The sequence below is a fragment of the Triticum aestivum genome, chromosome 2A (genome assembly GCF_018294505.1).
Source record: "Triticum aestivum cultivar Chinese Spring chromosome 2A, IWGSC CS RefSeq v2.1, whole genome shotgun sequence".
Taxonomy (NCBI): domain Eukaryota; kingdom Viridiplantae; phylum Streptophyta; class Magnoliopsida; order Poales; family Poaceae; genus Triticum; species Triticum aestivum.
In genome coordinates this window covers 38577902-38649990 of record NC_057797.1, presented here as the reverse complement: position 1 = coordinate 38649990, position 72089 = coordinate 38577902, and positions in this window count along the sequence as shown.

Sequence of the window (72089 nt, the reverse complement as noted above, 5' to 3'; positions counted from 1 at the left end):
CCCCAAGGAAAGCACTAACACAACCGGCTGACTATGTTCATGTGTCCTCGGCGCCGAAGTCTTAAAGGTGGAGACAATTGCCATACAGTGATACAGAGTGGAACTCTTACAGCTCCGTCACCGTCCCGGTGTCGATGTCGAGGCCGACATGGCTGTCATATGAGATTGTGTCTGGGTTTGGTCCTATGGGTTGATAGTTTCTAATTCGGCGGATTGTCGTCTGGTGCTCCCCCGTACTTGGCGTTGTCAACGATGACACAATTCAGTTGCCATCCTTGTAAGGGGTGTGTCTTATGTCAACTATTTTAGAGCATTTCTAGCCGATCCTCTAAAAAATAGAGAAGTATTCGGTTGAGTAAAGTATAGTGGAGTAATTGTACTTCTCTAAATTTTGACCGTTTCGAGCCGATCTCGTAAATTTAGCGGAGTAAAAATCAAATTCGGTCATGTTCAACACAAATTTGATCGAAACAAACTAAACTTAACCGAAATTCGCCACATGGCCATAATAGTTCACATTGCCATCAAACGAAACATACTCTACTACTATAACTAGTGTCATTAAAACTAGTACTTAAAACTGGTCGCTATCTGAACGCGTGAGCGACAACCACGTCTTCATGTCGATGCCACCGACCATGGGGTCAGGGTTTGTGCCGTCGGCATTATTTTCTGGTCGAACACTGTAAAAGAAGGGCTCCAACCAAGATCCGCAACCCCCCACACTGGCCCACGATGCGGCCAGGGGGTGGTCACGCCACCTGGCCGTATCAGGCCCTCGGGCATCGTCTTGTGTTCTATGCCCAAAAATCATATTAAATCACCGGGGGATTTTGACCTTCCTAGATAATGATTTTATGTAAAACCAAAAACATGCAGAAAGCAGCAACTGGTACTGGGCACGAGATTAATAAGTTAGTCCAGAAAAAATAAAAAAAAATATGCACCAAAACCATATATAGTTGATGCTAATATAGCATGAATACTTAAAAAATTGTAGATAAGTTAGACACGTATCAAGGACATTGAAGAAAAGCAAAAGGTTGGATGAAGTAGCAAGGTTTATCGTAGCTACAGTTCGTTTGTTGTGGGAGAAACATTACCAGAAGGAGACGAGGGTGATGCAAAAAGTTCCCCCCTGTGGACATTGATGCACCCAAGCAGATCTTTTTCTGTTAATGTTTTTCTAAGCACTAGCTACTTAGAGCTTTTTGTAAAGTGCTTAGTAATTTTCTTTTGTTTCAGTGACATAGATGTCTTTTTGCATGTGTTTTTCGTAGGTGTGACTGTAATTTTCACGTTGATGAACATGCTGCTGTGGCATGGGACATGGCTCCCGAACTATGGACAAGCCGGCATAGAAAACATGGGGAAACTTTTGGCCGTCTCAATGATAAACTGTGACCTTTTTTTTAGGGAAACTTTGGAAGCTTTTATTCAATAAAGGCATTCATGGGGCAGTCTGCAATGAGACTACTGACCAAGAAGGAGGGGGTAGAGTCTAGCCAATTTCCGGTTACCATGAGTGAGCAAGGATGCTTAGCACACAAATGGGCTGGCAGATTAGTTGATCTAGATACATGTTGAACTATAAATGTACCAAAAACGAAGGATGGCTCTTCAATTTCATCTAGTATCGGGGCCACAACAGAGCGACCTGTGCGGCGAGAATTCTAGAGGTTTACCAACGCCAAGCAGTCCGTCTCCAATATCAAATGTGGTATGCCTCGTAGGTTGGCGAAAATAACACCCTCACGGAGCGCGAGCGTCTCCATGATCAGGGGATTGGTCACCCCCTCGCGTGGTTTCCACCAAACTCCGAGAAGGCAAGTGGCTGATTGAGCAACACCCCCTGCACCTCCTTTGCCCTCATCAAAACTGATTGCCCCATCACAGTTTATTTTGATCACTTCCTGCTCTGGAGGCCTCCAGCCGTGACCTGGTAGTATGGCTGCATGTTGTTGAGGAAGCTCAAGTAAGGCCAGGTCCTCCCGAACTCTCCTTACAGCATTAGCTGGGTCAAGTTGATCATGGTCGCGTACCCATCTGTTTCTGGAGTGCCATATCAACCACATCACCATAACAATCTTTGTTCTCTCATTGTTCGAGAACCGGCTATCACAAATAATATCCCGTGACCATGTGTCAGGGTGCAGCCTCGGCAAGCGAAAATATCACGAACCAGCTCTTGAGTCTTGACGCCACGTCCAATTGTCAGTATCGATCAACTCACTTACCTGCTGGAGTGTCGTATTTGCTGGTCTAAACATTGGTGTCATGGATACAGTTTCAGGAATCCACTTGTCCTGCCAAATTGAAATGGTAAACTGTGACCTGAACAAGGTTATCTGGCAGGAACGTACCGTGACTATACGCCGTGTGTACTGTGAGGGCACTCGGCTTCGTGCAATGTACGCTGGGTGGGTACGCCGCCTGTTTTTGGGCCTTGTCTGTACGCCGAGTCTCACGGATTCACCGTGCGCCACACACCTGATGCACAGAGCTTACAGCCTTATGCGTCGGGTGGCCGATATAAGACTCTCGGCGTATATGTAAACACAATCCAGTTTTTCCCCCTGTGGTGTATACCCCGTTTAGGGTTCGCTCCTCCTCCAAACCCCCGGCCCAAACCCTTCCACGACATGACATGGGCGCCGCCGATCGCATCTCCGGCCTCCCCGACGCTCTTCTCGTGCGCGCCATCTCCTTCCTTCCTGCCAGCGACGCCGCCCGTACCGCCGTCCTCTCGCGGCGATGGCGCCCGCTTTGGCCGTGCACGGACGCCGTCCACCTCGACTCTCGGCCCTACGCCGGCCTAGACGACGCCTCCCCGGTCAACTAGCGGCTACTCCAGGACGCCGACGCCGCCCTTCACGCGCCGGGCCGGGGTCAGGTCAGAAAGCTCTCTCTGTTCGTGGCCTCGCCCTACGAAGACGAAGAGTACACTGCCGGGAAGTCCTGGGCTCCGACTCGTGGGGCAGCAGGGACAACCTGGTGCACATCCTCCTCGACGACCCGGCGCTGCATGGTGTGGAGGAGCTGCGCGTAGCGGTGGAGATGAAGCAGGACAGCTACATATACAGGTTCCATCCCGCCGTCCTGCCGGCCGGCCAAACGCTCCGAGTGCTGGACCTCGCGTGCTGCCATCTGGAACTGCCGGCGTACGGCGACGTCAACGTGTCGTTCCCCAGCCTCCCCGTGCTGCGTCTGCATAGCTGCGGCTCGACAACGATGGAGCTCGAGAGCTTTATCCGAGCCGCGCCCAACCTCGGCAGCCTGCATATCGAAGGCCATTACTTCAACTAGGACGCCGCCAATTCCAGCCGTCGTGGTTTCAGCCTCCACTGCCCAAGCCTTGTCACTCTCACCTTGGACATCTCTGTCGTATCAATCCACCTCGACACGCCATGCTTGCGCACCTTCAAATACAAGGGCATGTTTGCGGATTTCTCCGTGAAGTCGCAGGCGACCAAGCCGAGACGAGTTGAACTGGCGTTTACTATTTGGCCATGTCCTAGGTACGGCGAGCCGGAGAAGCCATGGTTTCCCTCTTTATGGAAATTCCTCCGCAACCTTCGGCACGCCAAGATCCTCAAACTGAATGTGCCAGATATCAAGGGCATCGCGATGGAGAAGGACGAGCAACACAAGCACTTGGTCACGTTGCACAGCCTCGAAGTCGAACGGCTAGAGCTCGAAGGGCCATCTGATCCAGACAAACACAGAGAGGATGCAACTGTTGCTATTGCAATCTTGCTCCAGTGCTGCCCGGTGATGAACAATTTGCAGATTCGGTTCAGTGCAGACCGTTTTCGCTACATAGGGAGGGGGGCGGAATCCCCGTCAGATTTTGATGTCTCTCTGGATTTATTCGCGAGGCGCCACTCAAAGGAGGTTCGGCTCATGCTCGAGGCTGATGATGATTCCGAGCCGCTACCTGGTCTCTCCGATTGCTGGTTCGGTTGCGTGCATAATCATCTGAAAAATGTGAGGTTGCAGTTTGAGTTGAAGGAGTGGAATAGCTTTGAGGTCTGCCTTGCTCGATTCTTTGCAGAAAATTGATATGGTGCTTGATGTCCTTCAAATTGAGGATGGGAACCAGACCTATTTAAGCCATGTCAACCACAAGGTAAAGAGATGGAGATCACCTAGTGCGTCGAAACTCACGAATAGCCATGCCGCCGATGGGCATGTCAAAGTGATAACAGGGTTATAGCTCTGTAAAAATAGGCTAGAGTTAAAAAATCTACCTTTTTGTTGAATTCCATAGTTCTCCCTCGTGCACTTAGAACGATATTATGATGATCATTTATTGGCATGTGTCTTCAGGCAATTATCGTTTCTATTTCTTCCAAAATAATCTTCATTTTCTGTTAAAAAATATAATCTATTACTGATGTATTGAATTGAAGTCAAAAGTCAAAGACTGAAAGTTGTGCAAATAGTTTACTAGAGATGGTGTTTTCTTAATTCATATTCTCCTAGTTGTATTCCAGAATCATTAACGACAAAAAAACACAACAGAGTTCTGAGAAAAGCTTGCCTGAATTCTTCCTCCATCTGCCTCTAGCAAGGATGCAGATAGGGGGGTGGGGGTGCACTCTGCGAGAATCCAAGCAGGGCGGGATTGACTTCGTTGAGGTGCGGTGAGGACGGGAAAGAATCCTTATAGCTCGCTTACATTACCTTATGTAGCTAGCAATTGCGACAGCTACTAGTAGTATTTCACCTCTTCAGGTATTCTAAAATCCATGTCGACCTACTAGTACTGCAAGAAATGAAAGTGAATGAAAGAACAATCAAGTGTTTCCATTGATTGTGAATCATATATTATACAAGAATTTGGGATGACTTTGGAGAGGCATCGATTGCATGAAGGGCATGTTGGCGTGATAAGGCGTCCGTATGGACGTTCGCGTTTACCTCATCGGGTTGGAAACACGCATTTTTGAATATTTTACCTCATCTGTCACTTGTCGCTGCGTCACCGCCTCTATCATGCTTCATCCAAATCAACTGATGTGAATCAGAATTTCAGGCAAACAAGGATTAGCAAAGCCGGTCTTATTTTCTATATACGTGTAAGCACGCACGCTGAGGCTGCACACATCAAGCACTTAAACACTCACAAAACAAGCATCGAGATACATAATAACATCACTCGTGCTTCATACGGTTGTCCAAAACAAAAAAGAACATTGCATATGTATTTCAGTTAATTTTATCAAAGTAAGGCAAAAGCTCGACAGTGTCTGCGTAGACATTCTGTTCATTAATTTCTGCCACGCCTGAATTAAACTCTACGCAACGCAAGAAATTCCGCTAGGCGGCTAGGCCTGTATGAAAAACACGCTTAACCATGCATTCACGAAAAATGTCATCCTCGTAGCAACCAAACTGACCCTTAAGCCAGGGAGCAGTCAGGTCAGCGTCTGCTGCAGGATCCTGGGCACTGTTGTGATGACAATGGGATCCGTGGGATGGCTTCCCAGTTCCAGCTTGAGCCTCCCTGTTAGAGTTGTGTCGAATATTGTGTACAAGGTAGGTTACAGTTGGACTAGGAGTTGTATTGTGTTTACATAGGATGTGGAGTCGTGTCCTAATAGGACACTTGTATGCTAGGCCTCTCATATATAGCGGGGATAGACACACGATGTAATTTATGCCAACATAATAGCACAGGCGCGCAAGGGGAAGCCGGCGGCGTGTGCCAGCGCCCGGGTGTCCAGGGTGCGATATTGTGACGGTGTCACGGGGAAGAGCGCCCGTAGCCAAGCCCCGGGGATGTAGCCATATCGATGAACCTCGTTAACAAATCTCGGTGTCGTGCTCGTGTGATTGCTTGGTCCTCGGATGATCGACGGAGTGCCTCGGATTTATTCTATCAAGTGGTATCATGAGCTAGATTGTCGGGAGGTTGTCTGGATTATTGATCTAGAGGAGAACACGTGGAAGCTGTCAACAAGATCTTCCGAGATGCAACGTGTGATTGGAGACATGGCAGCGTAGTTGTTGCGTCGGTGGATCAAGGTTGCTCGAGTTGAAGATTCATGAAGGCCGGCGTCGTGTTTGGAAGAAGCGATCGGAAGACAGGCGGCGTCAAGCGAGCACGTTGGAGTTCTTGCCGATCGGATCTGTACATGATCGATCTGGTTTCGGAAGACGGGCGTGTAGCAGCGGATTCGAAGCGCCGCGGACCAACTCGAGTGTTGGTGGGTTGCAGCCATGCAGGGAGCCGTAGCCAACGTGGCTTGTGGGCATGCTAGGACGTGGCGGGCTGGCCCAGGTGGTTGGTTGTGTGCGTTCTTGATGGGCTAGGCCCTTGTGCAGCCATGAGGTGGACTGGGGTTACCAAGGCGTGCAGAGGTGCTGCTGAATGATACGTGTGCTATGCTATGAGCGAAGGAATCAGGCATGTGAAGATTTGTTTGGACAAAAAAAAAAGGCACAATGTCTAGGCTTCATGTAAAGAGCGTGCGTGTGTGTTTATGGACAGATTGGAGATGTGTCTTTGCTGCTAAGGGTACACGGAAATGCACTAGCAAAACAGTGACGTGAAAAAAATAATTGTGCAAAGAATTCTTTGGGTCAGGTTTGCATGGAAGTTTTTTCCGTCAAGATTGCTGAGAGGGCTCGGAGATTATGTGAAGCGGAGGACAGTGCGTCATACAGGATCATGCATACACATGGCGTCTAAGATATGCACAGATGTGCGGGCGGACACGACGCAGGGTGGAGCATGGTTGTAGTCGGATATGTTCGGCTTGGTCGGACTGGACAGTCTGACGGATCGACGCAAGTCGGTTGGTATAGAAGACGGTGGTGGGATCGGCGACGACGACATAGGGGCGTGGTGCTGATGATGACCGACTTCTGGGCGTGGACACACGTGGCGCATGCCTCGAGGGTTTGTGTGGCTTCGACAAGACTATGACGCGGGGTTGATTCAAGACGGTGTACACACGGAGCTTGAAGTCGACGGGGCGCGAGGGTGGACTGATCATCTACCATGGAGTCATGTTGAAGGTGGAGCTGGATTGAGGGGCTACGGTGTAAGGATCCAGAGAATCGAAGCCTATTCAGCTGGGAAAAAGCGAGGGACGCGTAATTCGGATTGGAGCCCAATGGTCTGATGAAAGCGTGAAACTCGTCATCGATCGGTGATGATCGGTGGTGCTCTGCAGTAGAGGTTGAGTGGTGCGGGTTCGCGACCCTTTGAGACTTGATCGGGACAGCGGAGGCTCGACGCGGTAATAACGGCGAGGCGTGCGACGCGCACGGGACATGGAGACGGGCCAGGGCTCTGGTGGTCATACATGTGGTGAGACAACTGCGAATTTGACTCGGGATGACTATAAGCAACGGTGAAATTTCTTCAAGTTTCAGACAGGCGGTCAAGAAAGGAGCGGTGATTTTGAGTTCAGGTAACTCTTATGTGTGGCACCCAATATGTGAGTTATTCACTTTCATGCAGGTCAGTGATCAGTGTGTGATAATGTTGACAGATACTCTGGAAGTTAGGAGCACTGACTAGAGTAAAGAGGAACTTAATTTTGCTCGAGTGTTGACTGTGGTCAGGAAAATGAGGGACTACAAGTTGTAGGTGGAGTCACATGAAGTCTTTGGGGTAGCAGCAGTACTCATGGGATAAGCTCAAGTCCAATGTACATGGAAGTTTGACACATTGACGAATTCAAGGTAGTGAAGAATATTTGCCAAGGTGGAGTTTGTTAGAGTTGTGTTGAATATTGTGTACAAGGTAGGTTACAGTTGGACTAGGAGTTGTATTGTGTTTACATAGGATGTGAAGTCGTGTCCTAATAGGACACTTGTATCCTAGGCCTCTCATATATAGCGGGGTAGACACACGATGTAACATATGCCAATATAATAGTACAGACGCGCAAGGGAGAACCGGCGGTGTGTGCCGGCGCCCGGGTGGTCAGGGTGCAATATTGTGACGGTGTCACGGGAAGGAGCGCCCGTAGCCAAGCCCTGGGATGTAGCCATATCGGTGAACCTCGTTAACAAATCTCGGTGTCGTGTTCGTGTGATTACTTGATCCTCGGATGATCGACGAAGTGCTTCGGATTTATTCTAACACTCCCGATGTTGCAGAACATGGGGAAATCAGCGAAGAAATGATGGAAGCCACTGGCGAATAAGTTCATTCTGTCGGGCTAGCCGTACGTGATCTCTCCCCTGCCCTGCCTTTTCGAAAAGCATTCATTGGTGTTGTATACTGGGAGGAAGCCCCCCCCCCCCCCCCCCCCCCGATAAAATCAATAAAACATGTTTTTTTACATCAACGTCTGTCTTTTATTAGCTGCCAAGAAGCGCTCCCCACGCGACCGTCTGAATCATATATTAGGACCAGTAATGCTAGATGTTTGGAGGGAAGGATTATGGGATTCACGGACTAGCGAACGTGGGAGACTGGGATTGGAGCCGGGGGAGGATGGGGCCTCATCCCGCATGAAATTCAGGGGGGAGATAGATTAGGAGTAATGCTACACACACGAAGTTTTATAAAGGATTTACAGAGTGGTTAGGATTTGATTGGCTGAGATTTAATTAAGTGACGCGGTCCCACTGGTTAAAATGGCGGGGGGAGGGCAATTAGAGGAAGGAACGCACAGCAGTCCGCAGAAGTCCGTTGTTAGTTATCCGCGAATCTAGTATTATCGATAGATTAGTTATAGAAAGAAAAAATCTGTAAAAACCCCCGTAATAATGCATGCATCTAGGATTATTGGTTTAGGACAGTAAAACTGTGCGTAATCACAGCTTTCTTATGCATTCATGGATTTTGACCATTAGATGGCGCCTCCCGGTCGTTTCTGGCCGTTGGATGTTTAGTTAATCCCACCTGGTCGCATAACTGCTATTCTAGGAGAAAAATCTGAGATCTGTGGTTGATTGGGTCCGAAGCGCATATAACTCTACTCTGCGATGCATTTTTTCTCGCAGGCTCAGTGTACCACCACCACCCAGACCCTAACGCCGCTCGTGCGGCGGCTATGGTGGCGATAAGATGCTCTGCAGCGGCAGCGGCGCTCCATCGGCCTTCCACTTTCCGGTAGATGGGAATGAACTCCTCTTCCCCTACCTCTCCTCTAGGCAAGCCTTAGGCTACTTTTAATGTATTGGTACTTACATGAGGTGCTAAGCACATTAAAAACTTTAGCAGCTAAACCTCCGATGCATAGGTGCTTAACTTGTTGGTGCTAAGCATCCTTCATTTAATGATTTTGCATCTAAAGTTCTTTATGCATTGATGGGATTCTTTCATTTAGGTGGTGTTTGGTTCTCTAGTCCTAGGACTTTTTCTAGTTCCTAGAACTTTTTGAAAAAGACTCCCAAGGAGGAGCTTCTAAGGACTTTTAGTAAAAAGTCTCAAAAAAGTCCCACACTGTCTGGTTTGCAAGGTACTTTTTTTAGTCCCAATACAAAAAAGTCTCTGAAACCAAACACCCCCTTAAGTGTTTTGCCTAGGTTCTCGTGCTTGGCATTGTTTCTTTCTAGGTCACCACATTCATCTCTCTCCTCTTAATTACCTTGCCACGTCAGACTTTTTGCCTACATGACAGTCTTAGCATCTGTACAAATTGGAGCATTGGGAGGGCCTTAGGTGCGGCACCGCCGGCGCTGTCCTTGCCACCGCTAGCCCCCCTGTATGGCGATCGTTATGCGATCCTGCCTCGCACGTCTGAAGGCACTCGTGACGTCCCCTCAGTCAGGTGCTCGCCTCTCCTGCCACTGCTCTTCCGATACTCCAGAAAAATGATTCCATATCGAGGAACTGGTGCGTGTACTTCCGGCTGCGACAACGGGGAAGGGACCATCGAATCAGATTGGAGCGGCAAGGGTTTGGACAGGGGAAGGAGATGGTGGCATGACCCGTTGTAGTCGGTCAGATCCTGGCAGCGTGTTTGGTGGATGTCCTCCTCGCCTGGAGCAAAGCATCAATGTTGTCAACCTTGCTGTCTCTGCACTCCGCCTTCCCCATGTATAGCATATTCTCACCTTATTTTAATTTCTAATAGATCCATGACATATGGTGATCCATGCCTTTTGTAATAATATATTCATCATGTAGAAGTATCGTTCATGAGGTCTTTCGTTTGGCTGGTAGATTGTGCCCCCCTGATTAGGTTTTTTCGGTCAGTATATTTTAGTATAATCCTTAGAAAACATTTTCATATGATTATATTTAAGTTAGTATTTCTTGCTTTAGAAAAGTCATTAGCACCTTCTGTTATTCAAGTTCATTAGTGCCGTTATTTTTAAAGAATAGCACCTTTCTGCCTTTAATCACTACTCTAACACCCTCTGCCGCTCTAGGATTATGGTCATTGTGATCTATCTACAAAGGACGTCGAATGGTGAACCACACTGTCAAGAAGGTTCAAAATTGAAAACATCAGGTATGTTTATGTAATTGCTACAATTAATTTCCAGGTTGCTCTCTGTGCTTCTTTCTACGATATCGTTGGAAGCATCTTTGTTATCACTGCTGCTAGCCATTTTCATATTCTAGAGCACATGCTTCATGTTTTCTGAGAAGGACAATCTATGATATATACAGAGTTACAGACCATTGGTGAAGGATTTCTGGTTTACATGCCTTACTATTCTTTCGTCATATTCTATACTTAAGTAGTTTATATTAATTTCTATGGATAATATGGTTGCAATAGCCATGAATCCTATGGGCATAACAGGGGAATCAACGGCCGCCATGTATTTTGGTTACTTGGCCTTTCTATAAATAACTAATATTCCCTCGGATCGGAAAAAAATGTCTTAGCTTTGAACTAAGGTTTGTTATCTGTTAATGCCTTGTGTACTTCCATTCTGTAGGCGAGACAAGAAAGCAATTGCTTCAACAGTGGAGTCTGTGGGGACAAGCAGTTGTGGCCGTCTGCAGTGTCAAGAAATGGATGCCATTGTATGAATTGAATTGTTTGTTGCCACTTGCCAGTAATCCTCCCCGACCATGACAGCAACAACAGGAACAGGAGGATGGCTACGACCCTCCTACAACTGCAGAGGTGCTTCTCTGCCTCACTTATTATATTAGACTACACAAATGTATGTGTCACTTACAATCGATTGAATGATTATCCAAGGTAGCTAGCTAAGTGATGAACTTAATTTAACACTGGAGTAGCCATTGACTACTACGTATTATACATAACGTCTTAGCTATATATTAATCTTATCTCCTTGGCACTAAGGAATAGATGAATCAATTGAGCTACTTTTTGAATCTTAATCGTATTACAATGGACTTGCTGAAAAACTCAGCGTAAATCTGGCGCTTATTAAAAGACTCTTTTTAAAAAGAGGGCACTCCAAGCTAAGTGTTTCTACCCCCGAGGGAGCCGGTCACGACGTGTGGGAACGTCGGCATGGATATCGAGAAATTAACAGTAAGCGTTTCCATGAGAAGTAGCTATTGAGTGGATGTAAGAAGCGTACTCAGAAGGTGATGAAAAATAACATGGTAATTAAGATGGGTTATTTCTAGAGGGAGTGTCATGCTAGACAGCTGATTGCATTCACTTTATTTTTAAATTTTTAACTTCATTATATCAAATGATGTGGTCACATTTTCCTCAAATTATGTACCATGCAATTCCTTAACATTTAGCAATGCATTTGTACAAAGTGAACAATCAAAGTTTACTTTTGTGGTTGTTAGAAGTCAATACGGAGAAATGAAGTGCCAAATGTAGATTGCTTGGCTTTATATGACGAAAAATTGCTTGTTGAAACTTTTAAGACCACTTTGTAATGTTTTGAACAAGTTTTCACCCAAGTGAAGTATTTGGTCCATTGTTTGTCTCGGTGTACCCAGCTCTTCTAGTCTTCCCGGGGAACACCATGCAGTAGGAAGGAAAGAAAAATTAGTATAAGACATGATGCTAACATCATTCTATGGGTAAGTTCTGGTTCTCGTATTATTGTATTAAATCTAAACACACCTCTCAAAAATTCCAAATACTCAAATTTAAATAGGTTAATATTAGTGCTATGTTTTGGTTTGTTAGTAACTGACCTATTTCTAAGCATCCCGCCTTTCTCAATTTCAGTGGAACTTAATAATATCATCACTCTTTATTTTTCTCCCTCATTATTTTATATCCGTATATCATATGAAAGTTCCTTTACATATCATAGTCTTTTTTAGAAAGGACTGTATATACTGGACACAGAGTGGAGGTTCAGTTCAACAGATATTGCCCTACCATGAGTGAGTTTATGCTAATCTATCATCACAAAATTCTTTCTTTTGTTTTTCCAATCTGCGTGCTTTGTCAAAGAAATTCTTGATTAACTCCTATTGTGTTGTTGATGTTTTTTAAGATTTTGCTTCAGTTTAGCTTAATCATCAATTGGCTTCAGGTTAATCTCTATTCTAACCAGCTTTACATATTAGAGAAAAATATGCACTCTACATTAATATGTCCTCATGAAATCATTTAGCTCAACATAGCAAAGAACAATTGTAAGTTGGATAAAACGCTAGGAATAGAGAAGTGGTACAGGAATGCAAGTTATCCTGTAGGGCTGCATCGGCATGTACAAAATTTAGTGAAACACGTGTGAGATAACAATTAGGTTCAGTTCATTTTGTCGCGCTAAAACAGTAGTAGTTACACCAAACATCTATGTAGCATCATGTTCACACTACTGTAGGATGCTGCTAACGCGACACTACGATCAGAGACCCTTCGAAAAACTGTGTGCGATGCAATAATCATAAACGGTGCTGTATGAAAACCGTCAGAAATGTATAAAATGTTTGCGATGATGGATGCATCAAACATGGTTCCGGTTTTAGTTGCATGTGCGATGAAGGGCATACAGTTCAGTTTAATTAACTGTTTGCGATGAGGAGGAACAAAAGAAACGGGCAGCCAGATGAAGGCGTGTGCGATACACATCATACGGTTCACTCGGATGAACTGTTTGTGATTAGGCAACACAAAAGAAACGGCCAGCCAGATCAAGGTGTGTGTGATTGAGGGCACACGCTTCATAAGGATTAACTGTTTGCGATTAGGCAACAAAACATAAACGGGTCAGCCAGATCAAAGTGTCTGCGATTGATGGCATACACTTCACATGGATGAACTATTTGCGATTAGCCACAACAAACTGAAATAGTTAGATAAATCAACATGTATGCGCTAGACGGGCACACACATTTTAATTAAAAGAACTGTGCGCGATGGTGCTGACATTGCCTATTGTGGTGCACCCAATGATGCAAACGCCACGTACGCGGCTGAGAAGGCGTACGTGCCCACGTTATGCCTTCCGGAAATAGTGCCGCACTTATAACCGCCAGTAAATTTTGAGCATGCGTCCCGTCACATTCCAAATTGCAAACCTGTTGACACCGATCAAAACCTAAACAGTTTCCCACTTAGGAGCGTATTACTACGCGGTTATAAATACTACTACTCCAAGATGACTGCACATTCCTCCTCAACTCCTCATCCACAAAAAGTCAAAAACAAACAAGTCATTCATCATCGTTCCCTTGCGTCCGCCATGGCCAGCGTGAGTTCTGGGTCGAGAGATTGCCACCAGGGAGAGGCGAGCCTGAAAGCGGGAGCATGAGAGATGTCCTGCCTCGCCGCGGAAGCTGCCAACATGTCCCGCCGGGCCGTAGCAGCAGAGAGGCCCCGCCGCGCCGTCGATGCAGATGACTGGTCCGGCCACGCCGGGGAAGCAGAAGAGATGTGCCGCTGCGCCGCGAATGCAGCAGAGATGTCCTCCCACGCCGCGGCGGCCTGGGAAATTGCCTCGCGGGCAGGCAAGGACTCTTACAGGCGCATGCATGCCCTCGTTCTCCGGTAGATGGATCAGATCTCCAGGTGGGCGAGGTTGCAGGATGACCTGCAAGCCTCATTTGAACAGTCTACCGACGTCATCCGACAACGAAATGAGAGCAATGCGAAGCTCCGGGCCGAGCGCGACCCGCTGAGGGCAAATATCGTTGGAAGTGCGGAGCAGCAAGAGCAGACCACTGCCTTGTTGAAGAGGACTGGCGTCATCGTCGAGAAACTTATGGACGAGAATGCCATGCTGCGTATCGAGCGCAGAAGGCTGGTGGAGGAATCCGTGGATGCTCTCAACCAGCATCTTGAGGACAAGAAAGAGCTCATCGCCGCCCGCCGCGGAGACTAGTTCCTGTTGTGGCTTCCTTCTTATTTTGCCCTTGTGTATATCGGGCGTTGCCGCATGTGGCTTTTTTTTAAATTATGTTTATAAATATGTAAGACAATTATTATCCAATATCATCGTCCTTATATTCATCATGCTTGCTATAAGACGCAGTCGATGCTATATAGATCTGTCGGATCTTACATCAAGATCCGTGCAAAACTTTCTTTCCAGATTTTCATTTCTCTCTCTTAAATCTCAGTCCAGTAAGACATATAGCCACACCGTAGAACAGGTGCTCGGGCGCCATTAATGGAGACGCTGGGAGTGAGGTGCGCGACGGGTAGCATTCAAAAGGGCTCTCCTCCTGATGAGCACGCGCAGGGGTCTGATCGCACGCCTCCCTATTAGGAAACATAGTAATTTCAAAAAAATTCTACACACACATGATCATGGTGATACATAGCAACGAGAGGGGAGAGTGTGTCCATGTACCCTCGTAGACCGAAAGCGGAAGCATTAGCACAACGCGGTTGATGTAGTCGCATGTATTCACGATCCGACCGATCCAAATACCAAACGCACGGCACCTCCGAGTTCAGCACACGTTCAGCTCGATGACGTCCCACGAACTCCGATCCAGCAGAGCTTCATGGGAGAGTTCTGTCAGCACAATGGCGTGATGACGGTGATGATGATGCTACCGACGTAGGGCTTCGCCTAAGCATCGCTACGATATGATCGAGGTGGATTATGGTGGAGGGGGGCACCACACATGGCCGGGAGAGATCAACAGATCAACTTGTGTGTCTAGAGGATCCCCCTGCCCCCGTGTATAAAGGAGCAAGGGGGGACGCCGGCCTGCCCCTATAGGCGCGCCGGGAGGAGGAGTCCTCCTCCTAGTAGGAGTAGGACTCCCCTCTTTCCTACTCCTACTAGGAGGGGGAAAGGAAGGGGGAGAGGGAGAAGGAAAAGGGGGCGCCGCCCCCCTCTCCTAGTCCAATTCGGACTAGAGGAGGAGGGGCGCGCGGCCTGACCTAGGCCATCCCTCTCTCTCTCCACTAAGGCCCATAAGGCCCACTATGTCCCCCCCCGGGGGGGGGGGTTCCGGTAACCCTCCGGCACCCCGGTTTTCTCCGAAACCACCTGGAACACTTCTGGTGTCCGAATATAGTCGTCCAATATATCAATCTTTACGTCTCGGCCATTTCGAGACGCCTCGTCATATCCGTGATCATATCCGGGACACTGAACTACCTTCGGTACATCAAAACACAAAAACTCATAATACCGATCGTCACCGAACTTTAAGCGTGCGGACCCTACGGGTTCGAGAACTATGTAGACATGACCAAGACACATCTCCGGTCAATAACCAATAGCGGAACCTGGATGCTCATATTGGTTCCCACATATTCTACGAAGATCTTTATCGGTTAAACCACATAACAACATATGTTGTTCCCTTTCTCATCGGTATGTTACTTGCCCGAGATTCGATCGTCGATATCTCAATACCTAGTTCAATCTCATTACCGGCAAGTATCTTTACTCGTTCCGTAATACACCATCTTGCAACTAACTCATTAGTTACAATGCTTGCAAGGCTTATAGTGATGTGCATTACCGAGTGGGCCCAGAGATACCTCTCCGACAATCGGAGTGACAAATCCTAATCTTGATCTATGCCAACTCAACAAGTACCATCGGAGACACCTGTAGAGCACCTTTATGATCACCCAGTTACGTTGTGACGTTTGGTAGCACACAAAGTGTTCCTCCGGTAATCGGGAGTTGCATAACCTCATAGTCATAGGAACATGTATGAGTCATGAAGAAAGCAATAGCAGTAAACTAAACGATCAAGTGCTAAGCTAACAGAATGGGTCAAGTCAATGACATCATTCTCCTAATGATGTGATCCCGTTAATCAAATGACAACTCATGTCTATGGTTAGGAAACTTAACCATCTTTGATTAATGAGCTAGTCAAGTAGAGGCATACTAGTGACACTCCATTTGTCTATGTATTCACACATGTACTAAGTTTCCGGTTAATACAATTATAGCATGAATAATAAACATTTATCATGATATGAGGAAATAAACAATAACTTTATTATTGCCTCTAGGGCATATTTCCTTCAGTCTCCTACTTGCACTAGAGTCAATAATCTAGATTACACAGTAATGATTCTAACACCCATGGAGCCTTGGTGTTGATCATGTTTTGCTCGTGAGAGAGGCTTAGTCAATGGGTCTGCAACATTCAGATCCGTATGTATCTTGCAAATCTCAATGTCTCCCACCTATACTTGATCGTGAATGGAATTAAAGCGTCTCTTGATGTGCTTGGTTCTCTTGTGAAATCTGGATTCCTTTGCCAAGGCAATTGCACCAGTATTGTCACAAAAGATTTTCATTGGACCCGATGCACTAGGTATGACACCTAGATCGGACATGAACTCCTTCATCCAGGCTCCTTTATTCGCCGCTTCCGAAGCAGCAATGTACTCCGCTTCACACGTAGATCCCGCCACGACGCTTTGTTTAGAACTACTCCAACTGACAGCTCCACCATTCAATATAAACACGTATCTGGTTTGTGATTTAGAATCGTCCGGATCAGTGTCAATCAACGTAACCATTTACGATAAGCTCTTTGTCACCTCCATAAACGAGAAACATATCCTTAGTCCTTTTTAGGCATTTCAGGATGTTCTTGACCGCTGTCCAGTGATCCACTCCTGGATTACTTTGGTACCTCCCTCCTAAACTAATAGCAAGGCACACATCAGGTCTGGTAGACAACATTACATACATGATAGAGCCTATGGCTGAAGCATAGGGAACATCTTTCATTTTCTCCCTATCTTCTGAAGTGGTTGGGCATTGAGTCTTACTCAACTTCACACCTTGTAACATAGGCAAGAAGCCTTTCTTTGCCTGATCTATTTTAAACTTCTTCAAAACTTTGTCAAGGTATGTGCTTTGTGAAAGTCAAATTAAGCGTCTTGATCTATCTCTATAGATCTTGATGCCCAATATGTAAGCAGCTTCACCGAGGTCTTTCATTGAAAAACTCTTATTCAAATATCCTTTTATGCTATCCAGAAATTCTATATCATTTCCAATCAATAATATGTCATCCACATATAATATTAGAAATACTACAGAGCTCCCACTCACTTTCTTGTAAATACAGGCTTCTCCAAAAGTCTGTATAAAACCATATGCTTTGATCACACTATCAAGACGTTTATTCCAACTCCGAGAGGCTTGCACCAGTCCATAAATGGATCACTAGAGCTTGCACACTTTGTTAGCACCTTTTGGATCAATAAAACCTTCAGGTTGCATCATATACAACTCTTTTTCCAGAAATCCATTCAGGAATGCAGTTTTTACATCCATTTGCCAAATTTCATAATCATAAAATGCGACAATAGCTAACATGATTCGGACGGACTTAAGCATCACTACGGGTGAGAAGGTCTCATCGTAGTCAACTCCTTGAACTTGTCGAAAACCTTTCGCAACAAGTCGAGCTTTTTAGACAATAACATTACCATCAATGTCAGTCTTCTTCTTAAAGATCCATTTATTCTCGATGGCTTGCCGATCATCGGGCAAGTCAACCAAAGTCCACACTTTGTTCCCATACATGGATCCCATCTCAGATTTCATGGCTTCTAGCCATTTTGCGGAATCTGGGCTCATCATCGCTTCCTCATAGTTCGTAGATTCGTCATGGTCTAGTAACATGACCTCCAGAACAGGATTACCGTACCACTTGAAGGAAATATGCCCTAGAGGCAATAATAAAGTTATTATTTATTTCCTTATATCATGATAAATGTTTATTATTCATGCTAGAATTGTATTAACCGGAAACATAATACATGTGTGAATACATAGACAAACTTAGTGTCACTAGTATGCCTCTACTTGACTAGCTCGTTAATCAAAGATGGTTATGTTTCCTGACCATGAACAAAGTGTTGTTATTTGATTAACGAGGTCACATCATTAGTTGAATGATCTGATTGACATGACCCATTCCATTAGCTTAGCACCCGATCGTTTAGTATGTTGCTATTGCTTTCTTCATGACTTATACATGTTCCTATAACTATGAGATTATGCAACTCCCGTTTACCGGAGGAACACTTTGGGTACTACCAAACGTCACAACGTAACTGGGTGATTATAAAGGAGTACTATAGGTGTCTCCAAAGGTACATTTGGGTTGGCGTATTTCGAGATTAGGATTTGTCACTCCGATTGTCGGAGAGGTATCTCTGGGCCCTCTCGGTAATGCACATCACATAAGCCTTGCAAGCATTACAACTAATATGTTAGTTGTGAGATGATGTATTACGGAATGAGTAAAGAGACTTTCCGGTAACGAGATTGAACTAGGTATTGGATACCGACGATCGAATCTCGGGCAAGTAACATACCGATGACAAAGGGAACAACGTATGTTGTTATGCGGTCTGACCGATAAAGATCTTCGTAGAATATGTAGGAGCCAATATGGGCATCCAGGTCCCGCTATTGGTTATTGACCGGAGACGTGTCTCGGTCATGTCTACATTGTTCTCGAACCCGTAGGGTCCGCACGCTTAAGGTTACGATGACAGTTATATTACGAGTTTATGCATTTTGATGTACCGAAGGTTGTTCAGAGTCCCGGATGTGATCACGGACATGACGAGGAGTCTCGAAATGGTCGAGATGTGAAGATTGATATATTGGAAGCCTATGTTTGGATATCGGAAGTGTTCCGGGTGAAATCGGGATTTTACCGGAGTACCGGGAGGTTACCGGAACCCCCCGGGAGCTATATGGGCCTTAGTGGGCTTTAGTGGAAAGGAGAAAGGGGCAGCCCAAGGTGGCTGTGCGCCTCCCCCCTTCCCCTAGTCCTATTAGGACTAGGAGAGGTGGCCGGCCCCCTCTCTCTCTTTCCCCCCTCAAGGAATCCTATTCCAACTAGGATTGGGGGGGGGGGAATCCTACTCCCAGAGGGAGTAGGACTCTCCTGGCGCGCCCTCCCTTGGCCGGCCAGCCTCCCCCCTCTAGTCCTTTATATACAGAGGCAGGGCACCCCAAAGAACACACAAGTTGATCCACGTGATCTATTCCTTAGCCGTGTGCGGCGCCCCCAGCCACCATAGTCCTCGATAATACTGTAGCGGAGTTTAGGCGAAGCCCTGCTGCTGTAGTACATCAAGATCGTCACCACGCCGTCGTGCTGACGGAACTCTTCCCCTAGATCGGAGTCCGGGGATCGTCATCGAGCTGAACGTGTGCTCGAACTCGGAGGTGCCGTAGTTTCGGTGCTTGATCGGTTGGATCGTGAAGACGTACAACTACTTACTCTACGTTGTGTCAACGCTTCCGCAGTCGGTCTGCGTGGGTACGTAGACAACACTCTCCCCTCTCGTTGCTATGCATCACCATGATCTTGCGTGTGCGTAGGAAATTTTTTGAAATTACTACGAAACCCAATAGTGGCATCCGAGCCTAGGTTATTTATGTTGATGTTATATGCACGAGTAGAACACAAGTGAGTTGTGGGCGATATAAGTCATACTGCCTACCAACATGTCATACTTTGGTTCGGCGGCATTGTTGGACGAGACAACCCGGACCAACATTACGCGTACGCTTACGCGAGACCGGTTTCCCCGACGTGCTTTGCACATAGGTGGTTTGTAGGCGACTGTCTCTCCAACTTTAGTTGGACCAAGTGTGGCTATGCCCGGTCCTTGCAGAGGTTAAACGGAGTCTATTTGACAAACTATCGTTGTGGTTTTGATGCGTAGGTGAGATTGGTTCTTGCTTAAGCCCGTAGCAACCACGTAAAACTTGCAACAACAAAGTAGAGGACATCTAACTTGTTTTTGCAGGGCATGTTGTGATGTGATATGGTCAAGGAATGATGCTGAATTTTATTGTATGAGATGGTCATGTTTTGTAACCGAGTTATCGGCAACTGGCAGGAGCCATATGGTTGTCGCTTTATTGTATGCAATGCAATCGCGATGTAATGCTTTACTTTATTACTAAACGGTAGTGATAGTCATGGAAGCATAAGATTGGCGAGACGACAACGATGCTACGATGGAGATCAAGGTGTCGCGCCGGTGACGATGGTGATCATGACGGTGCTTCGAAGATGGAGATCACAAGCACAAGATGATGATGGCCATATCATATCACTTATATTGATTGCATGTGATGTTTATCCTTTTATGCATCTTATCTTGCTTTGATTGACGGTAGCATTATAAGATGATCTCTCACTAAATTATCAAGAAGTGTTCTCCCTGAGTATGCACCGTTGCCAAAGTTCGTCGTGCCCAGACACCACGTGATGATCGGGTGTGATAAGCTCTACGTCCATCTACAACGGGTGCAAGACAATTTTGCACACGCAGAATACTCAGGTTAAACTTGACGAGCCTAGCATATGCAGATATGGCCTCGGAACACGGAGACCGAAAGGTCGAGCGTGAATCATATAGTAGATATGATCAACATAACGATGTTCACCATTGAAAACTACTCCATCTCACGTGATGATCGATTATGGTTTAGTTGATTTGGATCACGTGATCACTTAGAGGATTAGAGGGATGTCTATCTAAGTGGGAGTTCTTAAGTAATTTGATTAATTGAACTTAAACTTATCATAAACTTAGTACCTGATAGTATCTTGCTTGTTTATGTTGATTGTAGAAAGATGGCTCGTGCTGTTGTTCCATTGAATTTTAATGCGTTCCTTGAGAAAGCAAAGTTGAAAGATGATGGTAGCAATTATACGGACTGGGTCCGTAACTTGAGGATTATCCTCATTGCTGCTCAGAAGAATTACATCCTGGAAGCACTGCTAGGTGCCAGGCTTGCTGCTGGAGCAACACCAGATGTTATGAACGTCTGGCAGAGCAAAGCTGATGACTACTCGATAGTTCAGTGTGCCATGCTTTACGGCTTAGAATTGGGACTTCAACAACGTTTTGAATGTCATGGAGCATATGAGATGTTCCAGGAGTTGAAGTTAATATTTCAAGCAAATGCCCGGATTGAGAGATATGAAGTCTCCAATAAGTTCTATAGCTGCAAGATGGAGGAGAATAGTTCTGTCAGTGAGCATATACTCAAAATGTCTGGGTATAATAATCACTTGATTCAATTGGGAGTTAATCTTCCGGATGATTGCGTCATTGACAGAATTCTCCAATCACTGCCACCAAGCTACAAGAGCTTCGTGATGAACTATAATATGCAAGGGATGAACAAGACTATTCCCGAGCTCTTCACAATGCTGAAAGCTGCGAAGGTAGAAATCAAGAAGGAGCATCAAGTGTTGATGGTTAACAAGACCACTAGTTTCAAGAAAAAGGGCAAAGGGAAGAAGAAGGGGAACTTTAAGAAGAACAGCAAGCAAGTTGCTGCTCAGGATAAGAAACCCAAGTCTGGACCTAAGCCTGAAACTGAGTGCTTCTACTGCAAGCAGATTGGTCACTGGAAGCGGAACTGCCCCAAGTATTTGGCGGATAAGAAGGATGGCAAGGTGAACAAAGGTATATGTGATATACATGTTATTGATGTGTACCTTACTAGAGCTCGTAGTAGCACCTGGGTATTTGATACTGGTTCTGTTGCTAATATTTGCAACTCGAAACAGGGACTACGGATTAAGCGAACACTGGCAAAGGACGAGGTGACGATGCGCGTGGGAAACGGTTCCAAAGTCGATGTGATCGCGGTCGGCACGCTACCTCTACATATACCTTCGGGATTAGTATTAGACCTAAATAATTGTTATTTGGTGCCAGCGTTGAGCATGAACATTATATCTGGATCTTGTTTAATGCGAGACGGTTATTCATTTAAATCAAAGAATAATGGTTGTTCTATTTATATGAGTAATATCTTTTATGGTCATGCACCCTTGAAGAGTGGTCTATTCTTATTGAATCTCGATAGTAGTAATACACATATTCATAATGTTGAAGCCAAAAGATGCAGAGTTGATAATGAAAGTGCAACTTATTTGTGACACTGTCGTTTAGGTCATATTGGTGTAAAGCGCATGAAGAAACTCCATACTGATGGACTTTTGGAACCACTTGATTATGAATCACTTGGTACTTGCGAACCGTGCCTCATGGGCAAGATGACTAAAACACCGTTCTCCGGTACTATGGAGAGAGCAACAGATTTGTTGGAAATCATACATACCGATGTATGTGGTCCGATGAATATTGAGGCTCGTGGCGGATATCGTTATTTTCTCACCTTCACAGATGATTTAAGCAGATATGGGTATATCTACTTAATGAAACATAAGTCTGAAACATTTGAAAAGTTCAAAGAATTTCAGAGTGAAGTTGAAAATCATCGTAACAAGAAAATAAAGTTTCTACGATCTGATCGTGGAGGAGAATATTTGAGTTACGAGTTTGGTGTACATTTGAAAAACTGTGGAATCGTTTCGCAACTCACGCCACCCGGAACACCACAGCGTAATGGTGTGTCCGAACGTCGTAATCGTACTTTACTAGATATGGTGCGATCTATGATATCTCTTATAGATTTACCGCTATCGTTTTGGGGTTATGCTTTAGAGACGGCCGCATTCACGTTAAATAGGGCACCATCAAAATCCGCTTAGACGACACCTTATGAACTATGATTTGGCAAGAAACCAAAGTTGTTGTTTCTTAAAGTTTGGGGCTGCGATGCTTATGTGAAAAAGCTTCAACCTGATAAGCTCGAACACAAATCGGAGAAATGTGTCTTCATAGGATACCCAAAGGAGACTGTTGGGTACACCGTCTATCACAGATCCGAAGGCAATACATTCGTTGCTAAGAATGTATCCTTTCTAGAGAAGGAGTTTCTCTCGAAAGAAGTGAGTGGGAGGAAAGTAGAACTTGACGAGGTAACTGTACCTGCTCCCTTACTGGAAAGTAGTACATCACAGAAAACTGTTTCAGTGACACCTACACCAGTTAGTGAGGAAGCTAATGATAATGATCATGAAACTTCAGATCAAGATACTACTGAACCTCGTAGATCAACCAGAGTAAGATCCGCACCAGAGTGGTACGGTAATCCTGTTCTGGAAGTCATGCTACTAGATCATGATGAACCTACGAACTATGAAGAAGCGATGGTGAGCCCAGATTCCGCAAAGTGGCTTGAAGCCATGAAATCTGAGATGGGATCCATGTATGAGAACAAAGTATGGACTTTGGTTGACTTGCCCGATGATCGGCAAGCAATTGAGAATAAATGGATCTTCACGAAGAAGACTGACGCTGATGGTAATGTTACTGTCTACAAAGCTCGACTTGTCGCGAAAGGTTTTCGACAAGTTCAAGGGGTTGACTACGATGAGACTTTCTCACCTGTAGCGATGCTTAAGTCTGTCCGAATCATGTTAGCGATTGCCGCATTTTATGATTATGAAATTTGGCAGATGGATGTCAAAACTGCATTCCTGAATGGATTTCTGGAAGAAGAGTTGTATATGATACAACCGGAAGGTTTGGTCGATCCAAAGGGAGCTAACAAAGTGTGCAAGCTCCAGCGATCCATTTATGGACTGCTGCAAGCCTCTCGGAGTTGGAATAAACGCTTTGATAGTGTGATCAAAGCATTTGGTTTTATACAGAATTTCGGAGAAGCCTGTATTTACAAGAAAGTGAGTGGGAGCTCTGTAGCATTTCTGATATTATATGTGGATGACATATTACTAATTGGAAATGATATAGAATTTCTGGATAGCATAAAGGGATACTTGAATAAGAGTTTTTCAATGAAAGACCTCGGTGAAGCTGCTTACATATTAGGCATTAAGATCTATAGAGATAGATCAAGACGCTTAATTGGACTTTCACAAAGCACATACCTTGACAAAGTTTTGAAGAAGTTCAAAATGGATCAAGCAAAGAAAGGGTTCTTGCCTGTGTTACAAGGTGTGAAGTTGAGTAAGACTCAATGCCCGACCACTCAGAAGATAGAGAGAAAATGAAAGATGTTCCCCATGCTTCAGCCATAGGCTCTATCATGTCTGCAATGCTGTGTACCAGACCTGATGTGTGCCTTGCTATAAGTTTAGCAAGGAGGTACCAAAGTAATCCAGGAGTGGATCACTGGACAGCGGTCAAGAACATCCTGAAATACCTGAAAAGGACTATAGATATGTTTCTCGTATATGGAGGTGACAAAGAGCTCACCGTAAAAGGTTACGTTGATGCAAGCTTTGACACTGATCGGGACGATTCTAAATCGCAAACCGGATACGTGTTTACATTAAACGGTGGAGCTGTCAGTTGGTACAGTTCTAAACAAAGCATCGTAGCGGGATCTACATGTGAAGCGAAGTACATAGCTACTTCGGAAGCAGCGAACGAAGGAGTCTGGATGAAGGAGTTCATATCCGATCTAGGTGTCATACCTAGTGCATCGGGTCAAATGAAAATCTTTTGTGACAATACTGGTGCAATTGTCTTGGCAAAGGAATCCAGATTTCACAAAAGGACCAAGCACATCAAGAGACGCTTCAACTCCATCCGGGATCTAGTCCAGGTGGGAGACATAGAGATTTGCAAGATACATACGGATCTGAATGTTGCAGACCCGTTGACTAAGCCTCTTCCACGAGCAAAACATGATCAGCACCAAGGCTCCATGGGTGTTAGAATCATTACAATGTAATCTAGATTATTGACTCTAGTGCATGTGGGAGACTGAAGGAAATATGCCCTAGAGGCAATAATAAATTTATTATTTATTTCCTTATATCATGATAAATGTTTATTATTCATGCTAGAATTGTATTAACCGGAAACATAATACATGTGTGAATACATAGACAAACTTAGTGTCACTAGTATGCCTCTACTTGACTAGCTCGTTAATCAAAGATGGTTATGTTTCCTGACCATGAACAAAGTGTTGTTATTTGATTAACGAGGTCACATCATTAGTTGAATGATCTGATTGACATGACCCATTCCATTAGCTTAGCACCCGATCGTTTAGTCTGTTGCTATTGCTTTCTTCATGACTTATACATGTTCCTATAACTATGAGATTATGCAACTCCCATTTACCGGAGGAACACTTTGGGTACTACCAAACGTCACAACGTAACTGGGTGATTATAAAGGAGTACTACAGGTGTCTCCAAAGGTACATGTTGGGTTGGCGTATTTTGAGATTAGGATTTGTCACTCCGATTGTCGGAGAGGTATCTCTAGGCCCTCTCGGTAATGCACATCACATAAGCCTTGCAAGCATTACAACTAATATGTTAGTTGTGAGATGATGTATTACGGAACGAGTAAAGAGACTTGCCGGTAACGAGATTGAACTAGGTATTGGATACCGACGATCGAATCTCGGGCAAGTAGCATACCGATGACAAAGGGAACAACGTATGTTGTTATGCGGTCTGACCGATAAAGATCTTCGTAGAATATGTAGGAGCCAATATGGGCATCCAGGTCCCGCTATTGGTTATTGACCGGAGACGTGTCTCGGTCATGTCTACATTGTTCTCGAACCCGTAGGGTCCGCACGCTTAAGGTTACGATGACAGTTATATTATGAGTTTATGCATTTTGATGTACCGAAGGTTGTTCGGAGTCCCGGATGTGATCACGGACATGACGAGGAGTCTCGAAATGGTCGAGACGTAAAGATTGATATATTGGAAGCCTATGTTTGGATATCGGAAGTGTTCCGGGTGAAATCGGGATTTTACCGGAGTACTGGGAGGTTACCGGAACCCCCCGGGAGCTATATGGGCCTTAGTGGGCTTTAGTGGAAAGGAGAAAGCGGCAGCCCAAGGTGGCTGTGCGCCTCCCCCTTCCCCTAGTCCTATTAGGACTAGGAGAGGTGGCCGGCCCCCTCTCTCTCTTTCCCCCCTCAAGGAATCCTATTCCAACTAGGATTGGGGGGGGGGGGAATCCTACTCCCAGAGGGAGTAGGACTCTCCTGGCGTGCCCTCCCTTGGCCGGCCAGCCTCCCCCCTCTAGTCCTTTATATACAGAGGCAGGGCACCCCAAAGAACACACAAGTTGATCCACGTGATCTATTCCTTAGCCGTGTGCGGCGCCCCTAGCCACCATAGTCCTCGATAATACTGTAGCGGAGTTTAGGCGAAGCCCTGCTGCTGTAGTACATCAAGATCGTCACCACGCCGTCATGCTGATGGAACTCTTCCCCGACACTTTGCTGGATCGGAGTCCGGGGATCGTCATCGAGCTGAACATGTGCTCGAACTCGGAGGTGCCGTAGTTTCGGTGCTTGATCGGTTGGATCGTGAAGACGTTCGACTACTTCCTCTATGTTGTGTCAACGCTTCCGCAGTCGGTCTGCGTGGGTACGTAGACAACACTCTCCCCTCTCGTTGCTATGCATCACCATGATCTTGCGTGTGCATAGGAATTTTTTTGAAATTACTACAAAACCCAACACCACTTTGGTGCGGGTCTTACTCTGGTGACCTATGAGGTTCTGTAGTAATTTGATCTGAAGTTTCATGATCATCATCATTAGCTTCCTCACTAATTGGTGTAGGTGTCACAGGAACTGGTTTCTGTGATGAACTACTTTCGAATAAGGGAGCAGGTACAGTTACCTCATCAAGTTCTACTTTCCTCCCACTCACTTCTTTCGAGAGAAACTCCTTCTCTAGAAAGGATCCATTCTTAGCAACAAAAGTCTTGCCTTCAGATCTGTGATAGAAGGTGTACCCAACTATTTCTTTTGGGTATCCTATGAAGACACATTTCTCTGATTTGGGTTCGAGCTTATCGGGTTGAAGCTTTTTCACATAAGCATCGCAACCCCAAACTTTAAGAAACGACAACTTTGGTTTCTTGCCAAACCACAGTTCATAAGGAGTCATCTCAACGGACTTAGATGGTGCCCTATTTAACGTGAATGCAACCGTCTCTAAAGCATAACCCCAAAATGATAGCGGTAAAGCAGTAAGAGACATCATAGATCACACCATATATTCTAAAGTACGATTACGACGTTCGGACACGCCATACGCTGTGGTGTTCCAGGTGGCATTGTTTCAAATGAAGACTAAACTCGTAACTCAAATATTCTCCTCCATGATCAGATCGTAGAAATTTTATTTTCTTGTTACGATGATTTTCCACTTTACTCTGAAATTCTTTGAACTTTTCAAATGTTTCAGACTTATGTTTTATCAAGTAGATATACCCATATCTGCTCAAATCATCTGTAAAGGTGAGAAAATAACGATATCCGCCACGAGCCTCAACATTGATCGGACCACATACATCAATATGTATGATTTCCAGCAAATCTTTTGCTCGCTCCATTCTTCTGGAGAATGGTGTTTTAGTCATCTTTCCCATGAGGCATGGTTCGCAATTACCAAGTGATTCATAATCAAGTGATTCCAAAAGTCCATCAGAATGGAGTTTCTTCATGTGCTTTACACCAATATGACCCAAACGGCCGTGCCATAAATAAGTTGCACTATCATTATCAACTCTGCATCTTTTAGCTTCAATACTATGAATATGTGTATCTTCACTATCGAGATTTAAAAAGAATAGACCACTCTTTAATGGTGCATGACCATAAAAGATATTATTCATATAAATAGAACAACCATTATTCTCTGATTTAAATGAATAACCGTCTCGCATCAAACAAGATCCAAATATAATATTCATGCTCAACGCTGGCACCAAATAATAATTATTTAGGTCTAATACTAATCCCGAAGGTAGATGTAGAGGTAGCGTGCCGGCTGCGCTCACATGGACTTTGGAACCATTTCCCACGCGCATCGTCACCTCATCCTTAGCGAATCTTCGCTTAATCCGTAGTCCCTGTTTCGAGTTGCAAATATTAGCAACAGAACCAATATCAAATACCCAGGTGCTACTACGAGCATTAGTAAGGTACACATCAATAACATGTATATCACATATACCTTTGTTCACCTTGCCATCCTTCTTATCCGCCAAATACTTGGGGCAGTTCCGCTTCCAGTGACCAGTCCCTTTGCAGTAGAAGCACTCAGTCTCAGGCTTAGGTCCAGACTTGGGTTTCTTCACTTGAGCAGCAACTGGCTTGCTGTTCTTCTTGATGTTCCCCTTCTTCCCTTTACCCTTTTTCTTGAAACTGGTGGTCTTGTTGACCATCAACACTTGATGCTCCTTCTTGACTTCTACCTCCGCAGCTTTTAGCATTGCGAAGAGCTCGGGAATCGTCTTATCCATCCCTTGCATATTATAGTTCATCACAAAGCTCTTGTAGCTTGGTGGCAGTGATTGAAGAACTCTGTCAATGGCACTATCATTAGGAAGATTGACTCCCAGTTGAGTCAAGTGGTGGTGGTACCCAGACATTCTGAGTATATGTTCACTGACAGAACTATTCTCCTCCATCTGGCAGCTATAGAACTTATTGGAGACTTCATGTCTCTCAATCCGGTCATTTGCTTGAAATATTAACTTCAACTCCTGGAACATCTCATATGCTCCATGACGTTGAAAACATCGTTGAAGTCCCAGTTCTAAGACGTAAAGCATGGCACACTGAACTATCGAGTAGTCATCGGCTTTGCTCTGCCAGACGTTCATAACATGTCACGTTGCTCCTACAGCGGGTTTGGCACCTAGCGGTGCTTCCAGGACATAATTCTTCTGTCCAGCAATGAGGATAATCCTCAAGTTATGGACCCAGTCCGTGTAATTGCTACCATCATCTTTTAACTTTGCTTTCTCAAGGAACGTATTAAAATTCAATGGAACAATAGCACAGGCCATCTATCTTCAACAACATAGACATGCAAAATACTATCAGGTACTAAGTTCATGATAAATTAAAGTTCAATTAATCATATTACTTAAGAACTCCCACTTAGACAGACATCCCTCTAATCATCTAAGTGATCACATGATCCATATCAACTAAACCATGTCCGATCATCATGTGAGATGGAGTAGTTTTCAATGGTGAACATCACTATGTTGATCATATCTACTATATGATTCACACTCGACCTTTCGGTCTCAGTGTTCCGAGGCCATATCTGCATATGCTAGGCTCGTCAAATTTAACCTGAGTATTCTGCGTGTGCAAAACTGGCTTGCACCCGTTGTATGTGAACGTAGAGCTTATCACACCCGATCATCACGTGGTGTCTCGGCACGACGAACTTTCGCAACGGTGCATACTCAGGGAGAACACTTATACCTTGAAATTTAGTGAGAGATCATCTTATAATGCTACCGTCGATCTAAGCAAAATAAGATGCATAAAAGATAAACATCACATGCAATCAATATAAGTGATATGATATGGCCATCATCATCTTGTGCCTTTGATCTCCATCTCCAAAGCACCGTCATGATCACCATTGTCACCGGCTTGACACCTTGATCTCCGTCGAAGCATCGTTGTCGTCACGCCAACTATTGCCTCCATGACTATCGCTACCGCTTAGTGATAAAGTAAAGCAATTACATGGCGATTGCATTTCATACAATAAAGCAATAACCATATGGCTCCTGCCAGTTGCCGATAACTGTGTTACAAAACATGATCATCTCATACAATAAAATATAGCGTCATGTCTTGACCGTATCACATCACAACATGCCCTGCAAAAACAAGTTAGACGTCCTCTACTTCGTTGTTGCAAGTTTTACGTGGCTGCTATGGGCCGAGCAAGAACCGTTCTTACCTACGCATCAAAACCACAATGATAGTTTGTCAAGTTGATGTTGTTTTAACCTTCTCAAGGACCGGGCGTAGCCACACTCGATTCAACTAAAGTTGGAGAAACTGACACCCGCCAGCCACCTGTGTGCAAAGCACGTCAATAGAACCAGTCTCGCGTAAGCGTACACGTAATGTCGGTCCGGGCTGCTTCATCCAACATACTGCCGAACCAAAGTGTGACATGCTGGTAAGCAGTATGACTTGTATCGTCCACAACTCACTTGTGTTCTACTCATGCATATAACATCTACGCATAAACCTGGCTCGGATGCCACTGTTGGGGAACGTAGTAATTTAAAAAAAATTCCTACGCACACACAGAATCATGGTGATGCATAGCAACGAGAGGGGAGAGTGTGTCCACGTACCCTCGTAGACTGAAAGCGTAAGCGTTAGCAAAACACAGTTGGTCGTACATCTTCACAATCCGACCGATCCAAGTACCGAACGCACGGCACCTCCGAGTTCAGCACACGTTCAGCTCGATGATGTCCCACGAACTCCGATCCAGCAGAGCTTCACAGGAGAGTTCCGTCAGCACGACAACGTGATGACGGTGATGATGATGCTACCGACGCAGGGCTTCGCCTAAGCACCGCTACGATATGATCGAGGTGGATTATGGTGGAGGGGGGCACCGCACACGGCTGGGAGAGATCAACAGATCAACTTGTGTGTCTAGAGGTGCCCCCTGCCCCCGTATATAGAGGAGCAAGGGGGAGGCCGGCCGGCCCTTGTAGGCGCGCTAGGAGGAGGAGTCCTCCTCCTAGTAGGAGTATGACTCCCCTCTTTCCTACTCCTACTAGGAGGGGGAAAGGAAGGGGGAGAGGGAGAAGAAAAAGGGGGCGCCGCCCCCCTCTCCTAGTCCAATTTGGACCAAAGGGGGAGAGGCGCGCGGCCTACCCTAGGACAGCCCTCTCTCTCTCTACCAAGGCCCATAAGGCCCAATATTTCTCCCCCTCCGGGGGGGGGGGGGTTCCGGTAACCCTCCGACACTCCGGTTTTCTCCGAAATCACCCGGAACACTTCCGGTGTCTGAATATATTCATCCAATATATCGATCTTTATGTCTTGACCATTTCGAGACTCCTCGTCATGTCCCTGATCATCTCCGAGACTCTAAACTACCTTCTGTACATCAAAACACAAAAACTCATAATACCGATCGTCACCGAACTTTAAGCGTGCGGACCCTACGGGTTTGGGAACTATGTAGACATGACCGAGACACGTCTCCGGTCAATAACCAATAGTGGATCCTGGATGCTCATATTGGCTCCCACATATTCTACGAAGATCTTTATCGGTCAAACCACATAACAACATACGTTGTTCCCTTTGTCATCGGTATGTTACTTTCCCGAGATTCGATCGTCGGTATCTCAATACCTAGTTCAATCTCGTTACCGACAAGTCTCTTTACTCATTCCATAATACATCATCTTGCAACTAACTCATTAGTTACAATGCTTGCAAGGCTTATAGTGATGTGCATTACCGAGTGGGCCCAGAGATACCTCTCCGACAATCGGAGTGACAAATCCTAATCTTGATCTATGCCAACTCAACAAGTACCATCGGAGACACCTGTAGAGCACCTTTATGATCACCCAGTTACGTTGTGATGTTTGGTAGCACACAAAGTGTTCCTCCGTTAATTGGGAGTTGCATAACCTCATAGTCATAGGAACACGTATGAGTCATGAAGAAATCAATAGCAGTAAACTAAACGATCAAGTGCTAAGCTAATAGAATGGGTCAAGTCAATCACATCATTCTCCTAATGATATGATCCCGTTAATCAAATGACAACTCATGTCTATGGTTAGGAAACTTAACCATGTTTGATTAATGAGCTAGTCAAGTAGAGGCATACTAGTGACACATGTACTAAGTTTCCGGTTAATACAACTATAGCATGAATAATAAACATTTATCATGATATGAGGAAGTAAATAATAACTTTATTATTGCCTCTAGGGCATATTTCCTTCATTCCCGTACTCAAATAGCTACCCAGCATGGCACCTCCTAGCTAATTGGTAAGTCGAACGCCCACGGTTTCAATAATACTTGCGTTTCCAATTTGTAACGTGACAACACTTGTTCTAAAATGACTTTGTTGATTGTTAATGTGTGCGCCTTCGCAAATTGGACAGAAAAATTACCACAGCATGTTGGTGCCATGTCATGAGACCGTGCCAAGTTTCATGATTTTCAGACGTGATTTGGAATTATAGGAATTAAAAAACCAAGTTTCTCAATCTTTCCGGCCAAGCCATGACGCCCAGATATTTGAATTTCACTCCCATCTCTTGCATGGGACCTTGAAATTCACCCAAGGACACACATGTGATTTTTCAAACAACTTTGGTGCACTTGAGCATGTGCTTGTAGTTCAAATTTGAATTATGCACATAAAATGCCCAGAAACTCAATTAATGTATAAAAAGGCCAAACGAACCCGGAATAATTCTAAAATTTAGCACGGTACTTCTATTTGGTCTAATCTAACTATGTAAAAAATTAAAGCGGGAGAAGGCAGTGTACGTATGTCGTTTTGCACACGGAGGTGACACATTCCCCCTCGGAACCACGAGCCTTGTTAAGGGAAGCTCTGGTTTGTAAGAAGCATACACCAAAGTTTGTCCCAATTCAGGCAAAAAATTATCGCAACATTTTGGTGCCAAGTTTCATGATTTTCAGGCGTGTTTTGGGATTACAGGAATTAAAAAACCAAGTTTCTCAATCTTTCCAGCCAAGCCACGATGCCCAGATGTTTGAATTTCACTCCCATCTCTTACATGGGACCTAGAAATTCACCCAAGGACACACATGTGATTTTTCAAACAACTTTAGTGCACTGGAGAATGTGCTGGTAGTTCAAATTTGAATTATGCACATTAAATGCCCCAAAACTCAATTAATATATAAAAAAGGTCAAACGAACCCGGAATAATTCCAAAATTTAGCACGGTACTTCTATTTGGTCTAATCTGGCTGTGTAAAAAAATTAAAGCGGGAGAAGGCAGTGTACGTATGTCGTTCCACACATGGAGGTGACACGTTCCCTCTCGAAACCACGAGCCTTCTTGAGGGAAGCTCCGGTTTGCAAGAAGCCTACACCAAAGCTTGTCCCAATTCGGCCAAAAAAATAACCGCAGCATGTTGGTGCCATGTCATGAGACCAAGCCAAGTTTCATGATTTTCAGGCGTGTTTGGGAATTATAGGAATTAAAAAAACCAAGTTTCCCAATCTTTCCGGCCGAGCCACGACGCCTAGATGTTTGAATTTCAATCCCATCTCTTGCATGAGACCTAGAAATTCACCCAAGGACACACATGTGATTTTTCAAACAACTTTGGTGCACTAGAGTACATGCTTGTAGTTCAAATTTGAATTATACACATTAAATGCATAGAAACTCAATTAATGTATAAGAAAGGCCAAACAAACACGAAATAATCCAAAATTTAGCACGATACTTCTATTTGATCTAATCTACCTGTGTAAAAAAATTAAGGTGGGAGAAGGCAGTGTGCTTGTGTCGTTTCACACACAGAGGTGATACGTTCCCTCTCGGAACCAGGAGCCTTCTTGAGGGAAGCTCCGGTTTGCAAGAAGCTTACACCAAAGCTTGTCCCAATTCGGCCAAACTTTTTGCTGCAGCATGTTGGTGCCATGTCATGACACCATGCCAAGTTTCATGATTTTTAGCTTTGTTTTGTATTTACAGGAATTAAAAAACCAAGTTTCTCAATCATTCCGGCCGAGCCACGACACCTAGATGTTTGAATTTTATTCTCATTTCTTGCATGGGACCTATAAATTCATCCAAAGACACACATGTGATTTTTCAGCAAACTTTGGTGCATTGGAGCATGTGCTTGTAGTTCAAATTTGAATTATGCACATTAAATGCCCAGATACTCAATTAATGCATAAAAATGCCAAATGAACCCGAAGTAATTCCAAATTTAAACACGACACTCATGTACTAGTTGCATGTTCACTGTACGTAAATGTTCTAGCAATTCAAACACCATCCTTTCCCTCCGTAACACCATATTGTCTTTGAAAACATAATGAAAAAAATCAGGTATACCACAAACAGTTTACTAGAAAGAATCGTGTGGGATGCGACATAAAATATCTTGGCGCACTGTCTTGTCTGGCTTACGCAGGAAGCTTCCTCATCTACAGTCCACCGCCCCCACTTGAAACACACTTGCACGCCAGTTTCTTGCAGCACCGAGCGGATTTTTTGCCACCGCGGACATATCTATCTCCCCCTCCCTCCTACCAAAAGCCACATTTCCACTGTTCCTCCTTGCTTTCCATATTCAAACCTTCACTGCTGCTTACTGGCAGCTCAGCCTCCTCGCCGACGACCCTTATTCTTGTAGCGCCGCCTCCTCGCCGGCTACCCTTCCTCTTGCAGCGTCGCCTCCTCGCCGGCGACCCTTCTTCTTGCAGCGTCGCCTCCTCGCCGGCGACCCTTCTTCTTGCTGCATGGCCTCCTCGCCGCTTACCCTTCTTCTTGATGCGCGGCCTCGTCGATATGGTCAGGTAATCCACACCCCACCCACACCATCCTCCTCCTTTCCCGTCCCACATTCCCCGACTGACGGAGCGACACCTTCCACCGAAATCACTGCGCCCCTCCTCCAATTAAGCGCCGCCCATAGCCATTTTACACGTAGTATAACATGGAGCTAAGTAGCATGCAGCCGCACGCGTGAACGAGGTCGCTATGTGTAACAGCCTGGATTTTTGCCCTTTTCTTTTTCTTTTGATTTTCTTGGATTTTTGATTTGATTTGCTTTTTCGTGGCTATGTGGTTCTGAAACTTGGGAAGATCATGTCTTCCTAGGTTTTATAGTGGCTTGTCACCCTCATCATCATCCCAAGATCATGTCATTTCCATCCTTAACCTAACCCAATATTCTTTTTATTGGGAACATTCCATTTCTGATAAAGGAATAACCCTTTAGACCATAAGTTGTGAAGCAACCTATATTTTTGTCACTCCTAAAATTCTCAAATAATTCTCATAAATTGTTTGAGTCATATCTTCCTCAAATATGGCAAAATATGTCATTAGCCATGTTTCCCATCATGCTCAATGAATTCCTTTTCTGTTCTGTCCTGAATGGTAGTTTGTGAAGCAAGTGCCATTTATATTTGCCCAGTTCAACCTAAACTTCTTGGAAATCTTTTAGTGTCCAACTAATTGCCTCATGCCAAAATTCAACTTAATTTTTCTAGTAAATATTCCTGAGAAAATTTTCAAATTTCCTGTTTGAGGGTAGTGATTGTGAAGGAAGTACAATCTAGGCATATCCAAATGAGTTGAAATTTTTCAAGGTCCTTCATATGATCAAATCATGACTGTACACCAAAATTGAGCTCATGTAACTTATCTATGTGAGCCCAGCCCCAAATCTTATTTTTTGGTCAGATTTTTAATTTGTGAAGCAACTATATTTTATATTGCTTCAATTGAGCTGAAACTTTACCAGGGCATGCTTATACCTATATCAACTCCCTCCACCAAGTTTTAGCTCAGTTAGTTAATCCAATTGCCCTGTGCAATTTTTCCAAGTTTCTGTACAGAATGAAGCTTTGTGAAGGAAGTGCCACTTTGGTATTTCGAAATGGCATGAAACTTCTACAGCAGCTTCGTATCATCATATAACCCCTCTATGCCAAATTTTAGCTCATGAAAATCAAGTATGTGAGTGTATCATCCAAATCCCCAATTCTGGCCTGTTTTGCACTTTCAACAGCAACCCTCAGCTAAACTCCTCTTCTTGAGCTGAAACTGTGCCATCTGAATGACCTTAGTGTGTGATCATCGCCAGACAAACTATTTACCATGTTACCAAGCTGGTTTAACCACATCAAGTTACAAGCACCTTCCTGTTGATTCACTTTGGATCTAAGTGCAAATCTCTTCTTTGCCCCTGGACCGATTTATTTCCTCATTTTGACTAAGGGCACGACGGTCCATCTACTGGACATGGTCAGCCCGGCCAGAACGCGCCGTTTGCACCAGTGCCCGTGGTGATGACGCTGGCGTCACACATAGTGCAAGCTCTGGCTCGGTCCGGCCACTGTTCTCGTCCCCTCCTTCCTCGTCTCGATGTCCAACCATGTCCTGGAGCTCGCCCGTTCTCGACTGCATCGCCCTGCATCGGTTCCTCGTCGTGGTTCGCCATAAATGAGCCGCTAGCTCCATGCCCGTGCGACGCCCAGCCACCGACCTCCATTAGAGCACCGCTCAAGCTCGCTTGTGGGACCCAGAGCCTTCCCCGGGCCTATATATAGGACCCTCGACCCCTCCGCAGCTCATTCACTCCTTCCGCGCCTCTCTAGTCCACCTGAGACCTCGCCCCCTCCTCTTTTCGCGGGAGTTCGCTTCGGCCATCGCCGGTCTTCTCGTTTTCGGCGAGCCTAGTCCTCCTCTCCACCCCTTGACCCCTCCAGTGTGTTCCCCTCCTCCGAGAGAGCCTCTCCACCCCACCAGTTCTTCACCGGAGTCCCTCTGGCCGCGCCTCCCCACGCACAGCCGCCGCCTCCGTCGTTTGGCGACCCGCCTTGCCGTGGTGGGCGCACGGCAGATGCCAAGGGATGGCTAAAGAGAGGAGGAGGCTCAAGGGTGCTGGTGGACTCCAGAGGCGAGGTTGGCATGAGCGGGTGCGGGACGCCAGACATACCCAGGTTTGGGGCTCTTCGGAGAGATAATACCCCTAGTCCTGTCAAGTATAGTTGGATGATCGATAGTACAATGTCGCTCCTGGAGCTGTATGGGGGAGGAGGGAAGCTGGCCAAGGCCTAGTCTATTCCCTCTCCTTGGGTGTTGCTAGGTGTGTGTGTCTTCTGCTTTCTCTCTTGCTGTGTCTCCTGTTGTCTGTCTGTCATGATCGTGGGCTCCCGGGGGGTTTTATAGTCCACCCCCCCGGGGGTACAAGGGTAATGTTACAAGTCGGTGGTTCCGTATTGTCGATGTCCGGGAACCCGGGCTGGGTCCCACTGAGGGCCTGTGGTTCGCTGGGTTCCCCTAGGTGCAGGCTCCGCATGCCTAGGGGGACTGTGCGCCGTATTGTCGATCGTCTGGGTGTGGCCGAGTCGAGTCGTGTATAGTGCTCTCCGTCAGGTCGCCGCTTGCTGTTGTCAGCGGTGAAGGCGGGGGCATCCGTTGCCTGCCTGGGGTCCATCCCCCCGACAGTAGTCCCCGAAGCTGTGAAGGTCCACCGTCTCGGATGAGCGGGCCTTTGCAGTTTCCCCCTTAAGCAAGGTGGATTTTGTGAGCGCCGGGTCCGGCAACACCCACTATGTGCCGGTTTCTTCGGAATCCGGAACATGGCATCCCGGCCGTGGCGGGGACCGAGAAGTGCGCCGAATCTTGGGGCAATCCCTCGGGCTTCATGCGGGCGCCACGTGGCGCCCGGAAGTCGAAGGGGCGTGACAGGCCACGCGAACGACGGGACTGGGCGGCGGGCCGGGGCCCACCATTGCGCGCCCTTGGCCCAAGCGCGCGGATTTATTGCGGTGTCCGGGGGCCGGTTGCTCTTCCGCGGGCAGTTACTACGCGTGTACGTGCGCACTTATTGCGGGGTAGTGGAACGGGTACGTGCAGACGATCCCACTTCCCCACTTCTCCATGTTCAAACCGAGGGTTATAAATTGGGGGGCAGGGGGCGACGGACATTATTCTCGCTCGCGCCCTCCTGTCCCTTTGCTCTTGCTCCACTCTTCGCAACCGACGCACCGCGGCGCCCGCTGCTCCGAGCAGAATCTCTTCGCCATCCATCTTCCTTCTTCGTCCTCTTCCTTTGAACATGTCGCTGCCATCGGGCTCCTGGATGGGCTCGAGCGTCACCTCCGAGGACATCACCTAACTCCGGGCGGCGAGGCGCCTGCCATGGGAGACGGACGTCAGTGTCCACCTGCCATGGGGCGAGCAGAGGCCTCGGCCCGAGGGGCAGGAGCGCGTGGTCTTCCTCATGCATTTCGAGCACGGGTTCGGGCTGCCGGCGAGCACCTTCTTCCGTGCATGCTTGGAGTTCTTTGGGCTCCAGCCGCATTACCTTGGCGCCGGCGCCATCGTCCAACTCTCCGGCTTCGTCACCCTCTGCGAGGGGTACCTGGGGGTCGAGCCCACGATCGACCTCTAGGCACGCTTCCTCTCCTTGGAGCAGCAGGGCCTGTCGGCCGGGGAGTTCGCCGACCGCGACACCGTCGTCATCTCGAAGCAGTCGGGGGCGGATTTCCCTAAGATCCCACTGGAGGATTCTGCCAAGAAGTGGCAGAACTCCTTCTACGTCCGCAACCTTGGGGCGGATCGCATCAATCTTCCGGCCTTCGCCATCGCGCCGCCGCGGGCGAAGAAGAACCGGGGCTACTCGCTCAGGCGCCCGTCGCAAGAGATCATCAATCTCTGTGAGCGGGTGACGGTGATGAGGACGCAGGAGGGGCTCACCGGCACCGACCTCCTCGCCGCGTTCATCAAGTGTCGGGTCCTTCCGCTTCAGGGGCGCTCCTGCCTCATCGGCGAGATGGTCGGCCTTCAAGACCCCAACCGCATGGGGTCGACGCGACTGTCCGCGGCGCAGGTTGTGCGCGGCGTGAATGACATCTCCAAGGCCTACCTTGGGGAGGACTGGGTGTTCGGCAAGGCACCATACATCCGGTCGAACCCGGCGCCGCAGGTGAGTGTCTGGTCTTCTTACTTTGCCACCATACACCTTCTCGTCCGTCCTGACGCGACGTGGGTGGTAATCCTGAACACGATTCAGCATCCTTACGCCTGGGCCTCGTCGCAGGTGGTGCCAGAGGAGCCCGCGGCTCATGGCGGGGAGGAGGAGGCCGAGTCCGACGCCGGCGCTGGGCATCGCGCGGGTAAGTCTCATGTTTTTTCTTCTTCGTGTCTTGAATTGCTGGCCGCAGCACGGAATGGATGGGGGAGGCGGTGACGCGGGCGGAACCGGGTCCTAGCATGGGGCGGCGCCGAGCCGCCCACATGGGAAAGATAGCGTCGCGCCGCGACCTCAGGCCCCGAAGCGCACGGCGGGGCCAACCAAGAGGAAGCGCGGTGGCGGGCACGGGGGGCCAACCCCGGTCCCGGTCTTGGCGGGGTAAGCTTCATTTCTTGCTCGCGCTCCAATTTTTTCCCTGAGCTAGCCTTGTTTCTTTTCTGCTTACTCCGTCTTCTTCTTCAGGTCGCCAATCGCACTGGCGAGGGCGGTGGCGGAAGCCTCGGCCCCGGAAGGGGACGAGTTCCGCAGGAGCCGGGCCGACCTCGCCGACCAGGCCGAGGTGGAGGAACAGGCCGACCCGGACCTCGGCCTGGATCCAAACAACGCCGATGCCGTGGCCTGGCGGGACAGGAACCGGGCCGAGGCAGAGCTAAAGGCGGCGTCGGTCTGATCTTGGACCAACGCGGCGGCGGCATGGGCGCGGGGCGACACGGATCCGTCCTGGCGTGAGATGCCGGAGGGCACAGTGGTGGCGGCGACGGTCTTCGAGCCGTCGCTGGCGAGGGAGCGCGGCCGTGGAGGCAGAGCTGCGGTGGTAATCCCCGACCGGGCGGTCTCGAGGTGGCGGATGACTCCCCGCCGCGGGCCGATGTGGTCGGGCGAGCGGGGGCTGATGGTGGTGGAGGCGGCGCCGTCTTGGAAGAGACGCTGCAGGCGGCGGCGGCGGAGGTGCCGCCGATTTTGGAGGAGGCACCGCGGGCGGCGGTGCCGGAGGCTGCCCCGGTAGCTGGGCCGGAGACAGCGACGCAGGGTGTCCCGGCGTCCGGGTCGTCGTCAACGCCGGGAGGGGTATCGGAGGAGGTGCTGGCCGCGTCACGAGCGGCCAGCGAGGAGTACGCCTTGGTGCCTCAGCAGGGAGGGCGCCGAGTTGCCGTGCCGCAGCCGGCATGGAGCGGGAGCGCCGTTGTCTTCGGACCGCAGACCCAGGAGGAGGCGGCGATGGATGCCGTCAGCCGCCGCCTGCGAGGCTGGACGGAACGGTTTGAGGCCGAGGTGGAGCGGACGCGCGACCTAGAGCGCGCCGTTCTGGTAAGCTTTCTTGTAATTTCTTCTTTGTGGGGGCGTGCCAGCGCACCCACTGGGTGTAGCCCCCGAGGTTCGGGCCAAATACGTAGTAGTTGGGTCGAATCTTTGGAGTGTTGGCCTTGTTCTGACTTCTGCTTTTTTTAGCATCTCGACGCTTTCCGGGTCGCCGCCTTCAATGGTCTCCTGGGCAAGCACCGGGAGCTCAAGGAGCAGCTCGCCGCCAAGGAGAAGGAGCTCCGTGTCGCCGCAGGTACTTCTTGTGCTCTTTTCTAGTGGGGGCGTGCTAGCGCACCCACTGGATGTAGCCCCCAAGATTCGGGTCAACTATGTAGTAGTTGGGCCAAATCTTATGTCTTGCTTTTATCTCTTCTTCTGCTGAGTCCTTCTTCTTCGCAGCTGAGGTGCTATCCTGGCGGACTCGTCTGCTCCGGGCTGGTCATCACTATGACCGGCTCGTTGCCGACACCGGCCGTCTTGGCGTCGAGGTGGCGCAGGCGAGGGCGGAGGCGGTAGCGGCTCGGCGGTCCCTTGACGAGGCCAACCAGCTGCATGAGCAGCTGGCGGGTCACAAGAGCCGCCTCGAGGCCGAGGTGGAGCGCCATAAGGCGGAAGCCGCCAAGGTGGTAGAGGCGCAGCAGGCCCTGGTGGAGGCGGACCTGCAGCGCGGCCAGCTGGCCGACGACAAGGGACGGCTCCAGGTCGAGGTGGATCGCCTGCGGGAGCAGGCCACCACGGCTGAGGGGGCCCGTCCGGACGAGGCCCGTCGCCGCGAGGTGACCGAGAAGGCGGCCGAAGACAAGGACGCCGAGCTGAAGGCGGCCCTTGCCAAGGCGGCCGATCTGGAGAAGGCGCTCAAGGAGCGCGACCGCGCCATCGAACGGGAGCGGCGTGGTACGTTGCTTGAAGCACAGCACCTGGAAGAGTCCTTCTCTAGTAAGTGCCTTTTCTTTGTCAGTCACCAGGTCGGGATCCGGCCTTTCTTCCTTGCTATTCTTCTTCTAACTTGCTTCTTTCTTTGCGATAGGGGCCTTCCCGGAGATGCAGCGGCTGGCGGAGGAAGCCGTCCGCCATCAGCGTGACCCGACCGGCATCGTTGGGTCCGGGACGGATCAATAAATTAGGTCGTAAGATCGAATCAAGAATTTCATTATATCCATTTCTTATACCTTCTACTTTATATGATATTTCATAAGAATAAACCATAGGGATAGGGTCTAGAATAGAAGTAATAAAGTGAATAAAAAGAGGGGGCAATCTAAATATTGCTGTCGTAGAAAAAAACTATATGTAGTTCTTTCTACCACACTTTAAGATTCCAACCAGATCCTTTCATTTAAGACTTGGATTTTTTTATTTAATCCCTTTTTAATTTCTTCAAATCATGGACTCGAAAAACGGATCTGAATTTGACTGAAATGCACGATCTTCATAGGTATCACTTTTCACGATACCTAAAAGGTGGAATAGCGATTTTCGAACCATTTCCTATAAGAGAATGGTTTCCATTACTTTGAGAAATGGATTCTTATATCAAACTATAGCTATTGCATTAAAGAAGAAAAGAAACTAATAGAAGGCTATTATGCTGAAACTAGGGCTCCCTCTGGACGGGTAGAGCGAGAGGGATAGCAAGCACTTGAAAAGGGAAGGAAGGGTCTTAGAACTACTGAAACAGTAGTAGAACTCTTCCAAAATCCAAATAGGAGAGTGAAAAACAAAAAGAAGACCATTGGGCTGGGGAAGACTCCCTCAATCACTCTGCTGGGCGATGCTTCTTACTCTACCTTTCAATTCCTTTGCCTTTCTTCCGGGTGGCCTGGACCTTCCCGAAGATCGTCGCTGCCGCTGAGGCCCGCCTGCAGGCCCTAGGAGCGCAACTGGGGCAGCTGTCCTAGGCCGGCACCACGATGACGGCGGCCCTATGGCCGGGCACCATCGAACCGAGCAGCTTCTCATGCCTGGCACGTTGGTTGGAGATGGGGCCAGACCGGCTTGACGAGTGGCGCGTCTCTGCCGCTCGTGCCGGTGCTGAGATGGCGCTCCGGTTCACGCTGTCCTGGCATCCGGACCTGTAGCTGGACGCGTTGATGGGCCAGCGGGCCGGTTTGGAGCAGCACTTGCAGGAGCAAGCCGGCCGGATCGCCTCCCGGGCTAGCTACATCGCCGAGTTCTCCTTTCATGACGAGTTCCATCCAGAGCGGACGAAAGACGGCAGGGCCGTGGATGGTGAAGACTACGGCTTGCTCCTCCACGATCCGGAGGGGAGCTCGGAGGAGACGGGCGTCCACCGCGACGCGGGTGCTGAGGAGGACACCGGCGCCTCCCAGACCCGGAGACCGCCAGGGGAGAGTCGTCGACATCGCGACGCGGCGCTGGAGGTGCCTGAGACACTTTGTAGAATTTTGTTAAATAGCAGGTCCACCCACCCACTGGGGGTTTTTAGGGTGTAATGAACTCGGGCCATGGGCCTTTCCTTAAATATTTGTGTACATGTCGTGGGTGCCTTCGCTTTTTTCCTTCCGTTTTTGGACCGATTTCATGCGTTTTTTCCTTTCTCAACACCCCCCCCCCCCGTGAGTCAGACGGCCGAAGCTCTGGTCCGTGACAAGGAGTTTGGTTCTTTGAGAGGAGTGCGTAGGACTTGGGTTCCTCGAAACGTTGAGCGTGAGCGAAACACCCACTGAGCCAGCTGGCGGCAATCCGGCGAAGCCGGTTGGCGAGCAGCCGATCATGCGGCTGTTCATTTGATGAACGATTAGCCGGGTTGATCAACCCGGCAGCCTTTGACTTACTGTATGAAGCGTAAAGGAGCTTTGACCCATTGTGCTTACCAGCCGACGGCCAAACCTGGATCTGTGGCTTTAGGGCGAAGTGGGGGACCGCAACGTCCTAACTTTATCAGGAATCACCAAGTAAGGCGGCGGGAGCCGGCCAGCCCCCGAGCCCCCAGGTCGAGCGAGTCGGACCGGTGGCTGGGTTCAATGGTATAATGATGCAAGAAAATAGGACACAATAAATTGGTCGACAAAAGGCAGCCCCCGAGTCTTGTTCGGGGACCCCGCATTTTCATGCGTTTACAAAAGGCGATGATACATATGCTTGTGCGGCTAACTGTAAAATGGGCAGAGGAGTTCCGCGTTCCATGGCCGGGTCATTTCTTCACCGGCGGTGTTCTTCTTGCGCTTCCTTGACTTGCGTGCATCAATGAGGTAGTAGGCGTTGCGGTCGCGCAAGGCCCTGCTCACGATGAATGGGCCCTTCCATGGAGGAGACAGCTTGTGCTGGCCTGCCTGCACTTGGACGAGTCGGAGGACAAGGTCGCCCTCACGGAATGCGAGGGGTTTGATCTTCTTGCTGTGGTAGTGCCTCAGGCCTTGATGGTAGATGACCGAGCGACTGAGTGCCAGGAGGTGTGCTTCTTCGAGCAGGTCGACGCCATCTTCGCGAGCTTCTCTGGCTTCGGCTTCGGTGTACATCGCGACGCGCGGCGAGTCAAACTCGACATCGTCCGGGATGACAGCTTCGGCTCTATAGACGAGGAAGAACGGGGTGAACCCGGTCAACTGATTCGGAGTGGTGCGTAGACTCCAGAGAACGGCTGGCAACTCGTCAAGCCAGCTGCTGGGTGAGCGGATGAGTGGCTCGACGAGTCGCGGCTTGACACCGGACATGATGAGTCCATTGGCCCACTTGACCTGCCCGTTGGACTGCGGATGCACAACGGAGGCCAGGTCGAGGCGGATGCCGGAGACGGAGCAGTATTGTTCGAGCGCGCCCTTGGCGAAGTTGGTGCCATTGTCGGTGATGATGCTGTGTGGCCTCCCGTAGTGCACCGCTATGTCCTTGATGAACCGGACGGCCGTTGGCCCATCCAGTTTCTTGATTGGTCTTGCCTCGATCCATGGTGAATTTGTCTACTGCCACCAACATACGTGTCATGCCACCTCGAGCGGTTTTGAAGGGTCCCACCATGTCGAGTCCCCAGACCGCGAAGGGCCAGGCGATCAGTATGGTGCGGAGTGCTGACGCCGGCTGGTGGCTGCGTTTGCTGAAGCGCTGGCACCCCTCACACTTGAGGACGAGCGACTCGGCATCTTCGAGGGTCGTGGGCCAGTAGAAACCATGGCGGAAAGCCTTGGCCACCAGGGACCGTGATGCAGCGTGGTGCCCGCACTCGCCCTGATGTATGTCGTGGAGGATGTCGATGCCTCGTTCCTGCTCGACGCAGCACTAGAACACGCCGGTGGAGCTGCGCTTGACGAGCTCGTTGTTGATGATGCTGTAGGTGGATGCCTGATGTTGCACTTGCCGAGCCTCGGTCTCGTCCATGGGGACAACCCATTCTCCAAAAATTCTGATATCGGTAGGGCCCAGGATGGAGCCGTAACCACGGCGAAGACGACCACCAGGGTGGGTGCCAAGTCGGCAGCCACCGAGCCGAGTTGAGCAGCCCCCGGGTCGGGTGTGGCGACGGCCGGGTCTGGGACGATGGTGGCCGGGTTGAGCGGAGCAGCCCCCGGGCCGGGTTCAGCAGTCCCTGGGCCGGGTTGAGGTGCGGCTGGGTCGTTTGGGACGTGGATGGACTCGGAGTCCGGCGATGGCTTAACGGATTGCTTGCGCAGGTGCTTGAGGGAGATGCCGGATGGGATGGCTTGCCGTGACAAGGCGATCTTGGCGAGCGTGTCGGCTGCTTCGTTCTCCGCGCGCGGGATGTGGAGGAACTCGCAGCCCTCGAAAGATCCGAACAGCTTCTGGACGAGGAAGCGGTAGCTTGCCATGTTGGGGTCGCGAGCGTCCCACTCGCCGAAGCACTGTTGCACCACCAGGTCCGAGTCGCCGTAGCACAGGATGCGCCGGATGCCGAGTTCCTTGGCAAGCCGGAGGCCGTGCATAAGGGCTTCATACTCGGCGACGTTGTTGGAGGCGGCGAAGTGGATCTGGAGCGCGTAGCGGAGCCGGTCGCCCTTTGGGGACGATAGTACAATGCCGCCCCCCCAGGCCAAGTTGCATCTTGGACCCGTCGAAGTGCATGCGCCAATGCGTCAAGTCAGGAGGCGGCGGCAAGTACTGGGCCTTGGTCTAGTCGACGAGGAAGTCGGCCAGGGCTTGATACTTGATCGAGGTGTGGGGCTCGTAGAGGATGGTGTGGCCGGCTAGCTGGATCGCCCACTTGGCAACCCGGCCAGAGGCATCCCGGCACCCGATGATTTCTCCGATAGGCGCCGTGGTGACCATGGTGACAACGTGATCTTGGAAATACTGCTTCAGCTTCTTGGCGGTGAGGTACACGCCGTAGCACATCTGCTGGTAGTGCGGGTAGTTTTGCTTGGAGGTGGAGAGCACCTCGCTCAGGTAGTAGACTGGGCGCTGGACCACTTGGATCTTGCCCTTCTCTGGTCGCTCAACCACCAGCACCGTGCTGACCGCCTGTTAGGTCGCGGCTATGTAGAGCAGCAACGGCTCCTTGTCGTTCGGCGCGACTAGGACTAGTGCGGTGGAGAGCATGCGCTTGAGGTCTTGGAAGGCCTCGTCTGCCTTGTCGTTCCATTCAAACGGGCTCGTCTTCTTCATCAGCTGGTACAGGGGTAGCGCCTTCTCTCCCAGCCGGCTTAGAAACCGTCTAACTGAGGCCAAGCATCCGATAAACTTTTGGACATCGCGCAGCCGGGCCGGCTTGCGCATGCGCTCGATGGCCTTGATCTTCTTTGGGTTCACCTCAATGCCGCGTTCCGAGATGAGGAAGCCGAGTAGCTTTTCGGTCGGGACGCCGAAGACGCATTTTTCCAGGTTAAGCTTGACCTTGTATTCGCGGAGGTTGGCGAATGTTTCCTTCAAATCGTCGAGGAGCGTGAGGTGCTGCTTGGTCTTCACCATGATGTCGTCCATGTACACGTGGATGTTGCGGCCATGTTGCGGCAGCAGGCATTTCTGCATGCAGCGTTGGAAGGTGGCGCCGTCATTCTTCAAGCCGAACGACATGGTGATGTAGCAACACGCCCCAAAGGGCATGATGAAGGACGTCTTCAGGGCGTCGGCCGGCTCCAGCTTGATCTGGTGGTAGGCGGAGTAAGCGTCCACGAAGGACAGGAGCTCACACCCGGCGGTCGAGTGGATGACTTGGTCGAATCGCGGGAGGGCGAACGAATCCTTGGGACCTGCCATGTTGAGGCTGGTGTAGTCGATACACATGCGCCGGGTCTTGTTCTTCTTCAGGACGAGGACTGGGTTGGCCAGCTACCCGGCGTGAAACACTTACATTATGAAGCTGGCGGCTTCTTCACCAATGGTTCTTCTCTTTTCTTCGAAAAATCATCGTAGAGGTTGACAGACGGGCTTGGCGTCCTTGCAGACTTGAAGTTTGTGCTCGGCGTACTTCCTCAGGATACCCGACATGTCCTTGGGGGTCCATGCGAAGATATCCCGATCCTCACGGAGGAAGTGGACGAGCTCGCCTTCCTATTTGCTGTCGAGGCGAGCGCCTACGACGACGTACTTGCCGCAGCTGGGGTCTTCTGGGTTGAGCTTCACTTTCTTGATCTCCTTGGAGGGCTTGAAGGCGGCCTCGTCGGCTGGGTCCGAGGTCGGGATCGATGCGGCGGAGGCCTCGCCTGCCAGGGCGACGATCCGATCGAGCTGGCGCCGCTCCTCGGCAATGACCAGCGACTCGGCCAACTTGGCGCCGTCTCGGGCGCACTCCAGGGACTTGCGGTAATCGCCGGTGACGGTGATGAGGCCCTTGGGACCCGGCATCTTCATCTTCAGGTATGCGTAGTGGGGAACCGCCACGAACTTGGCAAGCGCGGGCCGGCCCAGCAACGCGTGATACGCGCTGGACAGGTCCACCACTTTGAACCAGATCGGTTCGCGTCGGAAGTGGCTGCTGTCACCAAACAGGACGTCTAGCCGGACCCGGCCAATGGGGGAGCAGGAGAGGTCAGGCACGATGCCATGGAAGATCGCCCGGGTCGGCTCCAGGTCCTCGCCCTTGAGGCCGAGCTTGGTCATCGTGTCGTGGCAGAGGATGTTGATGCTGCTGCTGCCGTCGATGAGGACTCGGGAGAACTTGCATGTGCATCGCGCGGCGATGGTGGGGTTGAGGACGAGGACGTAACCACCCGGGCTCGGCATGACTGCCGCGTGATCCTCCCGGGTCCAGGTGATCAGGCGATCCGACCAATGCATGAACTCCGGCTTGGCTGGGACGACGATGTTCACCTCCTGCCGAAGGAGGCGCTCGCTGCGCTTGTCGTCGCCGAGGCTGGTGAAGACGACGTAGCCGCGTTCTGGTCCGGGTAGGCATCGTTGCGCATCGCGCCGCCAGCTAGAGGCGGCGGTGGCGGCTGTCCCGTGCTTGGAGCCGGAGCCGGAGGGGGCAGGACGTCGCCCCTCATGATGCGCTTGGTGATGGCGCACTGCTGGAGAATGTGCGTGGAGGGTTTCACGCCGCTGTGGTGCTTGCAGGGGGTGTCGAGCATCTGCTCGAAGCTCATGGCGGGTTGCCATGCCGTCTTGCCGGTTTGCCGGCGCTTCGCCGCCGGATCCGCCGCAGGCTCGGCGGCCGCGATGAGCCGGTTGTCGCGACGCGGCGCCGGCTGGTCGGCCTTGCGCTTCTTGTTCTGGTGATGCTGCTACCGGCTGCTTTCGCCGGCCGGCTTCGAAGGGGAACCGGCTTGGCCTTGCTGGCTTTGTCCAGCGCCACCTAGATCTTCATGGCGGAGTCAGCGTTGGCATACTTGTTCGCCGTCACCATGAGCGCGGCCATGGTGGCCGGCTCGGAGCGTAAGAGCTTGTGCTTGAGAAGGGTGCCATCTCGACACCCGTTGACGAAGTACTGGATCGCCTGGACTTCATGGCCGCCCTCGCAGCTGTTCCGGAGCTCGGTCCAGCGTGCGAGGTACTCGCGACCGGTCTCCGTGGGCCCCTGCACGCATATGGCGAGCTGGCTAGGGCGGCCAGGTCGCTTGTAGGTCCCCGTGAAGTTGCGGATGAAGGCTTCCTCGAAGTCCATCGACGTGTTGATGCTGCCCATCGGCAGGCTGTTCAACCATGTGCGGGCTGATCCTTGGAGCATGAGCGGTGCGTAGAGCACGGCGAGATGACGATTGGCACCGGTGATGCCAATGGCCGTGGTGTAGTCGGTGAGCCAGTCTTCTGGCTTCACCGTCCCATTGTACTTGGGGGTGTCATGGGGGAGCATGAATCCTTTGGGGAAGGGCTCCTCCCGGATGCGGGGGCCGAAGCACGCCAGACCGATAGCGCCGCTCTCCTCCATCTCCAGGGAGTGAGCGAGCTGATCGAGGCGGTGGCGAGCGTCGGCGTCGTTGATGGAGCGTGGGCCGAGTCGTCTTGCGGCCAAGACACAGGGGGCCGGGTCAGTTGGAGCCGGACGCCGGCCATGCGGGCCGGGTCCACGTTGATCTCTAGGACGGGATCGTCGCCCAATCCGTCAGTGGCTGTAGTGGCCGGGTCGCACCGAGTCCGGGTTCGGCCGGAGTGTGCCTCGCCGGGTGGCGAGGATGCGGTGTGCAGAAGTTCGCTGGTCTCGCCAAGGAGGGTGGAGCCGGACCTCGCTGGCTTGGCGAGCTGATTGAGGCGGTCCTGTTGGGTGTTGGCAGTGTGAAGGAGTTCGTGCATCCTCCCGATGCGGCTCTTTCAGCTCCTCACCCGCGAGCTGGTCCAGGCCGGCTGCGGCTGCCTCGGCAGTGCGCATGTTCTTCATTGGGGTTTCGTAGACTATTGGGACGGCGCCGAGGGCCCGGCCGATCGCTCCTCACCGGGCGCGCACATCAGTGACCCGGCTTGGGTCGGCCGCGGCGGGCGTGAATCCGTAGGCGGCATCGCGCTATAGCTGAGCGGCGTCCAGGCGACGTTGAGTGGCGGCGAGCGTCTCGGACAGGTCCAGCATCTGCTGGCGCCTTTCCTCGAGCTGGGTTCGGGCCTCGGCGACGTTGGTGGCATCGACGTCGGTGCCGATGGGGATGTGGAGGCTCTGCATTGCGGCGCGCAATGGATCTGACGCCTCAATCCATTCTGTTGCGGTCCTGGCTTCGTCAGCCTTCCCCGTTTTGCTCGACGAGGAGGAGGCGCCGTCGCCGGTGACGAAGACCTCCACGTGGATGTCCATTGCCCCGGCGGAAACGCCGCCTCCGAGGGAGAGGGGAGAGTCGGAGTAGCTGAGCACCTCGCTGGGGTACTCGTCGGCCGTGAACGCATTGAATATGCGCAACACAGCGAAGGAGGCGACAAGCGCACCGACGACGTCGTCCACCAGCACAACGGACTCGTCGGTGTAGGAGAAGGGCCCCGTCTGAAGCATGTTCCTGGCCTGCTCCTCGAGCTGCCCCACGGTGGGCGCCAACTGTCGTGGTGGGCGCACAGCAGCTGCCAAGGGATGGCTAAAGAGAGGAGTAGGCTCGAGGGCGCTGGTGGACTCCAGAGGCGAGGTTGGCATGAGCGAGCGCGGGACGCCAGACATACCCAGGTTCGGGGCTCTCCGGAGAGATAATACCCCTAGTCTTGCCGAGTGTAGTTGGATGATCGATAGTACAATGTCGCTCCTGGAGCTGTATGGGGGAGGAGGGAAGCTGGCCAAGGCCTAGGCTGTTCCCTCTCCTTGGGTGTTGCTAGGCGTGTGTGTCTTCTGCTTTCTCTCTTGCTCTGTCTCCTGTTGTCTGTCTGTCATGATCGCGGGCTCCCGGGGGGGTTTTATAGTCCAACCCCCCGGGGGTACAAGGGTAATGTTACAAGTCGGTGGGTCCGTATTGTCGGTGTCCGGGAACCCGGGCTGGGTCCCGCTGAGGGCCTATGGTTCGCCGGGTTCCCCTAGGTGCGGGCCCCACACACCTAGGGGGACTGTGCGCCGTCTTGTCAATCATCAGGGCGTGGCCGAGTCGAGTTGTTACAGTACTCTCTGTTAAGTCGCCGCTTGTTGTTGTCAGCAGTGAGGGCGGGGGCACTGTAGCCACGCCGGCCTTGGTCAGTGGGTAGGTGAGGGGGCACTGTAGCTACGTACCCGCTGACCAGAGGTATGGGCGAGGCGCTGTTGTCTCGGTCATCATTGATTGAAGTCTCGTCCCATCATACGGCCTGGATGGGACGGGAGTTGACTCATGGCTGGATTGCGTAGCACGCCATGGGTGGTGCTGGCTTGTTGAGGAGGGTTTGCTCGTGCCGGGTTCGGCTGTCTTGCGCTAGTTGTTGAGGCCGAGTCGACGCGTCTTGCCGGCTCGGCTAATCTGGCCAGCTTGCGGTGCTTGGCCGGGTCGAGCGACCCGGCCAAGCGCGTGCCGGTATTGAGGGGCAGTGCCCACCCTGTTATTTTTGAAGAGGATGCGGGTTCCGTTGCCTGCCCGGGGTCCATCCCCCCACACGCCCGTCCGACCGTCTCTAGCTCCCCCACTCCCTCCCGACCACCTAAACACCTCCCCCACCCTCCGAAGAGCCTCCCCACACCCTCCACCTTGCCTCCCCGTCACCGGAGTGCTCATCCTCCAAGAAAACGGCCGCCGGAGCCCGCCTCTGTCCACCTCCGCCCCTGCCTCCTCCTCCCCTCCCCGGCACCTGCTAGCCCTCTGGAAGGGTGCGGCATGACCTCCCGCGTCCGCCGGTGCCCTCGCCTTGGCCAATGGTGGCCGGAGCCGACAGGGCCACCACCGGCCTCACCCTGCCTCGCCTCCTCTGTTCTGTCGAGGAACAGAATGAGAGGAGGAAGAAGACGAACGGCTGGCCCCTTCCCCTGCCGCGTCGGGCCTGCGTCTCCTCGGCCCCATGAGTCAGCCACAGCGGGCGTTGACCCGGGCCTGCTGATGTGGCAAGTGGAAACACATTTCTCCGAGTACGTCTTCTTCCAATGAAAGCGTATTCTTCCTTTCTTTTATCTAAAATATGTTTTCCCCTTTGGAAATTGTATTCCTCTCTACTGCAGCATAAAGTATGCTTTCACTTTTCTGAAAACATATTTATCCTTAGACGCTTTCTGTTTTTCTCCCAGGGGCCTGTTTGCTGAAGTTTATTCACAGATTGGTCCCTGATCTTCTACACCTCATAACTCCGCAACCGTAACTCCGATTGAGGTGAAACCAATGCTCACTTCTTCGTCTCGTCGAGCTCTATCTTTTGGTAACATTTTCACTAGGTGGTCTCATAGTGAAAATGACCATTTTGCCCTTGCCTCTAATCAGCCCCCTCTGAGAGAGAACCGTCCGACGTTTCATTCTGCGGCTTCACCGCACTTCTTCCCGGAGTCTTCGTCACCCCCAAGCAAGCCACAATACCCACTTGCATGATAGTCATGCAGTAGCCATGGTATTCAACTTGAATATTTATTAACTATTTGCTTGTTTAAAATATGGTTATAATGAGTCTTGGTTAGTGCTTACTTTTTTGCTATGTTGTTATGCACCTGGTTATCATGCCCTGCTAGTTGCTGATATTCCTTTCATATGCTTATGCTTGCTAGTAGTACATGTTGATGTTGGTAATGGTCTTCGGTGCATGACTGCCGTCTGTCCCGAGTACCGTTGTTATGCATGTTCCATTGCATCCAGTTGGTTGAATGCTTGCATGATGACATTGTTGATATGCTCTTGCATGATATTTATTGTTGATGCTAGTGGTCATGCTATGTTTCTGAGAAGTATGTACTTGTGATGTTCATGCTAGTCAGTATGCCATGCTCAGTTGGATATGATTCATTGTTGATATGGTGGATAGTATGTTGTACCCTCATGATTATGTTGATATCATGCTCATGCATTGTAATTGCATCATGTTATTTTATCATGACTCAACATATTGCATTCAAGTTTAACCGGATTAAGGTGAACTTGAACAACTATTGGTTGAGTCATGGTGCCACCAAATCGAGCTGACCAGTGCAACCACGCTTACTGATAACCCACAAGTATAGGGGATCGCAACAGTTTTCGATGAGTAAGAGTGTTGAACCCAACAAGGAGCTAAAGGCAGAACAAATATTCCCTCAAGTTCTATCGACCACTGATACAACTCTCCGCACGCTTGATGTTTGCTTTACCTAGAACAAGTATGAAACTAGAAGTACTTTGTAGGTGTTGTTGGATAGGTTTGCAAGATAATAAAGAGCAAGTAAATAAAAGTTAGGGGCTGTTGTAAGTAAAGAAGCAATAAAGTAAATATAGCGAGTGTGGAAAAGTGGTGGTAGGAGTTGTGAAATTTCCCCTAAGCAATTGACTACTTTACTAGACCGATAGCAAGTATTATGTGGGAGAGGCCATTGCTAGCATGTCATCCCTGACTTGGAATTCTATGCACTTATGATTGGAACTATTAGCAAGCATCCGCAACTACTAACGTTCATTAAGGTAAAACCCAACCATATCATTAAGATATATTGGTCCCCCTTCAATCTCGTATGCATCAATTTCTATGCTAGGTTGAAGCTTCTGTCACTCTTGCCCTCCAATACATAGTCCTATCAACATACAACTAACCCTAGGGCGTGATCCACGCGCGCAATCATATGATGGGCACCAAAGGATAGCAACATAATCACAAGAAAATTAAATCAATCGTAGCAATTCATCAACCACCGATAGGACAACGAAAATCTACTCAGACATCATAGGATGGCAACACATCATTGGATAATAATAGGAAGCATAAAGCACCATGTTCAAGTAGAGGGTACAGCGGGTTGCGGGAGAGTGGACCGCTATAGATAGAGGGGGGAAGGTCATGGAGATGTTGGTGAAGATGGCGGAGGTGTTGGTGTAGATCGCGGTGATGATGATGATGGCCACGACAGCGTTCCGGCGCCACCGGAAGAGAAGGGGAGAGGGGGCCCCTTCGTCTTCTTCTTCCTTGACCTCCTCCCTAGATGGGAGAAGGGTTTCCCCTCTGGTCCTTGGCCTCCATGTCATGGAAGGGGCGAGAGCCCCTCTGAGATTTGATCCGTCTCTCTGTCTCTCTCTGTTTCTGCGTTCTGTTTTGCTGCCCTTTCACCGTTTCGGGTATATATGGAGATCCGTAACTCCGATTGGATCGACACCTTCGCCGTGATTTTTTTCCGAAAATTATCTTTCTTGCGGCTGAAGAAGTGCATCAACCGCCTTATGGGTGGCCCATGATGGTCAGGGGCGTGTGTAGCCGTGATGGTCTCTTTCCGGTGGAGTCCGGGAAGTGAACACGGTGTTGGAGTTATGCTTGAACATAAGTAGTTTTAGGATCACTTCTTGATCACTTCTAGTTCACGACCATGCGTTGCCTTCTCTTCTAGCTCTCATTTGCGTAAGTTTAGCCACCATATATGCTAGTGCTTGCTGCATCTCCACCTCACTTCCTTTTCCTACCCATAATCTTAAATAGTCTTGATCACGAGGGTGTGAGATTGCTGAGTCCCCGTGACTCACAGATTACTTCCAAAACCAGTTTGTAGGTGCCGAAGATACTGTGCAGGTGACGTAGATGAGCTCAAGGAGGAGCTCGACGAAGATCGTGTTTGTTGTGTTGTTTCATTTCCAGTTGATCAGTAGCGGAGCCCAGTCGGGGCGATCGGGGATCTATTGCATTAGGGGTAGTCTTCTTTTATTTTGGTTCCGTAGTCAGACCTTGTTTGTATTCTGGATGATGTAATGTTATATTCATGTATTGTGTGAAGTGGCGATTGTAAGCCAACTCTATACCTCTTTCTTATTCAGTACATGGGATGTGTAAAGATTACCCCTCTTTCGACATGCCTACAATGCGGTTATGCCTCTAAGTCGTGCTCCGACACGTGGGAGATATAGCCGCATCGTGGGTGTTACAGATCCGTTAGTATAATAAAGCAAATCACTACTCTAAGTACTGTTGCAAACCAATTCATATTTTCTTTTTGCATTGTGTCTACTGTAATATAACTTTTTGATGGCTTAATCCACTAATATAAATTGATAGTTTCATCAAAACAAGCAAACTATGCATCAAAAACAGAATCTGTCCAAAACAGAACAGCTGTAATAATATGAACATTCACCATACTTCTGTTACTTTAAAAATTCTACCAAAATTAGGAAAAATAAACAATTTGCATATATATACAGTGCAAAAAGAATCAGAACCAATTGACGTTCCAGCTAAAAAAGTAAAATCATGCACTACAGCCAAAGTTTCTGTCCTGCACCGTACAAACCAACAAGCATTGTAACCATCCTAAAGGCAAATCTTGGCACATTATTTTTATTTCTAAACTTTATAAAAGCACACAACAGAAATAGATGACTCTCTAAAACTTCCGGGTTGTCTCCCTGGCAGCGCTTTCTTTAAAGCCATTAAGCTAGGCATATAGTGCTCAAGTAATGAATCCACCCAGATCCCAAGGTATATCAAAGCCAATTTTAATTAACAATGATGTGTAATTTAGTAGTGAGCACAAAGTAACATATATCATACAACAACGAAGTCTAACTCTCTTCCTATGCATCGGCATGTCATAAAAGAACAATTCATGCAGACATAGTAAAGGCCAATGCATAATATAAACACTTTCTTGCAATTTTATCGTATTGGAAACATAGAGAGGTGGAGATATAGTTCCTCTCTCATAATAATTGCAAGTAGGAGCAGCAAGCACATGCATATTATATTCATCAAAATCATCATGTGCAACGGTAAAAGGCAACCCATCAATATAATCCTTAATAAGTGCAAACTTCTCCCATATAGTGTAGTCGGGAGAATTCAAAAAGATAATAGGACTATCATGCGTGGGTGCAATAGCAACAATTTCATGTTTAACATAAGGAACTATAGCAATTTCATATCCATAAGCATAATTCATATTGGCATCTTGGCCACAAGCATAGCAAGCATCATCAAAAGGGATATTTCAAGAGAATCAATGGGATCATAACAATCATCCTTTGGTAAGCACGAAGGGAAATTAAACAATGTATGAGTTGAAGAGTTACTCTCATTAGAAGGTGGGCACGGGTAGCTAATCCGTTCTTCCTCCTTTTGTTCTTCGCTCTCCTCCTCATGTTTTTCATCCAATGAGCCCACAGTTTCATCAATTTCTTCTTCCATAGACTCCTGCAAAATATTAGTCTCTTCTTGGACAGCGGGATAGTCCTCAATATGTGGTTCAACATAGGCATTAGACGCATAATTATCTTAGCAATATTTAAGTATGGCAAAATTTTCAGATTTGTAAAGAGTAGCATCATACTTTTCAATCAAAGAAGCAATTTCATAAGCACCCTTAAAAGCAACAAATTCTTCAATTTGTTGAACATCATAGTAATTATAAACACCCTTAGCATACGAAGATACGATTCCATTATCACTAAACTCACATTGATAGGGAAGGTGTCTCTTAGGGTTTTCAAAACAACAAGTAAAATCATATATTTCACATAAATTCCAAGCATAACATTGCAAACAATGAATTTGACCCAATAGAATTTTCCCTTTTTTTAGATATTCGGTGTCGCACATAACAATCATGCTCATCTAAAGATTTGCCCTCAACTAAGCTAGTTGGGGTTTCAGCACGAGCACATAGGGATCAAAGATGATCCAAGTAATAAGCTTCAAGAGTGTGATAGATTTTGAGTGGTTCTTCAACCATCGGTTCAGTAGGTACAACTAAGTTTTTTGGTATTTTGCATTTCCTACCCATAACTAAAGATAGAAAACAACTAAGAACAGCAAATAAAAATTACTTAGTGATAAAGCAAACAAGCACACACGAGAATATTCACCCCACACTATTGCTCCCCGGCAACGACGCAAGAAAAAGGTCTTGATAACCCACAAGTATAGGGGATCGCAACAGTTTTCGATAAGTAAGAGTGTCGAACCCAACGAGGAGCTAAAGGCAGAACAAATATTCCCTCAAGTTCTATCGACCACCGATACAACTCTCCGCATGCTTGATGTTCGCTTTACCTAGAACAAGTATGAAACTAGAAGTACTTTGTAGGTGTTGTTGGATAGGTTTGCAAGATAATAAAGAGCTAGTAAATAAAAGGTAGGGGCTGTTGTAAGTAAAGAAGCAATAAAGTAAACATAGCGAGTGTGCAAAAGTGGTGGTAGGAGTTGTGAAATTTCCCCTAAGCAATTGACTACTTTACTAGACCGATAGCAAGTATTATGTGGGAGAGGCCATTGCTAGCATGTCATCCCTGACTTGGAATTCTATGCACTTATGATTGGAACTATTAGCAAGCATCCGCAACTAATAACGTTCATTAAGGTAAAACCCAACCATAGCAATAAGATATATTGGTCCCCCTTCAATCTTGTATGCATCAATTTCTATGCTAGGTTGAAGCTTATGTCACTCTTGCCCTCCAATACATAGTCCTATCAACATACAACTAACCCTAGGGTGTGATCCACGCGCGCAATCATATGATGGACACCAAAGGACATCAACATAACCACAAGAAAATTAAATCAATCATAGCAATTCATCAACCACCGATAGGACAACGAAAATCTACTCAGACATCATAGGATGGCAACATATCATTGGATAATAATAGGAAGCATAAAGCACCATGTTCAAGTAGAGGGTACAATGGGTTTGCGGGAGAGTGGACTGCTGTAGATAGAGGGGGGAAGGTCATGGAGATGTTGGTGAAGATGGCGAAGGTGTTGGTGTAGATCGCGGTGATGATGATGATGGCCACGGCAGCGTTCCGGCGCCACCGGAAGAGAAGGGGAGAGGGGGCCCCTTAGTCTTCTTCTTCCTTGACCTCCTCCCTAGATGGGAGAAGGGTTTCCCCTCTGGTCCTTGGCCTCCATGGCATGGGAGGGGCGAGAGCCCCTCCGAGATTTGATCCGTCTCTCTGTCTCTCTCTGTTTCTGCGTTCTGTTTTGCTACCCTTTCACCGTTTCGGGTATATATGGAGATCCATAACTCCGATTGGATCGAAACCTTCGCGGTGATTTTTTCCAAAAATTATCTTTCTTGCGGCCGAAGAAGAGCATCAACTGCCTTACGGGTGGCCCACGAGGGTCAGGGGCGCGCCCCCTGCCTCATGGCCACCTCGGGCACCGTCTCGCGTGGATTTTTCTTCCGGAATTTTCCAAATATTCCAAAAATAAGCCCCATCCATTTTTATCCCATTTGGATTCCGTTTGATATGGATATTCTGCGAAACATAAAACATGCAACAGAAGGGAGCTGGCACTGGGAACTGGATCAATATGTTAGTCCCAAAAATAGTATAAAAAGTTGCCAAAAGTATATGAAAGTTGTAGAATATTGGCATGGAACAATAAAAAATTATAGATACGACGGAGACGTATCAGCATCCCCAAGCTTATTTCTTGCTCGTCCTCGAGTAGGTAATGATAAAAAAGATAATTTTTGATGTGGAATGCTACCTAGCATAATCTTGATCACATATCTAATCATGGCATGAATATTAAGATACGAGTGATTCAAAGCAATAGTCTATCATTTGACATAAAAATAATAATATTTCAAGCCCACTAATAAAGCAATCATGTATTTTCAAAATAACAAGGCCAAAGAAAGTTATCCCTACAAAATCATATAGTCTGGCTATGCTCCATCTTCACCACACAAAATACTCACATCATGCACAACCCTGATGACAAGCCGAGCAATTGGTTCATACTTTTTAATGCGCTCCAACATTTTCAACCCTCACACAATACATGAGTGTGAGCCATGGATATAGCACTATAGGTGGAATAGAATGGTGGTTGTGGAGAAGACAAAAAGGAGAAGATAGTCTGACATCGACTAGGCGTATCAACGGGCTATGGAGATGCCCATCAATAGATATCAATGTGAGTGAGTAGGGATTGCCATGCAACAGATGCACTAGAGCTATAAGTATATGAAAGCTCAAACTGAAACTAAGTGGGTGTGGATCCAACTTGCTTGCTCATGAAGACCTAGGGCATTTGAGGAAGCCCATCGTTGGAATATACAAGCCAAGTTTTATAATGAAAATTCTCACTAGTATATGAAAGTGATAACTCAAGAGACTCTCTATATGAAGAACATGGTGCTACTGTTAAGCACAAGTGTGGTAAAAGGATAGTAACATTGCCCCTTCTCTCTTTTTCTCTCATTTTTTGTAGGCTTATTTGGCCTCTCTCTCTCTCTCCTTTTTTTGGGGGGCTTCTTTGGCCACTTTTATTTTGATAACCTCACATGGGACAATGTTCTAATAATGATGATCATCACACTTTTATTTACTTACAACTCAATATTACTACTCGATCTAGAACAAAGATATGACTCTATACGAATGCCTCCGACAGTGTACCAGGATGTGCAATGATCTAGCGTAGCAATGACATCAAAAAACGGACAAGCCATGAAAACATCATGCTAGCTATCTTACGATCATGCAAAGCAATATGACAATGAATGCACATGTCATGTATATGACGATGATGGAAGTTGCATGGAAATATATCTCAGAATGGCTATGGAAATGCCATAATAGGTAGGTATGGTGGCTGTTTTGAGGAAGGTATATGGTGGGTTTATGGTACCGGCGAAAGTTGCGCGGTACTAGAGAGGCTAGCAATGATGGAAGGGTGAGAGTGCGTATAATCCATGGACTCAACATTAGTCATAAAGAACTCACATACTTATTGTAAAATTTTATTAGCCCTTGAAGCAAAGTATTACTACGCATGCCCCTAGGGGGATAGGTTGGTAGGAAAAGACCATCGCTCATCCCCGACCGCCACTCATATGGAAGACAATCAATAAATACCTCATGCTCCAACTTCGTTACATAACGGTTCACCATACGGGCATGCTATGGGAATCACAAACCTCAACACAAGTATTTCTACTAATCCACAACTACCCACTAGCATGACTCTAATATCACCATCTTTATATCGCAAAACTATTGCAAGGAATCAAACATATCATATTCAGTGATCTACAAGTTTTATGTAGGATTTTATGACTAACCATGTGAATGACCAATTCCTGTCATCTCTCTAAATAGATATAAGTGAATCACGAGAGTTTAATTATTTCTACAAAAGATATGCCCACGCTCTAACAAATCTAAGTGAAGCAAAGAGCATTCTACAAATGGCGGTTGTCTAAGTGAAGAAAAACAGGCAATCCAAACTTCAAATGATATAAGTGAAGCGCATGAAGCATTCTATAAAGCCATACTCAAAAGATATAAGTGAAGTGTATAGAGCATTCTATAAATAAACCAAGGAATATCTCATACCAGCATGGTCCATAAAAAGAAAAAAATGAAAACTAAATGCAAAAGATGCTCCAAGATTGCACATACCGCATGAACGGAACGAATCCAAAAACATACCGATACTTGTTGAAGAAAGAGGGGATGCCTTCCGGGGCATCCCCAAGCTTAGACGCTTGAGTCTCCTTGAATATTTACTTGGGGTACCTTGGGCATCCCCAAGCTTGAGATCTTGCCTCTCTTCCTTCTTCTCACATCGAGACCTTCTCGATCATCGAACACTTCATCCACACAAAACTTCAACAGAAAACTCGGTAAGATCCTGTAACGCCCCGAGACCGCTGCGCCAGGTGTCTTCCAGTTATTCACTGTTGTTGCCTTGTCATTTGCTTGCGTGTCATGCATTTCATATCATGTCATCATGTGCATCACATTTGCATACGTGTTTGTCTCGTGCATCCGAGCATTTTCCCTGTTGTCCGTTTTGCATTCCGGCACTCCCATGTCCTCCGATGTCCCCTTTTGCCTCTTTTCGTGTGCGGGTGTTAAACGTTCTCGGATTGGACTGAGACTTGCCAAGCGGCCTTGATATACTACCGGTAGACCGCGTGTCAAGTTCCGTGCCATTTGGACTTCGTTTGATACTCCAACGGTTAACCGAGGAACCGTAAAGGCCTCGTGTGTGTTGCAGCCCAACACCTCTCCAAAGTGTCCCAAAACCCATCCACACTCCCTCCATCCTCTCGGTCATTCGATCACGATCGCGTGGCCGAAAACCGCACCTCATTTGGACTCTCCTAGCTCCCTCTACCTATAAATATGTGGCTCCCTCCGAAAATTCGCGCAGTCTAACCCTAGTCTTCTTCCTTCTCGCGCCGCCGGACATGTCCATCCCGTCGCCGGACATGTCCACTGCCGCCGCCACATCACTCCGACCAATAAGGTCGCGCTACCTCACCCCAGCGGCCGCTCCCGGCCAACAGCAACGCGCCATGTTGCATCGCCAGTCTCCACCGCGCGCGGGCCCGCGTAGCCCATCGCCGGCCCGCACCGGGCCGAATCGGGCCGCGCCCCTCCGCGCAGCCCTGGCACCCGTTCGCCGGTGCCGCTTCGTCGTGCTGCCGCCTATCAGCGCTGCCCGTTCATCGGAGCCGCAGCGCCGCGCTGCCACCTCGCCGCGGCTACACGCCGGAGGCCGCGCGCCCGTCCATGCTCGCCGCCCTCCGCCGCCTTGCTCGTCCGGCCGCGGCCTCGCCTTCCTCCAGCCCGGTCGCCTCGTCCTCGTGTCACCGGAGTTCACCTCGCTGAAGAACGCGTCTCGCCGGATTTCTCGAGCTCGCGGGAGCCGTCCCGTGCCAGATCTGGGCGGGTGGATGAGATCCACCCGTCCCCTGATCCAAACGGCGCCCCGATCCCGGATCTCTTCGTCCCGTTTCTCTCCATCCCGCTTTGACTTTTCGCGGAGGTAAAAATTCCACTAAGTCCCAGATCTGTAAGTTTTTCAGGCCATGTTCATCGCATCATAACTTCTCACCCATAGCTCCATTTTGCGTGCATGATATATCAAATTGTTCGTCTCAATGTGATCTTCATTTCATTCCATTACACCATGTTCATTTGAGTTCATATTGATGCCCTAAATGCTGTTGCAAGAGTGCTTCATAATGTTAGGTGCTGATTCTTATCAGTTTATGAGCATTTGTCATTTTTGCCATGATTAATGTGTGATGCATATGTCTTTGAGCTCTACATGTGTTTTGTTGTATGCCATGCCATCTTTACAGGGGTGTATGCCATGTATTTTGTGATCAATGTGGTGACTAGAACAAGCATGCAAAGTAGCTCTCGTGATGTTGCTGATTTCAGGGACTTAGAATTCTTCTAAGTCATTTCCCTGTTGTTATTTTTATGTCATGTATTGATGTTGCTACAGAGTGATCCATGCCTCTTTTGAGCATGTTCAGTAAGGATGATTTTGAGATATTGTTATGCTCTATCCTTCTGTGTCTTTGTTTGCAATTATGGAGTACCCTAGCATGACCCAATCTTGCTCTACTTTTGCTATAAAATGTTCCTGGCAGATTGTTTACGCGTTAATCAATTTTGCCGAGGTTGTTGTAGTTGATCCATGCTTGCTATGAGATTGTTCTTGCCATGGTTAGCTTCATAATCATGTCTTCTTTCTGGTAGTATGCTTAGTTTGTCATGCCACGCCTTGTGTTGAGTGCATTGAGCTCGCAAACATGCCTTCAAAATTCTGTTTATGCCATGTCTAGTTTTCTGCTAAGTTTGAATCTGTTAACGAAACTTGCTATGTTTACATGGGTGCCATCATATCTTCTGATCCTTTTTGGCTTATGGTCAGTAAGGGACTTTTGTTATATGCTTTGAGTAGTTTCATGCCATGCCTTGCTTTGCCATGATATGTTCCTGTAGCATGTTGTTATCTTGCTCTAAACATTGCTTCCTGATGTTAAATCCTGGCATGTTGTTATTCTCACTAAGTCTGAGATGCTGATATCTTTTGCACTTTTGCCATGCTTGTTTGAACCTGCTCTTGTGTGTTTTAGCCGTAGCTCAGTGTTCATCTTTTGTCAAGCATCTTGAGTAGATCACTGCCATGTACTTTCTTGCTATGTTGGAGTGCAGTAGCTTAGTTTCTTGTTGCATTCTAGATGGCATCGTGCTGTTAATCGCAGGATCGTGCCATTATTGTTTTGCTTGCCATTTGTAAACCGTGCATCCGATTCCGGTGATATTTATATCGATTTCGACCGAAATCAACTCATCTTTCCAGCGGCGCACTTGGTTTTCCAAGTTGATTCCTGGTTCAATCCTTTCCTTCCGGAGCACACTTTTGCATTGCATATTACATCCCGCATATCATGCCATGTTTTGCATCATGTTGCTTGTGCATTGCACCATGGTTGATTGTGGTTCCCTTTGCTTGTGTTCTTGCTTTGGGTAGAACTGGGAGACAAGTTCGTGTTCGAGGAACCCATTGAGTACGCTTACACGGTTCAAGCTTTCGTCTTCTCGGAGAACTTTGCAGGCAAGATGACCATACCCTCGAAATCACTTCTATCTTTGCTTGCTAGTTGCTCGCTCTATTGCTATGCCTATGCTGCGATACCTACCACTTGCTATATCATGCCTCCCATATTGCCATGTCAAGCCTCTAACCCATCTTGTCCTAGCAAACCGTTGTTTGGCTATGTTACCGCTTTGCTCAGCCCCTCTTATAGCGTTGCTAGTTGTAGGTGAAGATTGGAGTTTGTTCCTTGTTGGAACATGTTTATTGTTGGGATATCACAATATCTCTTATTTATATTAATGCATCTATACACTTGGTAAAGGGTGGATGGCTTGGCCTTATGCCTAGTGTTTTGTTCCACTCTTGCCGCCCTAGTTTCCGTCATACCGGTGTTATGTTCCTTGATTTTGCGTTCCTTACACGGTTGGGTTATAATGGGAAACCCTTGACAGTTCACCTTCAATAAAACTCCTCCAGCAAGGCCCAACATTGGTTTTACCAATTGCCACCTAGCCTTTTTCCCTTGGGTTCTACAGACTCAAGGGTCATCTTTATTTTAAACCCCCGGGCCAGTGCTCCTCTAAGTGTTGGTCCAAACTAGAGCACCGTGCAGGGCCATTCACTACAAAAAAATACACTTCCGCGATGATACGTGTTTGTCACAGTAGGTCACTTTTTTTGTCATGCATGTACATCCATGACAAATTTATGACAGAATCAAGATAGTTATACCTGTGCTGTCGTAGAAGTGTTCCATGACATTACCAAAATTATCATCACGGAAGTGTCCACTTCCATGACGATAAATCACGCGTCACAGAAGTGCTTTCATCAAGGGTGACCGACACGTGGCATCCACCGTAACGGAACGCCGTTAAGCTATCGGGTCAGGTTTTGGATCCGATAACCCGTTAACAGCCCCGACCAATGGGGATTTTCCATGTGTAAAATCATCATTGGCTAGAGGAAACACGTGTCGACTCATCGTCGGGACAGATGTCATCCACTCACTGGACAGAAGGCGCCTATGATACATCGACACATGGCACGACCCAACAAGTTTAAATGGGCCAGCCCAACTAAAGGCCCACAAGATTTTGCGGACCATAATGGGCCGGCCCAGCTAAAGGCCCACGAGATTTTGCGGACCATAATGGGCCGGCCCAGCTAAAGGCCCACGAGATTTTGTGGACCATAATGGGCTGGCCCAGCTAAAGGGCCACGAGATTTTGCGGGCCATAATGGGCCGGCCCAGGTAAAGGCCCACAAGATTTTTGTGTGCCATAATGGGCCGGCCCAGGTAAAGGCCCACAAGATTCTTGCGGGTCATAATGGGCCAGCCCAGCTAAAGGCCCACGAGATTTCACCGACATTAATGGGCCGACCCAGCTGTAGGCCCAGAAGATTTTGAGGACCCTAGTAGGCCGGCCCATTAACTAGCTGCCATGTTTTGGGCCAAATGCCAGCGCATATTTGATTCGGTCCATTAATGGCCTGCCACGCTTCGGGCCTAATAGTGACCCATATGAGATCCGGCCCGTTAAAAGCCTACAACATTCTGGGCCAAATTACGGCCCAGATCAGGTCTGGCCCTTTAAGAGGCTTTGGGCTCAATTATGGCCCATATCAGATTCGGCCCATCAACTGGACACTATGCTTTTGGGCCCACTTGCTAAAGGCCCACTTAGTAATTCAGCCTAATATTAGTTTTGGCCTGTTAAGGGTCCGTTTAACATTTCGGCCCTATATTAATTTCGGCCTATTAAAAGCCCGTCATATAGTTGGGCCTAACTACGGCCCGGTTTGCATCCGGCCTGCTCGCAACCGATATCTGATTGGGCCAAACAAGGACCCAGACAATTTTGGCCTGTTAAAAGCCCGTGATTTGATTCACACAATCATGGGCCGGGGTTCATTTCTGGCTGCTGCGTAACTGGTACGAATTAAGAACAAACCTACTCTATACAATAAAGAAATTACGGCATAGTAACTAAGAATAAACCTACCACTACTAGGAAAAGGGCTACTAATGGCGCACCAGTTTTGCCTACTAATGGCGCATCACTAATGCGCCATTAGTATCATGCCACTAGTATTTTTTACTAATGGCGCACCATTGGTGCGCCATTAGTATCTGGTATACTAATGGCGCACCACTGGTGCGCCATTAGTATAGGACATGGTGCGCCATTAGTATAGGCCACTGGTGCGCCATTAGTATAGGCCACGGTGCGCCATTAGTATTTTTGAATTTTGAAGGCGCGAAATAGTAGTGGCGCACCGTCTAACCCCCATCGTGCGCCATTGCTATTTTTGAATTTTGAATTTGGATCTGGATCGTGATTTTTTGCCCATTTTTTGCTCATTTTTTGCTTGTTTTTTGGCACGATATTATTTCAAATTTTGTTCCTGTTTTTGGATCTTGTACGTTCTTTTGCCGTGTTCTTTTGCCAGAGAGGAGTTCGCCGGAGAGGAGGAGGAGGAGGTCACCGGAGAGGCGCTCTCCTACATCGTCGGAGAGGAGGAGGAGGTCGCCGGAGAGGAGTTCACCGAAGCATCGGAGAGGAGAAAGGAGAAACCATGAGGGAATGGGAGGAGAGGAGGGAGGAGGAGCTCACCGGAGAGGAGGGAGGAGAAACCGTGAGGGGAGGGGAGGGGAGGAGAGGAGGGAGGAGGAGGTCGCCGGAGAGGAGGAGGAGGTCGCCGGAGAGGAGGAGGGTAGTATGGTGGAGGAGAGAAGGGAAGATGGAGTGGAGGAGAGGAGGAGATGGAGTGGAGGAGAGGTGGAGTGGAGGAGAAGAATGAATAGGTAAGGAGGAGAGGACCACGCCCAGCCATATATACGACATAGTAATGGCGCACCGTGGGCAGGTGCGCCATTACTAACTTTTTATTTTATTTTTTTATTTATTTTGAATTTTGAAGGCGGGAAGATACTAATGGCGCGCCATGGGCAGGTGCTCCCTTAGTAACTTTTTTTATTATTTTTTTGACTTATTTTGAATTTTGAAGGCGGGAAGATACTAATGGCGCACCATGGGCAGGTGCGCCATTAGTACGTTTGAATTTTTTTGCCTCTCCAGATCTTAAAAGCCCCGTATCTTTTTTCCTGTTAGGTTTTTGAGGATTTTGAAAATGTTTAACGGGGTTCCCCCAGTTAAGTTCGGATGTAACTTCTTGAGTAGATGATTTTTCATATAAAAAACTTTTTCATCCGAGTTCGTACGCAAAAGTTATGCCCATTTTTACAAATTCTCGAGAGATTTTGCAAAAAAGTCAAAAATTCATGTTTGTAAATTTTGCTAACAACTAGACCACATATCACATGTGAATCTTATTTTATTTTATTATTTTTGACATTTCTATCATTTTCTTTTATTTTTTTTGAAACTGAAAAGGCGGTCCATAGGGGGGGTGTGTGCATTCGGGCGAATGTTTGGACCAAGTTACTAATGGCGCACCGTGGCATGGTGCGCCATTACTAGTTCAACTAGTAATGGCGCACCACTCCCATGGTGCGCCATTAGTAGTTTTGAAAAAAATTAATTTTTTTTTACTAATGGCGCACCGTGGATGTGGTGCGCCATTACTAGTTCAACTAGTAATGGCGCACCACTCCCACGGTGCGCCATTAGTAGTTTTGAAAAAAATAATTTCTTTTACTAATGGCGCACCGTGGATGTGGTGCGCCATTAGTATTTGCACACTAATGGCGTACCAATACATGGTGCGCCATTATTATATAGTAATGGCGCACCACATGTCTGGTGCGCCATTAGTGTCAATTCCATCTATAGCCCTTTTCCTAGTAGTGTACACTACACAATAAAGGATTTAAGGTATAGTACATCCACTGGGCATCAAAGTTCGCCACCAGTGATGATAAAGTGCAACGAAGAAGCAGATTACAAAAACTGGGCACCATTGCAGCGTAACAAAATAATACTAAACCGAGACCACTTCCAAGACAGTTAAAGAAAGGTTAGCCTTGCGGGGGAACTGCTGCGCAAGCTGCTGAGCAAGGCTGTGAGACCGGCCTAGCATGTCGGTCATAGCTTCCAGGTGTAGCTGTTTAGCGATGAGGTTCTCATTGGTGTTCTCCACAATCTTTCTTAGAGATAGGACTTCAAGTCAAAGTTAAGTTGCAGAATTCCTTTCTGCTAGAACTTGGGGCTGAAGAAGTTGAACTGATTCAGACAACGAATTCTGTGAGCTTGTCTGACTGTTAGTCTCAAGTAACTTGAACACTGCATCAAGACAAGACTTTGGGGTTGTCTCGCTATCTTCAAGATGTTTTGCCTTCTTTGCTGCAATATATGTTGGGTTTGTCTCATAGCCTTCAGCAGACTTATGCATGCCATCAGGCATATCACCCTGAAACAAAGCAGAGAGATGACATGTTTTGCATGTGTATAAACAAAGATGATAACTGTTCTGTCAATTCTATCCAATTTCAAATTAGAAAATAAAGAGTATGTTCAAAATATCAATAGCATAATTTTGCATTGTTCATAATGCGGGGAGCTTCACCACACTACTGGATTACCATGTCAACATAACAAGCATAGATGAAGGGCAAAGAAAATCATTGTATCTATTTTGGATAATGTGCATGGCATGTTGTTCATATCATCAGCCACATTAGTAAGATAAAACAGGAGATGACAAGGTGCAAACGTGGGTGGCTTCTCCACACACTGAATTATAGATCCACAAAAACAAGCATACATATAGGGAGTATTAAGTAATGTGCATGGTATGAATAAGGAATTTGGTTTTATAAGTAAAACTTAGAACTTACGGTTCTTACGAACATGCATTTTGGTAGAAACAGCAAACTAAACAGCAGTAAACGATAGGGAGTATGAGCAAATTAAACAGCAGTTGAGGATAAAGGATTTAGAAGGACTGACTTACATTAACAGTTAACACCGGCTTTATAATGCCCTTCTCCATGGCAAGGGAAGGATGACTCAAGAATTTCAGCATAGAATCTTCTTCATAAGCATTGCCTGTACTCTACATTTTGTAGAGAGTGATTATATATATGATAATACTGGAAGGATAGAGGATAATGAAGATAAGATGCAGATTGATGCTACATAATCAACTACCAATCCCTGGAAGTACAAGCGTTACAGGACAAAATGTACTGACAAGAGCAATGGGCTACACTTCTGCACTGGCATTGTCTGTGTATTCTACTTGTTGGTAAGATTAAATATAGATCTGATCTTTTTTAGTAAATGGTGGGCGAGGGAGATAAGATGCAGAATGCTACAAAATGAACCAATCCCTCTTCCCATAATACAAGGTGTTTTGAACACTGGTGTACTGTACAAAACATTCTTATATTATGGGACGGAGGGAGTAGCTGTTAATGTAAGTACAGTGATAGACCACGTCCTTACAAGAGGACTGCAGAGCTAAACCTCTTCAAAAGCATTGAGTTGATTCTAAATTTATGTAAGAGTCCATACGGATCTTATAATATCCACCAAATGGACGATTACGAGGCTAACATGTGCAGTGATGCTACATAATCAAACAACTATGAAAGTAAGTATGGTCATACAAGGCAAGAGGTACTCACAAGAGCAATGCAGTGTGCAGTATAGTTGCGAGATTCTGTGGTCCCTTGAGAATGAATGTTCTTCTGCTAATAGTTTTCATACAAGTGAGACATTAAGGCAAATGCAGAAATGTAGTTCAAATTGTGATGTGATATCATAGACAGTACCTTACGCTGCATCCGAGACCAATGTGTAACAAGATTATTCCAGTCTCCGTCGGATAAATGTAGCACCGGAGACTTTACAGAAATTTCGTTCAGAGGCTTGCCATCGAAGTGCGCTTGCCTCAGGTAGGAACGATACTTCATCAATGAGTGCTTGAAAAGCGCAACCAACCCTTGCTCGTCATCACAATCCAGTTTGCGCCTCACCTATTTAAAAGAATGAAATCTTGTGTCTTTTGTCAGCAGAAACATATGCAGTAATGACCATGAATAACATTAGTACATTACTTACGTGTAAGTTGCGGAGGAAGATTGGAAATTGTTCTGTGTCTGCGGTATAATCTTTCCATGAAGGAAAGATGTGCACAAAGTTCCTGACAACAACATAAGCTTCATCTTCTAAACTGGGAAGAAATGGAAAAGGGGTCCTATTTGCTGCAATTGGGGCTCTCTCTGGTTCGAAAAGGGATTTGGCAACTGGATTTGGTGTACTCTTTGCTGGAATGGGGGTTTTGCATCGTACAGCTGGTGCTATGTCAATTGGCATAATCATACTGTTTGCTGCAGTTGGGGTCTGCTGAGTTGGGGCATCAGAAATGACCAGTGTAGTAGGGCTAGAGTCTGCTAGAGTTGGGGTATTTTGTGGGTCAGGTGATATTGCAACTACACCTAATGGGCTATTTGATTTATCAGGTGCCACTACCTTTTCCAAATACTTTGCTTGTGCTCCTCAACGATCAGCAATCGCCCTCTTCCTTTTGAACATCTGATACACAAGAACATCATTTGAATTGATAAATATGGTATGATGATAGATGGAATATGTATTGAAAATGGATAGGCAGGGCGTATTCACATACATGATGTGTAAACTAAGCTAATGGCAGTTCAACAAAGTAGAAGCAATGCAGAGCATCAGTTGCAAGATCTGTGCGAGCAATGTAACCTTGGAAAGTTAGACCAAGTACCTTGATGGGTGAATAAGATAGGGCATCTTCCTTTGACTCCTCCACTAGGGAGCTACATTGACTTAGGTCTCCCTCTAGCTCAGAATCGCTGTTAGGATGATATTCTGAGCATTAACTGTAGGTGGAGAGTGTTTGCATTCATTGCATCCAGACTTGATTTCAGCCCCTTAATGCCAAGTTTGATGGCCATGGCATTGTTCTGCTTTATTCCTTTCATGCGCGCAAGCTCATAATCATTATGATGCTGTTCAGAATCTGAGATTCATGAAAACATAAAAAGTAGTCAGATTATCTATGGAATGCATTGCGGTTTCAACTCGGAGAGTGTCCCCCTATAAACCCCTACATATGCAAAGTTCACCTCCCCAACCGTGCTGACCAGACCACACACAGGGATACACACCTGAGCGGCGAACATGCATTTTTGAAACTAATTTAGGAACATTTAGCTGACCAATTAAAAAACTCTATTTTAATAATATCAGATTCATATTTGAACAACTAAGCTTCTTTAGCTTGATGGGTGGAGCAGTGTTATTATGACACGAAGCATGTATTCTGATCGTATAGTGATCATAAAAGGGGGAAACTCTAAGCATATATTTTTTAGCAAAAGAGGATTTCCCCTCTGATTTCTATTAAAGAAACCACCACGGAACCAACATGATCAATTGAACCCTAAGCATGATCAATTAAACCGTATTATGGTTGTGCCATGGCAGATTTGAAGCTGCAAATCGGAGAAATGATATTTAGCATCCATTGTTTGCTTTGAACTAAGAACTAAATTCTAAGAGCTGAAAAGAAAGTAGAGTAACCAAGTTAAGATCTATTTTCTGGTTGATATCGAAAAGTTGAGGAGATATGAAGTACCACCTCTCTTGCGGCGCCGTGTAGGCATCGGGGGTGCGATGGCTGTCGGTGGCGTTGAAGCAGATCTGCGACGGTAGACGGGTGCATCGGGGGATAAGTCCCGTTGCGGTGGAAGAGAAGGTCGTGTGACCGGCCCCGGCAAAGAGGACGACAATGCCGATGAAGTGAGAGGACGCGATGCAAGGCTATTGGTCCGTCGCCGTGGATGAGAAACGTCCATCTCTAGAAGTGGACGACGCGGTCTTGGTAGGTGCTCCAGCATGGTGGAGGACGGTGGAGATGGATGTGGTGGAGGACGGTAGCGATGGATGTGGTGGCGGACGGAGGCTGGTGTGGGAATGGGGTGTTCTAGCACGGACGGTGTATGAATGGGAAAATGGAGGGAGAGGTACGGGGAACCATGTTTTTGGGACGCGCCTGTCTGAAATATGGGAAAGTTATGAACTTATCCCCCGTTTCAAATTTAGATGTCTGGTCGGTTGGGGATAGGACGGTAATCTCGCATCTCCCAAATATTTGTCGGTAACTATTTCGGGCGAGGAGAGGGTGTTTTGCCGCCCACAGTTGGCGCCCATGGTGTATGAATGGGGCTGACATGTAGGGTGGTTGTGTCACGTCTGATGGAAGTTACACATCTGCCCCTATTTAAAATATTAGCCTACATCGATTTCAGGTGAGGAGAGGGTGTTTTGCCGCCCACGGTTGGCGCCCATGGTGTATGAACGGGGCTGACAGGTAGGGCGGTTGTGTCACGTTTGATGGAAGTTAGACATTTTCCCCTATTTAAAATATTAGCCTACATCTATTTCGGACGAGGAGAGGGTGTTTTGCCGCCCATCGTGTATGAATGGGGAATGGAGGGAGAAACAGAGGTCTTTCGGATGAGCTTGAATCAAATGAGTTTTGCCGCCCATGTTTGACGCCCACCGTGTCGGAATGGGCTCAGAGGCGGTCGTGTCACGTCTAATTGAAGGTACTAACCTACCCCTATTTAGAGCAGTGGAAATCGGGCCGATGGACTGTCCGTGTAATGGGTAGACAGTAATTTCCATCTCCCTAACACTTGGCTTCGGGCAGCCGATGTGGGAGTGGACATTTTGCTGTTTCTTTCAAATTTTGGGACAATAAGCATCCACGTTTACCCTGGCAACTAAATTCGAATCCATTTTGTATTCCGATATGAATCTTTATAAATCATTCTATGTGTTTTTATATATGTTCAAAAGGATGACAAAGATGTATTCCACTGTCATATATGAATATGGTTTACAAATGCTGATACTCAAATTCAGAAACTAGAATCCAGTTTAAGGTGAATTCGAATATTTGGAACACTTCATGTCCAACTCAAATGTCACACGCAGCATAATGTGTACTCCCATTTAGATATGTACACAAGTGATGTATCAAGATTCAAATACCGAGTCAATCAACCAAGAATGTACGGAACTAACAGACATATAAACACTTATAGAGTATATGGATCAATAATATCAACTAACATACATAAGCCAGGCCGCTGTACTTTTTTTGGCTACAACAACATCCTTTTTTAGCCAGCATCTTGGCCCTTTCCGGTGCGTGCCACTTGTCATGGAGTTGTCACGGCAGATGTCCTAGAGCAAGGACTTAGTCGTAGGGCCATTGCACTAGGAAGCTTAAAGGGGTTAATCGGGACAAAGGACACGAGAGAGGGTTTTATACTAGTTCGGCCCCTTACAATGAACGTAAAAGCCTACGTCTAGTTGGGATTGGTATTGCTGAGGTTTAGATCTCCAAGAGGCTCAACTCGCCGGCTTGGTGATCGACTTCGTTGTTTCTTGCCCTAAACCGCCACCGGGTCGTCCCCTTATATGCACGGGTTGACGCCAGGTGGCCTACAGAGTCCCGGCTGGCTCATAATCGTGTCCGGCCCGGTGACTTTCTTTACATGTCTTTCTATACAAGTATTTCCTTACATATGGCGTTTTACTTACAATATCGGGCCTCAAGCCGGCCCCAGGCCTTTGGGCCTTCTATAAGACTTAATAAACCACAAACTTGGATGTTTACGGAGCTTCTTGCGTAACCCGCCATTGAAGCTGACCCGGCCCCTCCTGGGCGGGTCTCAACTGATAGTAATATCCCCAACATTAAGCCCCAGGTTGACTTTGAACCTTGTTCTTTGTCAATCTTCAATACTTAGTCAGAATCCATCCTCTGTGACGTCATCTTTTGAAAACACAAAAAACCTTCATGAC